The sequence below is a fragment of the Rhea americana genome, unplaced genomic scaffold (assembly GCF_003343005.1).
Source record: "Rhea americana isolate MKP2758 unplaced genomic scaffold, rheAme1 scaffold_250, whole genome shotgun sequence".
Classification (NCBI taxonomy): Eukaryota; Metazoa; Chordata; class Aves; order Rheiformes; family Rheidae; genus Rhea; species Rhea americana.
Window position 1 is genome coordinate 167,138 of NW_028186369.1, and position 72,089 is coordinate 239,226.

At 44.1% G+C, this 72,089-nt stretch overlaps 1 protein-coding gene across 2 annotated transcripts; it reads right to left on the bottom strand.

Annotated features, from left to right (window-relative positions):
• Window positions 1-9,168: 9,168 nt before the first annotated feature.
• TBC1D24 (TBC1 domain family member 24) lies at window positions 9,169-39,801 on the bottom strand. 2 transcript variants are annotated; one of them, XM_085307004.1, is made up of 8 exons: window positions 39,737-39,801; window positions 25,507-26,542; window positions 23,549-23,566; window positions 18,997-19,155; window positions 17,992-18,055; window positions 16,026-16,121; window positions 15,369-15,594; window positions 9,169-13,979 (listed from the first exon to the last, which is right to left on the bottom strand). In XM_085307004.1, the coding sequence occupies exons 2-8, from the start codon at window positions 26,463-26,465 to the stop codon at window positions 13,825-13,827; spliced, it is 1,677 nt and encodes a 558-aa protein (XP_085163130.1). In that variant the 5' UTR covers window positions 26,466-26,542; window positions 39,737-39,801; the 3' UTR covers window positions 9,169-13,824. The 2 variants fall into 2 exon arrangements, with proteins under 2 accessions (XP_085163130.1, XP_085163131.1); XM_085307005.1 differs by lacking the exon at window positions 23,549-23,566.
• Between the last annotated feature and the right edge of the window lie 32,288 nt (window positions 39,802-72,089).

The window sequence follows — 72,089 nt, forward strand, 5'->3', positions numbered from 1 at the left end:
ATTAATCTAAGGGAGGAAGCCCGCCTCTGCTTATCTGAGCCGCCCGGCTGCCCTCCCTGGACAGCCTTGGCCTTTGCCGGAGCTGTTTTGCCCATGCAGCGGGAGCCCTGTGCCCACGGACAGGCTGCCCCCCGGCGCCAGCATCCGCCGCTTCGATCTGAGAGCAGCTGCTTGCTGGCAGTGTTTCTTGCCGGAGTATTTTTGGCGTGCCGCTTGCACGGGGACAGGCAGCTGTGCAGCACCTCAGCGACTGTGTTGGCTTGCTGGCAGCAGAGGTGAACGGGGGGTTTAAGGTGTGTTTTCCAAACACACTGGCACAAATAGAAATGCGAAAGAAAACAATGTGGGGAGATGCGGGAAACGCCTGGCCTTGCCAGTGGGAGTGAAGAGTTTCTGTTCCTCTTGTGCCGTGAAAAAAAATGACCAGGAAAAGAAATATTGTGCAAAATTCACTTCCTGACATGGTGTGGACTCATCTTTCAGAGTCTCCTGTTAATGATTTCACAAGGTCAAGCTCAACATAACGCCTTCCCTAAATTTCCAGAGAGAAAGCACTAATGTTTTCAGCCATGGTTGCACCCATCCCCTGAAAACGTATTTTAAAAACTGACTTAAAAGCCACCCTTCCTCCTAGGTCCCAGAGGCAGGTTGGAGATGGGGACTTCGGGTGGGTTGGCTACTGCTCCCTCAAGACCCCATGGATTTGAGTGCAGAGGGCAGGCCTTGGCCGGCTTTGGGTCCAGGGTACACTCTCACCATCCAGCTCTGGAGATGAGGCCCCAGTCGTCGCCACGTGGCAGCTGGTTAGCCAGGCTGGAGCTCACTCGGCCCTTGTTGTGAACCGCTTCTGGGGTAAGTGAGGTTTGAATCGTGAAGAGCAGGTGGCTAACTGGGGGAGCTGAACTGTCTGCTGTTGGAGGACACAGACATTGGCAGATGACATTTTTCAAATGTTTGTGCTTCCAAAACCCTCTACCTCTTCCTGCGCTAGGGTTTCCTCCTCCCATACTCATCCTTAGCTCCACTGGCTGTAAATAATCAGGCATCAAATATATTCTTTGGAGGAAGCTTAACTCACATCATGTCCCTTCAAAGATGTTTATCAGCTTGCTCTGCTGCTTAGCAGTTAGAGAAAAGACTGCAAAGAAACCTGCAAAAATGTAGAAGGGTTCAGCGTGAAGAACTCTGCAGATTAGTGAGTGGGTTGGTTTCCCCTGGAGCAATGTTTTGTTCTTATTTTCATTATGGATTTGTACTACAGGTGCCCCTCAAACCTCAGGCAAGGTCGGGCCAGCTGCACCAGCCACTGTCCACAGGAGGAGATAGCACTGCCCTCAACGGTTTGCTGGTGAAATACCCCAAAAGACAATGTTTGCTGTGAGAAATCCTGATGTGTCTATTCAAGGGGTCCCGCAGCACAGGGGATGCGCTCACCTCACTAATGCCACCAAAGCAACCCATCTGGGTTAGGGCTGACCTCAGTAYTTCCAAAGCCCAGTCCTTTGCTACAGCCCAGTGCATTTCACACTGGCCGTCTATCAGGAGCTGGACTTACGTATTTCTGGCTCAGCAGGCATAACCCGCTGCAGGGCTATATGGAAATCTGGAATTTGGGGTCTTTGCTCAGGGATGAAAGGCATTCCTACATTAACCATCTGGTTTTRAAAGAGACCTAGCTGCAACAGCCAGCTTCAGTGGATGTGGATGAAAATGGCAAGAGCATTCACTAATCGCAAAGGATCACACAGGGRTATTTAGCTAGAGAAAGAAAAGAGTTAGAGGGGACTCGGTGGAAATTTTGGAGTCATACATGAAAACAATCAGTTCCACATTTTACTGTGGCTTGTAAGTACATGGCAGGAATTAAATGGCAATGTATGTGGAACAGATAAAAAGAAGATCTCTCTCTCTCTCTCTCCTTTTTTCTTTCTTTCTCTCTCTCTTTTTTCTTTTCTTTTTCTTTCTTTTTTTTTTTCAGTGATACTGTCAGCTTTTGAAATACACTGGCCTGATTTCAGAAACCCTAAAGTAATACTGTGGCTGGTCACGACAGCCACCGTATGGAAGCCTAGAGGACAACCCAGGTAATGAAACATTGTGCTTTCTAACCACACTTCATGGGGCTTATTGGAGGTTTTATAAAACCAAGGAGCTCTAGAGTGGGAATAAAATCAGCCCTGCCTCTTCTTTTGAGAGATAAGGAAATATCATTACTTTTAATTCTTTGGTGAGAAACTAGAGACCACCAGGGACAAGCCCAGGSCCCCTTGGTGGTGTGTGCAGTTTCTGTTGTCTAGGCAACGCGCTCTACCCCGGTCATGCTCAGGGCGGGTTAGAGACCCGCAGGTGCCCTTCAGCAGGTTTCTCCATCACATGAAGAAAGGCATCATCAGACAGTGGTGATTGTTGTCATGGAGAAGGAGGCTGTTAGTTACCACCTACGAGCCATCATGCAGCAACTGTGTGAGTTTCCCTCATCAACCACCATGAGACGTTCAGCTTTTGAGGKTGAGTGTGCACCTCAGTGGGGACCACTGCTTGTTTGGGGACAGGAGGCAATGGCTGAGGGACTGGTACTTTTAGATGGCACTGCCAGGAACCCATTCTCCTGTCGAGTTCACCCTCATGTCAGCTCTCCTGTACTCTGGGTGGGAAATGTGGACAGATATTCCCTGGTATGCACCTTGGAGGAGCAGTTCCAACCAACACCGGGCTGTGACTAAATTCAAGCCCGTTAACTAAGGTCAGCATGGTGAATTGTCAGAGAGCCATGTTTCAAACATCTCAAGCCAAGTTTGAGTTTGATCCCTCTTCCATCTCCATCTCTGGGACCCTAAATAATCTTCTCCTGCCACGTCCCTAGAATGCAGATGGTTCTGCGCTGACTAAATACAGAGGAGCAGGGGGAAAATGTGCACAGTCCTGGGCCTATATTAAGAGTACATGGTTTCTTCCATAAAGAGATTTTTTCCCATCAGCTGACACAGTCAGGATCACATGGGGTGGCTTGGGTTCAGGAATAGCTCATTATTAAAGAATGTCTGTATAGCTACATACATATTAGTAATATTTGCTGATACACAGATGCTATACACACATGCACACACACAGAGCTATTTCTCTGTCCTAGGGCTCTAGCCATCCTTGTGGCCAAACAGCTTTCCCAATTTTCAAGTTTACTGAAAAGAYGTAATGCATTGGGGAGGTCCTGTTACCTTGCAGAGCCTGCAGCAGAGAAGCAGTTGGTCTATTTGCCATCCATTCAGCAACGCCTGGCGGGAGAAGCTGGTGAGAAGTTCTTTGCTAGGGCTTGGCTGGAGTGGATAATGAAGGCAGGAAGGCAGACTGATGCTCTGCGTGAAGCAGAGCTCAGGGCAGTCCTCAGTGCCCACTGAGCCCTATTTGAGAGATAGCAGTGCTGTTGGGAGTTGGGGCAACCTCTGTGACAAGCTGCTTAGCAGATGGTAAGGAAGCTTATCAAGAATTTACCTCTAAATCCAGTTGTGTATCACTCTCCCTGTAAGGTGGCATGACACATCTGTAGTTAGGGGCAAGAAATTTTTGGCTCTGGTGGTCCTTAAGGATAGAACTATCATGCATTTGTTTCAGCAAGCAATAGAGAGAAATTGGTAGAGAAATGTTTTATCTTCTTTGGAGCAGAGAGTTTGGGAAAGGAAAGAAAGAGAGAGACCTATAAAAGGAAGAGGAAATATAGAGCGTTGCCATGCTGATAGAACCATCTCAGTTTTCTGGTCTGTTAGTAGAGGAGGCCAGCCTGAAATGTGTAGGCAGCTCCTACGGTGGTTTGGAGGAAAAAGGCAGGCAGAACAAAACAACCAGAGAGAGACGCACATGCCGAGAGCTCGATTTGCCACAACAGCAGGCTCAGGAACACCTCAGAAGTGATAAAGGTTGCAGCATTGCAAGCTGGTGCCTCCTGCTTTCCCCATGCTTCCCTCACCAGCCACTCCCTGAGGTGCAGGGAGATAAGGAGYGATCTCAGAGCAATGCCAGAGATCTCGGAGATGCGCCCAGAGAGAAATTTGCCTGAGCAGAGTAGCAGGTCAGTGCTCTGCCTCTCCCCTCCAGTACAAGTTGGTGACTGTGATTTGTAGGGACACACATGGACTCTCAACTCCACTGAGCCAATTCAGGTCCTTCCTGAAATACTGCATGGCAGATGCAGACCACAATGGAGCAGTTTATAAGTCCTCTATATGTTTTTGGTTATTTGAATGYTTTGTGTCTTAATATTTTGTAGCTCAACAGGAGACTGTGAAGGAAAATCAGCAGTGGTGAGGAAGATTAATTCAAGATACAGCCCTTCAGAGAAAACACTGGAGGTTGTTTCAGGCCAGGGGCAAAGCTGTTGCTCTGAGGACACTGACGTGACCTTTGGCTGGCTCCAGTTTTAAAGTAGGACCTCCTGGACAATCTCAGATGATGCCTAAGAGACTGTAACCCTGGGCTTRGCCTGGAAGAGGAAACTGTGCAGTCCCACATTATATTAGATAAAGGCCAGAGAAGCCTACCTGCAGTCRCAGGAGGAACAGAAGTGTTCTTTGCTCATCCCCACAGAAGTCTGCATGATCATGCCGGGAAAGAGGCATTCCCGTGGCGGTGTTTACTGCCATTCAGGCCATGCTCTAAAGCAATAGGAGAACTTTGCTCTTCTCAGGCTTCCTGCTGAAGAAGTCTACTCCTGCTTTGCCAAGAGCAGTACACCACTCCAGATACGCTACCCAGAAATTTAGAAATTTCTAATTCTCCCTCTTCCCTGTGCTTACAGCACAATTTCATTCTTTGCCTTCAAGGTTGTTCTTCRTTACGTGCTTTTTGCCAGCTTGAGCAAGCATTTCTCATCCACAGGCTTTTGAAAAGTTCAGACTATTGGCCAGGCCTCTGTTTGTAGGCTGCATGCACATAGAGGTTGGAAGGTGACAGGATCTTGTGCAGTAAGCTTCTAGTCTTGCTTAACCTCTGTAAGTTCCTCTAGCTAATAGAATGCTGATTAAACATTAAKCCCTTAAATACATCCTTTGCCTTAAAACTAGTCTAAAAGCAGGACAGGAACTGGCTAGTATTGGTGGCCCTGGGAGTGTACCCTTGTCTTGTGTACAAAGAAACACAGATCCAGCCCCTGCAAGTAGGTTCTGGCTGTGCAAGAGATGGATCACTGCAGAGAGGTCATAAGACACAATTCAGGCGAAAGGCTCTTGCTTGGAACTTGTTTACACTGGCTTATGTGCAAACATCCTGCACTTCCTTTTTATTCTGGGTTGCCCCACACTGTCTTCTTCCCATACAGCTCCTTAGGACAGCTCAGGAGTCAGGGCAGGCCCTGGCTGGAAGTCATTCTAGCTTGTGGCCAGGGAAAGGGCTCACCTGAACATGTTTTCCCACTGGCCAAAGGAGCAGTACCTCTGCCCTCTCAAGTGCAGGCTGGCATTTTAGAGTGAAGTTCTAGTCTCCTGAGGTGGAAGCAGCTTTGGAACTGTCTGAGGGTTAAATATAAGCTAGGCAGTCTTCCTGGAATAAGAACTGTTTTGACTTTTCTTTGGAAACCTCTATACATGCCCATACATCCCCCTCTTCTAAGGCAGTGTCAAGCACATGTTAATCTAATTTCCTCTGCCACTCAGTTATTCCCCCTGTAGTTTCCACTTCTGCAATTTCAAAAATCTATACACAATTTTGATACTGCCATTTAAGGAAGGAAGATGTTTTAAGAAAACCTGCACCCTCAGAAATGCTGAGAGTAAGACTGAATACTCTTGCAGTCCTTGAAACTAAGCTGCCCTCTCCAGAGTTAATGAGTTTACGTTGAGAAACTCAATATCTTGGAGACTTTGTGGATGCTCTTCTGTCAAATTTGGGTGGAGCTGGCCATGAGAAAACCTTCTGCACTGGTTTGATTGTGGAGGCAGTGAGGAAGCTTGGATTCCTGCTCCCTAGTTCTCAAGGGGAATCTTTAGATATTGTCTGTGAAGAGAGGGTGTCTGCTGCTTGCTGAATCACCCATGGAGACAGTTGGCATACGAAGGAGCTCTTGCGGCTGKTATGATAAGAGAAAGGACTGATGAATACATGTCCCATCACCTCAACTGTCTCAGAATCAGCCAAATGCCACAAATTGAGCTGTGAGACACCATGCCTCATAGAGATTTCTCCYTGCCTCGCATAGCTCCTGACCTTGTGCTACTCAAGCAGGCAGGAGGCACCTCTCACTGCAGAGGACTCCATCTCTGACCAGCACATATGCTTCAGCATTCAAGAATATTTGTCCAGGGACAAATATTACCTTGGATGTATGCCACTATCCAGTCCAGCAAACAGCCCYTAAAGTGCCAAACTCTAGAAGTTTCACTCCTGAATCTCTCTTGAACAAAGCTAGACAAGCTGATACTCTAAAGGATTCATACTGAGAGCACAAACTGTTTCTATTTGTGGTCTTTGTTGGGCTTGAATTCAGAGYTCCTAAAGCACAACATATTTAGATCCTTGCAGAAGGTAATATTGTGACAGAAGGCTGTATTTACCAGTTCCTGAAAGAGAATGACTGTTTGAGGCAGTTTATACAGCACAGCAAGGTGCTTCTCAAAATGAGGGGGCAAAAGTAGGTCTTCACATTAACTCACAGACATTTAAGGAAGCAGGATTTCACAGCATGAGTAGAAACATCTTAGAAATACACTGTGCCCTAGACACAGCAAGGAGAGGAGCACCAGCAACAGCCAGCTTGCCCTTCTGAGCTGGTCAAACCAACACTGGTGCTAGTTGGTCTGGAACAGTCGCAGGTCAGAGATTTGGACTCTCAGTTGTTTGTAGTATGGAGGATCAGACTTTACATAGGCTGGGAGGACAAGGCTGGCCAATCATTGGCATAGTGGCCTTGCTATCTGCCCTACATGTTTGCAAAGCTGGTTCCTTCCCCTTGTGACTGTGAGAAGAGAGGTAACAAGACCAGTTAGAAATCCTGCTATTCAGTAGCAGATGGAGAACACAGACATTAACTTTAGAAAATGATTTGGCCACTGAAAAGGAAGGTGAATCACCAATCAAGCAATGAACTGTCAAAGAACTGAACCTGTGTCAGCAACAGGGAGATGTGTATCTAAGTTGAAGGACAATGTAGACACTCCTAATCCTTATCTGCATTTGCACAACAGAAACAAGCACTAAGTTAGTAAGACAGGGGCTGAATGCTTTAAAATAYTGCTCAGCTAAAGTCTTGATTCCTGCTTTGTGTAATCAGTTCCACTAAACAGCCATTGTGTGATCTGAAAACCAAGAGTTAGAACCAGTCTAAGACATTAGGAGGAAACAAGTAACAAAGCAGTCACACTCCTTCCAACTGCTTATTCAGAGGAGGTACAACCCACAAAGTGATGCTTGGGAAGAAGACTCAAAGCAGGGCTGAAAACACCCAATGTGGTCTTTTTAAAGCAGGAAAGCCTTTACATTTACTCTCTATCAGTAGTCTTGTCCCTTCAGCTCATAGCAAAACTTCTCCCAATGAAGCAGGTACCAGTGTTATCTTTACCCAACAGTGCATAGAAAATCTGGTGGGAGAGGGGAGGAGAGGGCCACAACTTAGGACGTGTCATAGTCTATTCTCAGACTGCAGCACCACTGCAAGACAAGGGATAGCTTTTCCTTCCCAGGAGTTAAGATTCCTCCAACGTCATTATGAACTACCATTCACTCCTGTGAGACATCACTCAGCTTCCCACATCATCAAGCCCTTCTGGGCAGAACAAAAAGCTCTCATCACTTGATGCAATCAAGTATAGAATTTTCCTTTCAGGTCTTAAATCACATACCTAAGAGTAGCTGTAAAGTTCAAAACCAGTGGCTGGCATAGCTGAGTTTCTTRCAGTCTCTCAACTACATTTTCCAGCTACTATGTACCTTCATTACTTTAATAGTGCTTCTCTCCTAAAGGAACTTTAAAATTATGGCTTACAGTTTTTCAAATTAAATTAAATAGCTTATTTAATGGAAGGGTCAATTTTCAAAATTACGTTTTTCAGGAGGAGGACTACTTTCATACCCTTTTCCCTACTCCTAATATGTCTTTAGGGAGAGAGGGGAAAAAAGTGCCGTTTCTAATAACATCTTCTTACTAAATTTAAAGACTTTGGGCTTGTAAAAATGGTTGTATTTGTAATCGAAGGAGAAAATTGGTTCCTCTTATTTGATGATCAGTCGAAGAGTAACCTCTAGTGGCTGTAGGCTTTCTTTACAGCAAACCAAATTTCTCTGACATTGCTGAGGACAGCTGCCATGAAATTAGTTTGTGAATTGCTTCTGCAAACTCATCACAACCTCTTTTCCAGCTTGCATCATGCTAGACCATAGCTTTGCTCTCAGAAATGACATGTAAAGTAGCACAGGAGGCCGCCATTTTATGTGTGAGGTGTGTAAAAAAAATTTTTTTTTATTGCCTGCCTGAGCCTTTTAGTAGAATTTCTCTGGAAACTCAAAACTGAGCCTTTTCTACTTCAATGGTCATTGCCTGTGAGGAGTTTCCAAAGATATTTTGCTTGCATAATTATCTTATCTTCCAGCTGTACCAAGGTGACTTACAGAAACTTAAAGAGTTTCAGGCTGAAGAACAGGCATAAGCAACATGAAAAAATTGTTTAAACTAGTAGTACTACTGCTAGGAACACTCCTCTGAGCCACAACAAAAAGGGTCTGTGCTGTTATCAGGAACAAGGCCAGGGAGGAAATTCAGGTTAAAGCCAATCCAGGGCCAGGGCCAGGAGAGAAGTGTTTTTGAACAATAATTCCTTGATTTGGTGCACTTCCTGCTGTCAAGTGCCACACGTGTGCTGGCACAAGGAAGGTATAGTCTCTAGTGACAGCTGTGCAACAAAGTGACTGCAGAACTGCAGTGGAAGCAGGGATCATATTAACATATAATGTAAAGGATGCAATGGCACCATTAAGCCTCATCTAAGAAACACAACTGTYGATCAAAAATCAACCTCTAGAGCTTGTTTTTAAACATAGATTAGGCCAGGGCAAAAACCACTCTCCAGCCCTACCAACAGGAAGACTGCTTAGAACCTCATTTCTGAATCCACTGGTCTAAACTTACTCAGTTTAGCACCTGATCTCAGTGGAAACCTTGTGAGATCTCATAAAGCATACAGAAACTGCTTAATCACTGCTCCAGCTTTTATTCTAGAGAAAAGTTCATATGAAAAAACACATGCATGAAGATTTATTTCTCAGTTTGTGTGTGTCATTTGTTATGAGGTCTGCAAGATGGAAAAACTCCACGGTTTTGCTGAAGGACGAAGTCAGGAGCCTTCACAGTCAAACATCATTTAATACAATCCAAGATGCTATATAGTGACAAAAATAGCATCATTGTAGTGCAGCAATCCCAATTGAACAGCAGAAAATCAGTTCAGCACCACACCACCACTCATCTGAAGACAGACACCACTAAATAATCTGCACATTCATATTGACTATGAATAGTTTAGTACAAAACTCATCAGAAAGACAGGGTTGGTAAAAAGACATCTCACATGTTAACAGCTGGGTGTCTAAGCTTATGATCTGCCCATCAAACTGATTCCAGGTGTTGGTTGCAGCAGCTGAGCTCCTCCAGTGCCATAGCTGTTCTTGGTCCCCACTTGCTGAAGCATTGCCATGGCCACTGTATAGTCAGCAGGCAGGTTAAACTCAGACCCCATGGAAAAAAGGAGAGATTTTGAAGAACAATGTACACAATTTCAATGCATACGCACAAAACAACAAATTATTGATATGTGAGTGCCACCTCTTTATGGCAAAACACAGATTTCCATTGGCATTAAGTTAAACTCTTTAAAGAATAGGATCCCCCCTAACTCCCAATTTGCCTTCTGTTTTCTCAACACAGAGAAAATAAAAGTTTTTCCTCCCCTCCCTTTAATTTGTTTCATCAGAAAAGATAACATTTCAAAGTGCATGATTTGTAGGAATTTATAGGTTTTAGGTCTACTGATAAAAACCTGGCCACTTTGGCCTACAGCCAGAAATAGTTCCTGTGCCCTGGAAATAACTTAACTGCTATTTAAAATAAGGTCAGATTTCTCACACCATGCGATTCTAGCCTCTTCYATCTTCCCTGCCCATCTAAGAGGCTATTACAAAGCAAAAACAGATTCCCAGGAAAGCAAATATGCTCTTCCAGAAATACAGTAGGTGATGCTCAGCCTTCAGCTCTCTGGCTTCACACCAAAGAGCTATTCAAATGACACTAGGACTCACTGTCATTACTACCAGCAGGACTACAAAGAAGAGGGAGTTCAAAGTTATAATGCAATCTAAGTACTTCACAGGTGGGATACTTCCAATAATTTTAACTTTAATAAAATGYACATTGCAGCTGTCTTATAAACTATTCTGTTGTCTCCATTTCCAGAGTTCTCCATGTAACACACAAACTGTTGGCTTGATACATGAACCGTGATAAAGGTTGTTGTTAACCAGTTATATGTTTATCTATACAGATAGAAAACGCCTCTTTGCTACTGGAAAGGAAATCAAGTCACAATGCTGTTACTCTAAGCTGTCTCAATACCACAAAAAGAATTATTCATGAAAATTTGCACATGAAAAGGAACACTCATTTTTACTGAACAAAGGAACATATGAGAATGACACAGCTTTGTGTAATTCCTCTTGCTAAATTACTGCAGCTTCTTGGTTATTTAGACTATTCAGACTTAGAACCTGCAAACTACACTATTCTTCYAGGATAGCTGCATGAGGATAGTGCTACAGCAAACTAAAAGCATTGCTATACCTCTTAAGACTAATATGAATGGAATTGTCAATAGAAGGAGGATCAACTATCTCCCCATTTACCTGTTTGAAACAGTGTAGYCCTGTAGTGATTTAAAACTCATATAGGTCATAGCTCAAATTGTTATAGTGGGGCAGTGTTTGCTCCAGAACCCTCCCTTGCAATTGCAAGTGCCCAGATAGAGACCAACTGTGTTGAACACTACCAACCAACTACCAACCACCAAGTGCTGCCACCAAATACATGTTCCTTTAAGAATAATAATAATAATAAAAAAAAAAAAAAAAAGATTTACCCTTAGTCCTGTGCAAAAAGATTGTAGTTGGCCATCCAGAAAAGCTAGCTAAAAGGGGTTCTTTGTAGATCTTCACTGCCAGTGTGATCAGATGCTGTATTCATCTGACAACAAAATTTGGAGAAAGGCCTGTGACTGACTCCTCAAAGAGGTCCAAGAGCCTCAGATGTCTAAATCTCACTGATCTCCTTGAATTCTCAGACTAATATGCTAAGATGAATTTGTGACCAACTATGAATGATTTCTGAGATCAAGCACCCAAATTTCTGTGTACTAAGAACAAAGAAGAGAAAGGAACAGGATTTTTCATATATGACTTGAGAAGAAATGGTGCAAGTATTCAAGTTTTGCTGACATAACTGCGTTCTGCAAGGATGGGGACAGAGAATACCACAACATCCCTGCCACCTGCAGGAAAGATTTTTGCAAATAAAAGCAATTAATTATATTTAAGTGTAATACTAAAGTCCCACAAATCCTGCCAGCACATAGCTCTAGGAAGTCTGACAACTTAACAAGCTGAAAGTCAATGCTATTTTTTTTCTTTTTTCTTTTTTTTTGGCAAGGCCACTTAGAGACAAGCTCCAAAGAGAGGAGATATGGAAAAAACTTTATGTGAGAGATCCCACTACATTTAAGAGAGACTACTAGATGGCATACATTTGGAGTGATTTCATCCGAGGGAGCTCATGGGGTACTAGCAAATACCAAAAGTGAAACAGCTAGCTTTGGAAAAGGTAATAGAAGACAGCATCAGGCARTGTATTTGTAGAAACAAGATATGACTGTGGAAGTAGCTTCCTGTTGATACTCATTAGTACAACTGAATTATATCAACCCTCCAGTCAATTAAAAACTTATGGTAAACCTATGACAAAAGCAAGCAGTAAGTGATTCAACAGCTGGACAGAATTCACTGAGTGGCAAACAGGAAAAAAAAAGGAGGCCAGTGCTGCCTTTCAGATGATGCAAAATGATCTGATTGCACATATAAACAGTGCACAACACATCTTAAAATTTTGTATATATGGTCTAATATTTCAAGGAGTTAGTTTGGAATTTTTTTTCAGAATGGCACCTTAAGAAGAAATTCCAAATTTGTTCATATGCTTTCTAAGAGGCAACATTCTACCATGACACATTTTCTTTGCTGGCAAGCTGAACAAGTTATCAATTAAACTCATCTGTGACTACTGAATATTAATGTGATCCTGTGCAGCCTGAGATTTTTATCACCACAATTCAAAAACTCCTCTATCTATAARCTTCATGTTTAAGTGAAAATTCATGTTTAAGTGAAAATAGCATTTCCCCACTCTAGTGCAATTGACCTGCTGAAAAAAACCAGCATTTCCTCTTTCCCCTCATTTCACCTATAGTAGCAAATCATCTTACTAGCAAGCCATTCACTGAAGTTTTGGGAGTTTTCAGTGGTATGCTCTGGACTGTCGACTGGATGTTTATGTACACATGCTTCATGTGAGAGAAGTTCCACAGCCAGACACAACAAGTTTTAGACACAGATACTGGGAAATCACATCCACAGACCACAAAGCATGCTTACAGAAGAGAACTGCACAAATTCTCAGGAATGAGAAACAACCTCTTAGCCTCATTCAAGCTCTACTAGAAGAATACTGTAGGCAGGAGTATTACCTTTTTCAGGACTCTCATCACTGTGAAGACTCACAACGTGGAAAAATGGTGTCACCTAGAGTTCTTCTGGAAAAACTACCCCTCTCCCAGAACAATATTACTCAGAAGATTCCCCTTCCACCTCTCTCCATTTATTTGTGGTCAGTGCATAATTTTCTGCATCCCCRTAGCTAATTCTCTCAATGGCTGATTTACTGATATCAACATAGTCATTATTCTCACATTTAAAGCTCCATTTCATCTTCCAGGAAAGATGAAGAAAGGGAAGTGTCTGAGCTACTGGGTTTCAGCTGCCCAAAACATGAATCAGTTTGAAGTCATTATACTGATATGGAATAGGAATGTAAACAAAATTAACCCTCTGAGATATCCTTATCTAGTCTGGATGCCTTCTTCTCAAAGGCAAACTCCTCAGACAGATGCAATCGGAATGTGCTAAGGGTTCAGGTGCAAGGAGAAGGGTAACTAGCAATTATGGTTTCTTTTGTGAACTGAATGCTTTCATACCTTACTCATGAAAAGGTGCTGATAATAACTTATGATTTGTTTGTACAAAGTCTATTTACAGTAGTGCAATGATTTTATAAACTAGTGCCCTATGACAAATCTGGGATCTTCAACGTTCCTGTGAGTGGAAATTTGGTATCACTGGCTCAAGCCAAATACTGGTGCCAGGGGCACACAGCTCTACAGTACACCTCAGCAAGGTCTGTGCCTCTGAAGACTTGCATTGCATTGAACTGCAAAACTATCCTATGATATGGATTTGTATCCATTTAGGATGKTTTGAAATCATTATATAGTTCCATTTTTTACCTAACATCAAGACCTGAATCCAGATCTCTAGAGGTAAAGAGAAAARGAGTTAATCAGAGAACACTATTTCATCCCTGACCTGTCTTAAAAGAGTAAACAGCTAAGCCCTGCATTCAAGTGTGCTGCTTAGTAATTACTAAACAATACTGAGTCCAGTGAAAATTATATTCTAACTTGGCTCCTGCATTACAATTTGTCTTGGTAATTCTAAGATATCTGAAAAACTGATTGTTTGACAAGAGTCATGTCAACCATTCATGGTGTCCCTGAAGCCCCACACCTCTAGGACAGAGATCTGGAAACTTTCAGAGCACAATGGCTGATTATTGAAAGTATTGCAGTGACTTGTTCTTCCATGGTTGAGATCTGCATCAAGGTAGAGAGCCTGGCCATCACCACCTCCTGCAAAAGGACAAAGACAAGTGTTAGGCTGTCTTTGTATTTCTTAAAATGTGTAACTATACAAGAAAATAGCTTAAGTGCTTTCCCATGGAAAGAAAATGGAAGCTTTATGATAGTTACTTACTGTCCTTAGGTATAAAGAAAATATGCTCAAATACATAGCTTTTAAATGAAACCATCAGAACAGGAAATAATTTTATAAATTACTGCAAGTCAATAARACCAAGAAGCCTGATTCAAATGCTCAACTTTAAGATTTGTTTTTCAGTGCGAGAGGATCCAGCTACCAATCACATATTTTTCACTCCAGTAAAGAAAAACTCATGGAATTTTGCAAACAATTCAAAGCTGGAAGAAGAATGAGACATATCAGTAACAGCACTGGCTTGGTCTTCTAWATCATTAAAAAGCACATCACAGAGTTAACAGCAGTTTGATTATCTGTGGATCTATGCCAAGATTCWCAGAGCTTAGAGTTAGAGAATGCAGTGAAGTGCAATAAATTTAGACAGATAGAAATGTTTTAGGAAAACAAAGATTCCCCGGCTGCTTATAAGGCAACTGTGTAAGAATAGCTGTAGAAAACACCTAAAGAATCAAAAGGGTAGAAATTCTGGTTTACAGATGAAATTGTATACAACACTAWTTTCTACATACCTACTACCCAAGCCTGTTCCTCTTATTGCTGCTTTTAATAAAGAATAAAGATCTCTGAAAAAATCTTTACGCATCATTATCAGTGACTTACAATTCAGTCACATATGTGCTCTAGCTTTCACCAACCTAGCTGATACTGGAGCAGTCAGGCTGATGGTGGGCTAGAGCACGTGCTGCTAAGTTGAAATCAGCAGGCACCTGTTGTTACAGCCAAAATCACTGGTCTAGTTGCTCTCCTAGGAAGTGTCAAGGGTAACTACAGTTTCATATCTGTTGTCTGTAAATCCCATTTAGGTGACTACTTTACTGAGCAAGCTTTTGCCCTAGTCAGCAGCATCAGATTCAATACAGTTCCAGAAGAATGAATGTCTGTGTTATAGTTTACCCTGTGATTCAAAAAAATCCCTGCAAAGTAAATTGTTATTCCAGAATTATTTCTCACCAAAAATTAGGCAGGATGAAAAGAATTATTTCTCACCAAAAATTAGGCAGGATGAAAGTACAGCTATGCTTAGAGTTATGAGTTATACTGAAGCTCTTATTCTAAAGTGTTTGATGTGTAAGTTTTTAATAGAAATTTTTCGTTGGGTAATACCAGGTCTTAGCCAGTTTTCTTGCTATGACTGTAGCAATATTGAACATACATGTGGTAAATACAGATGAATCTCTCACCTACTGTAGAATACAGGAAGAGCAGGTGGGAGGTATGTCTAGATTCTAATACTGACTTACCTATAATGATGCATTCACTGCTGCCAGCCATGAACATGGAGGCTGTTTTGGAAGGCAGGTTGAAGTGACGAGCAGATAAGAAGGGAGAAAGACGATCTGATGGTGCACTACTGGAGGAAAGAGTACTGGAAGCCTGTGCAGCGTGATTTTCTGGCTCAGACACACTCATGGCTAGTTCTGGGTGTTTTATTATCACCCACTCGTAGCGTTCTACTTCAGGCTGTAGCTATATAAGTAAGGAAAAGAGTAAAAATTTAGTGAGTGAATATTCACTGTGCTGAGAGATCTCCTTTAGAAATGGCATTAAAGCCCCTCAGACTCCATCCACACTATTAGCTGTAAAGATTGGACCAAACTGTCTTTTATGGTAGATTTTACTTCCTTTATGYTTTTGCCTTCTAGGTGGCTGAAAGAAATGACGCAGTGGTTTCTGGGTTACCTTGCTTGTAAGAAAATGTTTCACTCTTCTGGATGAAAAAAGGCTCACCCCAGAACTGAAAAGTAAATTCTTCCCTCCAAATTTAATTAAGAGTTCAGCAGACTTTAAAACTAGAAGAGCATATAATCCAGCTAAGTATAACGCAGGTGTGAGTTACTCACATCAGTAACAGTGGTTGTGCCTCAATATTAGGGTAGTGACAATCAAATTTTACTCACCCTAAACACAAAGCACTCCCCTGTCCCAAAGAAACTCAGCTTGTTCCCTCCTCGTCTGCGCTCACTCCAATCAGTTGACAGATAAGCACCACAGACCTATTACAAACAGCAATGTTAGGAGGCTTTCCGCTACAGAAAGTATGTTAAACCAAATGGTACCAACATTTCAGAGTCCAGAACAGTTTTATTTAGCTTGATTTCCAAAACCTCTAGATCAGTGGATTAAAGCAGCACAAGTACTTATACCTAAAGATAGATTTAAACTGCTTTAATCCACTGGGGAATACCCTTCAAATCCTAAGAATTTCAAAAAGGATTTTACATCTCTCAGGCCTCAGAAGAGAAGCAGCCCAACATAATCCCAGCGACCAAAATACAAATCACTCTGAATCTGTAAAGCCTGACTTCCACTTCTTMATTTTGCATTCAAAGCAGCAGCATTGTCACAAGTTAGAAGATTAGCACTGCTAGCTGAGCATTTTCTGCTTGCAAATGTTGGCCTTGGTCTCTCTCTCCATTTCAAATTGCAGATTAAAACTAGCTTGGCCTAATCAATGCCCAGCTAGTACAGGTACCAAAAGCAACATATTCAGAACAGCATGTGTTTCAATGTGCAGTAGTTTCCAGTAAAGAAAAACAAAACCTTACAGCGCTGAGCTTTTCTATGGGCTTCTTTGTTTGCACGAGAATTATATCTCATTGCCAGCAATAAGCATCACTGCCAAGCAGAGACAGACCAAACAATACAGCTCTAAGAATAAGATAAAAGCAATCCTGCAATTCTTTTTTCAAAAAATATGATTAAAGCAGGTTTTGCAGAATTGTTCTAAGGTACATTTGCTGTTAAGCCTCTGTTAGCATTACAAGCAAAGCTCCTAGGCAAACATTCCTAAGGACTGGTTTTGTTACAGAGAAAGTAAGCGAAATTACATTTGATCTGATATTATCCAAAAAATACAGAAGGCAAGTTCTTTTTTATTTTTTTTCCTAAAATGTAATGATAAATATTGGAATAATGGATGAAAGTGCCCCTTAGTTCAAAAAAAATAAAATAAAAAAATTTTTCTGCCTTTTCTTTTTCTGAGGTGCAAGAACTATAACTGCACTGTAAAAATCTAGTAGCACTTAGAAAGCTGTATTTTGTGACATGCTCCAGGATGAGAAGAAAAATAATGCCTTATATGCTTTCCTCTTCCCTTTAGATAATGCCTTGTAGGTATTTTATCAGGCACTGACATGCCAATGAAGGCTTGAACTCTATGAAACTGTGCCCTTAGTGTTAGCATTGGGTAGAGAGAGGAAAGGCACTTGCTTCATGGGTAGCCATCCTGCAGGAACATACGCAGAAATAMAAGCTTATAGACTGCATTAATAGCTTAGAATTATACGCAAAATATTTAGAAGTCATGCAGAGCAGAGTGGAAAAAACCTCTCATTAGATGAGACACTTGTATGCAGTTCATTTGTGATTCTAGGAAGCTTACTTATGTTACACTTCTTTTAAACAACCATGAGGTGTAGCTAAAGCTTTTGTTTTYGCATTATGGTGTGTGATGCACAATATTATTCGTATTATTTAATATCTGCTACTTTCTCTCCTCGTGTCCTGGAGGAAAATATCTTCTACGCATCATGAGCTTCTTTCCACAATTCCACAGCCTCTCCCTCCTGTTCCTGTGAGAAAGAGTCTGTCCRAGAGCTCTATGAGTGTTTCAGTCCATCAGCTCACGTTACTTAAAGGAGGAAGAGTAACTGGCCAAGAYGTAGTTTGCAAGATTTACCTAAGAAAGTATAGTCCCATAACCAAATAGTAGGATTTAAAGCATATGTTATGGAAAGAAAAAAAAAAAAGCAGTAAATTCCCCATCCCTTACTTCTCCATTTTATTATAAATTGTTGTGTGCTGCAACTCAGCGTTACATAATTACCTAAAACAATTTCATCTGTCACCTTTTATCTCACTCACCTCTTTTGCTGTAGTCTTGATGAGGAGAAGAGTTGGTTCATGTCCTTCACTGTGAGAATAGAACCTGTAATGCAGAGTACAGTTAAGTGAGCATCCCACTACTATCATCACCTGCTTTTCCTGCATTTTGCCTTTAATGTCAGGCACCATCTACTCCCTTGACTGATGTCACGGAAAAAAAATTCTCAAGATTGAGCATATTTCTGCCAGTACCTTCAACTGTCCATTGTAAACAAYAGTAGTGACTGCAAACAAAGATTATCAAGCAGTCCTTTCCTACTTGGTTCTCTGTACAGCTGTTTATGCCTCTGTGTAACGAATAGATGGACAGCTGCCTTTAACAGCATTCTGCATTAGATAGGTATGGGAAATTGTGCCCCGTGGACTGATGGCTATGTCTGAAAAGCCTTCTGCTTTCATAAAAAAAGTAGTATGGTTCATTCCCCTTGCTTGCTTTTCCTCACAGACAGGACAGCAGATAACCTCCCACCTCAGAAACAGAATTTCAGATACCAAAATCATTATTAGGAGCTAAACAATTCCAGTTTGTCAAGTGTGAGGAAACCCCATGCCTACTTTATCCCATTTTAATAACAATGGTGATCAGATTCATAAAGAGAGTAAAATGCAGAGGAATCTCCAAATTCCAGTTCCCTATTTTCAGATAACCACATTCAGACTCATCCATCAAGAGAGTCTACAGTACAGCCACTGAGTGAAGTCATTCACAACAAACAGGGAACAAATCAGTCTCACAACAGTGGTATATTCTGTGTATTGACGCAAGTTTGATTTTGCCAATAGGTTTTGGACAGTTTAAAGTGGCTTTTCACATAATGGCATATGAAGTATCCTAGTCAAATGCTGAAGTTGATAGGAATTTGTCACATTTGCATTCCATCACTGTCTTTCAGATAAATTTTTGGTCAGGCATGGCTTGCACGTCAATCCAGTAAGCAGTCTTTTTTAATCCTACAAGAGGTGCAGAGAAAAAAATGTAATTACCTGCTTAGGCTACAGCCGTGTTCCAAGGTTGTGAAAAGCAAGAGGGGCTGGCAAAGTGCAAAGCGTTCTGGGATCCAGGACCAGATATCTCGCATCTCTTTCACACTGACTATTTCAGACTTGAAGTTCTCAGCATGAACTGCTAAGTGCACGTTCTGCCTGAGAAATACAATACAAAACATTTAGAAAGAATAGCTTAACAGAAACAACAGTTTCTGGCTACTAGGTAGTAACATGCAAAGAGAGAGCTGAACATCAAAAGGCCCCAGAAGATATGTCATTCTTCAAATGGAATTATAAGGCCATTACTTAGAGAATAAAATAAATTACTGGCGTCTAATAGAATTCTTGAGAGTTAGTGGCTTTACTGAAATAGCTAGGGCAATACCTCAGTATGGCAACAGTAGCCTGTGCTTGTATAYAGAGAGGACATAATGGTAAGCCAGCTAGGATGACCATGACCTTGAACAGATTAAATTATCATTGCCATTTGTGACAGTCCCATTGGTGACAGCATTCAAGCACAGCGAACASAAGCAGATAAGATCTGAACAGCCCCTCCACCCCGAGGTCCCGCCTTGGCAATCTCTCAGAAATCAGAATATTACCACGCTACACAACTGTATTCCAAGCCACATATCTGAAGGTCTTGGAATCGTGTCATTACTCAYGATTCCTGCTTTCATTAAGAACCAAAGAATTTTCCAGCCTCATAGTTACAGACAAAACTGGAATAAGAGGATGCTAGAGACCTAGAGACTTGCACTGGAAAGCACTATCACCCCTCAGTCTGATTCATAACTTTTAAATTCTTGAAAGTGAAAAAATTACAATTAAAACATCTTCAGCAATGTTCATTTCTCAGATTAAACACAGACAAACTCAGTGCCTGGAGATGAAGCAAGTGTTATTGCACCCATGACTGATGTTAAAGCCTTCTAAAATGCAAGTGTCACAGCCAAATACATAGTGGAAACGCAACATGAACTTACACAAGATATGAAGTTACTGAGTAGCAGTTAGTTGAGCCAATCTTTGGATAGTCTGCTTTGCATGCCATACAAGGGTTCAGTTTATGGAAAAGATGCAAGTATTTGCCAAGTAATTATTTTTCAGGCAGAGCTGCACTYGTTTCCCTCTCAGCTTCATGGAACATAAAGACTACCTCAATATCGTACATCTGCATACATCAGAATAGCTTAGCTTGCTCCCCAAAACAAGCAATACTATATATTTTTAACTTTTTCTTGCTTATATTAYTCTTTTAAGCAGTGCTTGCTAGGAGAAATTGGGAAATGCTTCCTGAACKTCATCATAGGTGCCTTAGCATCAGCATTTCTAGTGAGGTGACTCCCTAGGTCACTCAAAAACTAAAATCACTAGGCTTCCTGTAGCAATATGAACAAGATCACTATTTGCACTGCTGCCCTGAACTATCTACTTAGCAAGGAACCTATATGGACACATAACATTTGAGCAGGCTAAAACTATTAAACAGRTTTTAAAACTTAAGAGTGTCACTGTGACTACGACATTATTGATGCTATTTTAAACAGGAAACTGAGGCACAGCAGAGATCAACTGGTCTGAAAAAGTCTGAGGCAAGACTTTTACCTGCATCTCTTGAATCTTACTCTAGGGCTCAGCCCTTCCTATCTTACCTGGTTTGCAGCTAAAGACTGGCAGAGCTATGGAACAGATCTGAGAAACAATTCCTTGGTTTTAGTTCATCAGAAATTAGATTTGTCTCACATTTGAGTGATTAAAAAAAACCATATCCAAGGCTTTTAACTAGTTTATTACAGTGGATTTCTGAAGGAAAAAAAAAGGGATAGATAAGCTAAAAGTTAGTAACAAATATTATTAAAACAGCTTTAAACATAGTTGCTAAACCTTAAACAAACAAGTCTCAGGCTCATCATTTGCATTTTATATCAGTACTTTTTTCACGCTTACGTAGATTTATTGAAGTACTAAAATTAAGTACTTGCTCTCAAAAGGCTCTCAACTTCAGTGTACCTTTTTTCTTTCTTTATTTTTTCTTTTTTTCTTTTTTTTGGTCTCTGTTCCTCCTCCAAACTGCTGTGGTAAGGACTTTTTCCTAATAAAACCTTACTCTAACCCTGTGTTTCAGCAGCAACCTATTTAAACTTCTCTTTTAGCACCRTGGGCCTGCCTACAACCTTTACAGGATGGTAGGTTATCAATATTTACAAACACATCTTTCTGGTTTACTAAAAAATGCTTAGCCTCACACTGGCCATTTAAAAGGAAAACTATTCAAGGGATGAAATTCTTGTCTCTTGAGAATTATTGTGAATCATTTTATATTTAACATCACAATTCTGTCAGTAAAACCTAGACTGTAGCTTGACTGGAGGATTAGAAATAAAATGATCTGTTATTTCMAGTCATAAATCACAGCTGGAGGTGTTTAACACTGAAATGTGATCCTGTGTTGAAACCAGTGTCAACAGCCAGCCAGCACCTACATCAGTCCCCTCAAATCCAAACTCTTTGATTTTTGTTAGGAAACAGGTTTCGCTGTTTTCAGGAATTTGCAATTAGAGTTACAAATAGCCAACCTATAGTCATCTCTCATTTTTGGCTTTATTTCTTATTGAAAGCCATCTACTTCAATGGGGCAGCTGACTTTCAACATAGTAAACRAGTGGTAATGATCAGTGCACAAATTGAGCAAGTAAAAGAGTTTTTGGTTGCTGGAAATGAAGATTAGCCTTCAACACCACCAGGAGTCTTTCAGGGTCATGTCACAAAAATTTGTAGTTTGAAAGACTACTGAATTTGGATTAGCACTGCCTTACATTGTCCGCTGAGCAAAACTGCTACTAGAATTGCATAAATTTAATTAAGATTTTATCCTCCATTAGGATTTTCTTAATTCTTCATGTTAGCTCACTGGGATCTGCATTTTCTATTGATGGCTGATGTTGAAAACACACATTCAATTGTTTTTATGCCGAAGGGAAATCTTTATTACTGTATTAGAAAGCAGCACAATTTAGATATTTAACAACAGTTTATTGGCTATTTTAGTAGGAATATTGTTTTTACAGATACAGGAAACCTCAAAGATCCTGATGATAAAGCCAACTTTGGCATACGGTATCAGCTGTTGCAGTGGATGTGCTTTGTATGTATCACAAGAAAATTAACAAATATACTTCAAGATACAAATCTCTGAATGACTTTTTTGCTTACCTTTGTTTCGGATCAGTTCTTACAGGCTCGGCATAAGCTTTAAAATCCATTATAATTTGAGTTAGGACACAAATGCATGGCAGAAGTCACATGTTTCTCAATTCTAAATCACAGCTGTAGGTGTTTAAACCTGAAACTTGATTTTGTGCTCAGACCAGTGTCAACAGACATCCTGTATCTACATCAGTCCCATCAAACCCAAACTGTGTGCTACTTAACATTCAAGGCTTTCTGCTGCTTTCAAAATCTGGTAACAAGGGTAAAGTAATACATGAACTTTGAAGATCTGACTAGCTGGAATTAACAGCCAGATAATTTATTGGAGGTAAAATCCTTAGCATACTGAACATGATATGAAACATATTTTGATAAGTTGCTCCTTAGGGAGATCTTTTGCACATTAAAACATGAGAAAATTAATTCAAAATTTTGRTAAGTTAGTACAATTGTTAGTGTGCATCTCTCACTAAAGTTAACTCAGGGCACCCGCAACAAAGCTGAAAGATTGTCTCAAAGGCATTGGAATTTAGACTCACACATCTGTGATGATCAATACTCACAGGCCAGTGTTGTTTCTTCTTTCTAGGTCCTCTGCTTATCAAGAATCACAGTCCACTGGTTTTTGTTCTTTAAGATTTGCTTTTCAGACCACAACTTGATGAATGACTTCATTAACCATTAATGCTCTATAGCTGAGTAATTGACCTTTGCTACATAGAAGAAAAAAAGTCTGTCCTCTTTCCTCTTAAAAAACCCTACCTATGCAAATACAAATGTAATSTTGTATAAACAGAGGCAAGCCATTTTTAGAAGTGTGCCAAATTGGGTTCAGTCCAATATCTTTGCAAATAACTACAAAAAGTGTGTACAGGAAAAAAAAAAGAGCATGTTCGTTACAGCCATTGCAACAGCACATACYAGGTCTGGATGTGGGCCAGCACCTAATAGTTCTCTGAACTTTACATGTTACGTGAGATATTTCCAGAAAAAGAATGCTTTTTTCCCCCCAGTGAACGGCAGACCTAAATCCTATCACTAACACTAAGCTTTTTCATTCTGGAAAAAGTAGGCCTATATTATTATATGAAAGTACTCTGCTGACTAGCTGGGCCCATCCATGAATCCTTATTTTACAACTTTGCAGGTGCTTTGAACTAACTTCGCAAGAATATATTCAAGAGATAGTTACACAGCAATTGGATGCTACAATTGCTGTCCTGCTTCTGTTGCCCCAGCATTAGAAATAATGACAGCCTTGGAAAAAATAATCAGCCAAGCAAAGACAGAAAAAGAATGAACAAAGTGCATAGATTCAAGTGYTTTAACCTACCTTTTAGGAGATGCAACACTGCAAACGGGAGGGGTGCAGTGGGTACGGAATTGACAGAAGGAGAACGTATAAGGAGAAAGACAAAAAAAGACACGAAAAGATCAGTGATTTCCTACATCCGCAACAAAGTGAAYGAGAGGAGCCTGGAGAGAAACAGAGTAAGGTTTGATTTGAATCACCAAGAAAAAGGGGAGGAAAAAAAAAAAAAAGAGAGAGAAAAGATACGTTGAAATATTCCCTCCTTATCTTTTTTTTTCTCCCTTTTTGCTACCTGGTCAGAGGTATCTGGGAAATTATTCATCTTTTTTCAYAGGCCACACACACATGGGCAATGGAATTAGCTTTTTGTTGAGCATTTTGAGAAAGCTCACGCCTGACATACTCACTGCTGTCTGCATCGAGATCCAAATTTGTATTTAAGACTGACAAAACTGTGTCTTTTACCCTGAACAAGCAGGGTAAAATACAAGCAAATCAAACTAAATTGTGATTCCAAAAATAAGCAGYGAGGAAAGAGCAAGAACTTCGTGGACAACATTGTACATGTACAAGTGTCAGCTAACATTCATGTTACTTAATAGGTCAAATTATGACAAGTTTATACTTCAATACCCTTGGGATGTCTGTCAAACTACTGTGACTAACTCAGCAACTTAAYTGGCTGTGAGGTCTTAACACATCATTGGCCGAGATCCTTTGATTTTTACAAATTTAGAGAAAAAAAAAGTCCCTTGAAATTGCTAAGTTCCAGGTATCACACTTACTGACCCCAGCAGACTTCTAGAAGATATCTTCCTTTCAGAGACCAGGACAGCTAGCAAAACTTCTGAACTTTCAAAAATGATTTCAAAAATATTGGGAGAAGTTTTCTGTTGTCATAGAAGATCTCAAAAGAAATAAAATGTGACTACAATTCCAGTATTTAACTGCACATACATTTGGACTTTGCAAGATACTCATTTTTAGATTAATACATTGCTGCCTTTTCTATACACATGGGGAAGTCTCTTAGCCATGTAGCTTTTACTATTTACTAAAAGCCAAACATAGCTTTTACTATTACATATTTTACTACCACACTAGACYACAATGTCACTAGTTTCATGGTTGAATTTTCCTCCCCCTATCTGAAAAGAAATCCTGGTTATACAATCATCTTTTGTCCCTCAATATCCCTACTCTTCTGTTTCAGGGATCTTCCAAAATCATTATTTATATTAGTATATGTACCTGTTTGTCACAAGTAAACCAGCCCCTATCTGTAATTATATATAATTTTTATATCATTGATTTTTGGGAGGCTTTCAGTCAAGTGACTTTCAAAAGTAACCTGTAAATAAGACTTGCTTATTTCTTCCTTACTCTACTGAAATAGCTCCTGAGCTATGTCCACACTCCAGGACAGTGTTTGCCTACTTACAGTAAAGAAACTGTAAAATTTAGAATATTGGACAGCATGAAATTGAAGTTTTCTACAAGCAGTCTCATATTTAAGAATTACTTTCACATTTATTTAGGCATTACTCTTCCAAGTTATGGTGTTTTTCCACTCTTACTAAAATGCTTTCAAGCTTAAAAACAGCTTGTGAATGACAGTTTTGTGATACAATTCTTGCAGTGAACAGGTACCTATAAAAAGTAGTTACAAATTCATTACCAAGTAAGCTATGAGATGCTGCTTCATTTATCCTGTGTCATAACAGTTAAGTTACACTTCTAGCTACGATCCCACCAACACGTAATATTGGGGCTCCTGACTTCTTCTAATCAAGTCGACAGAGCAAAAGAATCAGAGGAGATACCAGCACACATCAGCAGAACTCTTCCCCTTCCCCACCAATCACCCAGAACTGACTGGGCACTCATCGCAACAATGATGCGCACTCATCCCAACTCATGATCTTATTTTCTTGGAGATGACTCAAAGAGACTGCCTGTAGGATTTGGGAGAGCCCTACCTTTTCTGTTTGACCGTGATGCCCTTCTGTTGTAAAGCCTTCTCATTGGCCATCTGCAGGAGCTGGATCTCCTTCCGTGAGAAAAGCCGGATAGCAAAAGCTTTTTCCAAAAGCCTCTCTGGGGACACTGACTTGGCAATGTCTCTCACAAAAGATCGAATATCCTGCTGTACGCTGTCGGACTCCATGGGCTGCCCAGCTCTGACTTTGTGAAAGAATTTCAGAAGAGCCAGTGCAACACGATAAAGAACCTTGTAGCCCTCCACCARAAACACATCAAAGACCCGCACAATGTATACCATGGGCAGTTCTCCAAAGAGCCAACGTTGCCAGTCAGAGTATACTTCCAAAACATCCTCAGACACTGCCACCATTAGCTTATGTGCTGCCTGACAGTACTTGTTAACCAGGTCACCAAAGGTCATGCAGGAGGATTCAAAAGCTAAGAACGTCTGATCAATGAGTCGCTTAGATGGATCATTGCAAGCAAGGATGCGACAAACCTTTTCGAAGCACTCTGCCTCATCTTTGCTGTAGTGGAGGAGCAGAGCTGTCACAGAGGGCAGCGCTGGACAAAATGATATGTCTGGGAACTGGTTTGCAATGCACAGTATTATCTTCCTGACTGCCCCAATGCCTTCTGCATTCAAGCAGTAAGTAGGAACCAGGCTGTCATCCACAAACTCTGGCAGTGGAAGGGAGACACTGTTACGTTTTCCAATGATCTTCACAACAATGTCCCGGTACACATTTGCATCTGGAGTCACTGTGCGGCATGGGATATTGTTAATTAGTTTGTGGTACACTTTGGCTCTCAACGAGTGGTTCTTGGCCCAGTAGCCCTGCCGGGCCAGCTGTTTGAGCTCCTGGAATTCTGTGCAAGTTAGCTCCTTTGGGTCTTGGCTCTGGACAGTAACATCCATTTTCTCCCAATCCACAAAGCGGTTGTATTCATCCATGGCTCCAGGAAAAGCATATGAGAAAAAATCATGAGAATGGAGACCTTATCTAGTCATTAAATGACTYGCAGCTTCTCCTGCAAGAGGGAAAGGAAAAATAAATAATCAGATATTTAAATAACAGATAATCTTTACAAACACATACATTCAGCTTTTTCCTGCACTGCCAAGAYTGTTTTCCAAAGCAAAAAATGTTAGAGGCATGCCTTTAAAAAACCCAAAGACAGAACCACAAACTTTATTTCTGTTTTCATTACATACTCGTCAAGAACTCATACCGAAGTAGTTTACCAATGGCAAGCCAGATGTAGTTCCTCTGGACATCGYAACAGGAAGTGAATTTTCTCTTGTGGTCACACAGCCACAGAGATCAGTTTGCTGATGTGGTACAATTTTTCTTTTCTGCTGCATCAGTGAGATGTACAGATCAATGCTAGTGTCAGCAAAAAGACRACTGCTAGGCAGCACCAGCCTTTCTGATGACAGTACAGGATTGGATCAGCTTAAAACACCCTTAGGAAACCGCTTCCTCATTTTCTCACATACTGCACTATACTTGTGGTTCTGAACTTGCATGGAAGTCTATGATCAAATCAGCCTCTAGAGGGCCTGCTCTCATCAACATTAGAGGATTTTTAAACATGCAGTCCAGTGCAGTAGGAACAAGAGTTGAAGGTCCAGGTCCTAGTCTCTTAATTTCCCAAACGACATGTTTACACAATTTATTAGCTGAATCTCATGTCAAAGTACATCTGTGTCCTAGCAAACACAGCATGACTGCAACACTGTTACCCATACTTCTATTAGTTTTAATCAAGTTGGTGCAAAACTAGAAGGGGACAAACAACTGGATTGCCCAGTGCTGCAACCTTCATCAATGTATCTTTAGTGCTGGGTTAAAGCTAGGAACGCGCATGGCTATTGATGCCGCAAAAGTAAACAATCCCTATCACATACAACAGTCCCATCAAGCTGTTTTGTACAAAGGTTAAAGTAACAGAAACAATTACAGCGTTTCCAAAAAGCTTCAGTTGTCACTCACACAACTCACACAACATCACATCTCAGCTGATGCAGTGAACCTTAACACTTCCAAGTATGGTATTTTTTTTTTTTTAACCAAGGCAGATGACTCTTTCTCCCTACTTTGYTACTGGGAAAATAAAACAAACATTTTGTCTTAAGTAGGCAGAGTTGCACAAACATACAGTTAGTATTAGCTTGGACAACAATACATTTAATCCAGATAGTTTTAGATGCTGGCTAAATATTAATCTGGGCATTTTGAAACCATATGGTAAAATTTAAATTTTAACTCTTCTTTTAAAAGCTTGGCAGCAACACAGAGGTGCCTTTCAGCAAAGGCTTAAAGACAGATCTTCACTTTCATATATTTCATATTTTTGTATTAAAAAGATGCCTTTCGGGTTGTCTTTGTAACATGTAAGAACAATAGAGAAATGGTAAACATTTTTCTTGTATACTTCAATGTCTGAAATTAATTCTCAGCCTGTAATTAAAGAAGGCAACATGTTGTTCCCACCTTAATTGTGGRAGTAGGATTTCTTATGATATTTTGAAAAAGACGCCTCTCAGTTTGAACTGAGAGCATCTCCTCAGGATAYGCAGAGACAATCATGGTAGGATGCTAGCCCATTGCAGCCCTTGGATGTCTTTTTTCCTGTAAACTTTCTGCTCTCTCTTCCACATAATTTTAGCTCTCATTCAGAATCAGAGGCATACTTAGAGGTTACGCGAGTTATTTTTCCCCCTGGAAATTACTGCTGATTCTAGAAATTAATGAATTAGATTAGTATATATTCCTCARCCAGCTTACCAAAGCCAGTGGCTATGGTAAGGAAATTAGGCTACAAGAATTTTGGATTAGAGTTTACACTTTGACTTGGAAAACCTGCTGGGTGCACAGGTGGGTCTGGCTGCTTAGGCTATTCAAAGCTCTAGGTGCTACAAGAACAGATGACAGCAAAGAAAGGGGCATTGCCAAGGCTGCCAGAGCATGACCAGCTCTTAAATGTACCTGCAAAACCAACAGAATTAGTGTGCTTCAGCGTAATGATGCATAACCACTCATACTGGGCCAGACAGCTACTTTAAGCCAGCAGCTCTCGAACTGGGAGTATTTACTTGCCAGAGGAGAAGAGCCTAAGAAACTTCAGGAAAGTCCCGGCTAGCCTATGTCTCCTCCTCCTACTACTACTTCTTTATCTTTCTTCACCCCTCTTTCCATAAATTTCTTTCTCTTCTGGCAATCACATAAATAGTAACATTTACTTTGAGCTGACAGGGACAGGAGATGGAGGGCAACAAAGGCTTTCTCAGGTTCAGCAGCAAACGGCCTGTCTCCACCAACCTCTCTTATCATAGGGGAGCAAGCAGACAGTACTGCTTATCACGTTTGGAGGGCCTGGAGGTTGGCATGCCAGTTATGGAGCAAAGAAAGAGATGGACGGCTGCGTAAGGGTGCATGTCCACCAGAACTCCCACCCTCATCTAGACTACTCAGCTCTCCCGTATGAAGAGGGGGACATGACACAGCCAGAAGAGAAAAAAAAAATCAAACAAACCACACTTCAGAACAAACTGTTTGCACAAAGATACGGTTCAGGAGAGGCACTGAAACTCATTTCTACCTCCTCATTGCAACAAGTCTCCTTCCCTCCTGCTGATGGAGGATTTAGCACCATATTCTGGCACATAACCTCTAGCAAGATGGATCAGTATCTGAATTACATAGAACTGAAATGTTTTAAAGTACCTGTGCTGTGAGAACATAAGTATAAAGGAACTGTAAAAGAAGAAATAAAAGAAAACAAAAAAAAGGAAACAAAAAAATCCCAAACTCCAACCCCCCCAAAAGAGAGAATTAGAACTACAAAATATATGTTGAAAATATGTCAAAAATAGCTACAAAATATGCATCAGATTTTTTTCAAGGTTAAGTTTAAACTATGAAGCAAACAAATAATCATTAAAATTCAAACCAGGCAATGACCAAGGCAACTGACACTGGCATGTTTTCAAGTCAGCAACTGAAAGAGTTTAGGAAATATTTAGCTTGCTAGTGCAGCCACATTTTCCATTCCAGTCTCTTTAGGTCTTTCCATTGTCATTTGGGCTACTTTCAGAAGATGTCCGAGAACTATGCTGAATCTGTGCAAAACATAGCAGTGAAGTAGAGTATGACAACCAGAAGTCATAGACTGCTTGTGAAGAAAAAACTTGAAAGTATCCAAAAATAMATCCGTACAAGAGAGAAGAAAAAAAAAGAAATCCGAATCATAAATTAGCTTCATTGAAGAAAATAATTCAACATTTCAATCACAGAAATAATCAATTTTTAGTACAGTTCATTAAGATAATCAGTTTTTGCTTTCAAAAATCCAGGAATTATCAAATTGAAATATATGAATTACATCTATTCCAGAGCACAATTATTTCTTCCAAATCCAGAGTACACACATCCACAGTAAGGAAATAACTACATTATGAACTTTTCAAAAATAGATTCCAATTTTGACTAAAGCCTAAGAAGTTTATGTGATTTGATACTGCTGTTAAGAAACATAAAATAGTCCCCTTAAAACTCAAAATACAGTTTTTAGTCATGATAAACTTGTTCCATATTCAAGTATCCTTGCAACTACCTTCTGAAAGTTTGACAACAGGTTAATAGCTCATTAAGATACTTAATTTAGCTTATTAACTATTAAAATAGCTTATTAAGATACTTAGATATGTACTGTAGAAATACAGGTAGACACTGATCACTGAACTTTTGGTATGCATTTTTACAGCGTGCCAACAGAAAGCAAATGTTTTCTTTTCTTGCCCTACAAATAAAGACTATTACTAACCTCTCAAAGCTGCCGCGGATCGTTTATTGTTTACATGCGGAAGTAGTGATGTAGCAAGAGAAAAAGTACGACCAGGTTATAAAAGTGGACTTGAGCTCATGTGTGCTGAAGGCACACATGCAAATAATCAAAAACTGCTTCCTCAAAGATTACCAGCTATCAGCCCTCACCTCAATAAAAGAAAACTAAACCTAAAACTCTGAGCAGATGATTTCACATCCTTGGAGAATACTGAATCATGTCCGAGATATCTGCTTTATAAACCAAAAAATCTGATTAAAAAAAAAAAAAAAAGCAATGTAAAGACATCATAATACTGCAGAAAAGGACAGCTAATAGACAGTTACTCTTTTCTTCCTCAATACTTCAGTGCATCCTGCAGTTTTCTCTGAATCTAGATTCATAGGAGCATACCCTGATGTCTCTGCTATATAGATCTGAAAATAGCATTTCATAGCACTGTGTTCCCCTCCCCCTGCTACAAACCAGGAACATACTTTATTACCTTCACAGCTTCAGTTACGACCCGTGGTGCAATTCATTTAGCAAAACTGCGTCAGAGCTAAACTCAAGCACACCATTGAGCACTAAAACCAACTGAATGCAACCAGCTCATCTTGTGCAGGAGAGCAATCTCGATGATGTTGACATATTTCAGCATGATGATCYCTTTCAGTAGAGTACACAAGAGTTCGATGAATTGCCTTAATGAGGTTAAATGCAGTTCGATTGCTTTATAAATYGCTCCAGGCATTGTGTACAGCAACAGCTGGACTCCAGGTCAGCTTCAGGAATACAGCTCTGGATATCGTTCTACTACTAGTTTATCAATAACAGTAGGGGATTAGTTATTTTGTTTCCCACAGTTTTTCTACGTTCCTTTGGGACAAAGTCTAGAAACCTATTGAACCAAAATAAGTATTCACCTCTCATTTCGGTGAGTAACTGATAAAGACTGATACAGGGCAAACCATTTCAAGCACTTAGATGATTTCTCTTGAGATGTTGTAGTTGTATATGAAGGACTGATAGAAAACTTGCCTTAGAACGCTGTGCTTATATTCCCAGGAAAGTACTATTGCCTTCTTAAATATAGTCTTTTAATTAACTGTGAATCTATCATGCAATTAATTAGAGTCAAAAGTTCAAAAACAAAATGAGCTATTTAGTTCTTCAGTGCTTAGATAACTGGCAGTAACTTAAGAGAATCTATATGCCTCATATCTGCAAATGCTTTAACAGAAAGCATCATCCTCTCATTCCTATTCGATGTCCTGAGCTGACACAAACACTTCTGTGGCTCAGTAAGTGTTGATACAATGATCATGGAAAGATACTGTAGAAATAAAAAATTAATTAAAAAATCAAGATAAAGGCCTGAAAAAAAAATCTTTTATGAAAAAAAAGAAAAGAAATTGCTATTATGAAAGGGGAGAAAGAAGGCTGAAGAGAGAAACATTGTAGGAAGATACAGAACAGTAAATTTTATCAAAGGTATAGATCAGGAGCATTTGTCCTGCCTGTATCATAACAAAAAGGAGGAATAATTAATAAAAATGAGAGAATTTCATTTTTCTTTTTAAAGAAAATTGTATTGCAGCAACAGATTTTACACATTGCACTAAAAAAAAAAAATCCAACAGCTACTATAACAAGAATTGTGAAGAAATGCACAACAGCATACTTTTTCCATAACGTATTCAATTTCTCAGCCAAGAAACAAGAATTAATACCTGCAATCCCACCAATAAATGCTAATGAGATAGATGGACACTGCCATAATTTCTTTATCTACTAATGCCAGGTATACATAAGCAACGAATTTCAGAACCAAAGCTGTGCCATTCTAAAAAGGCATGTCTGATGACGAAGTTCAGCCACTGAACGGGTAGAAGTTTATGCTCAGACGCATACACAAACACAACGCTGAAGATGCAAATTAATTTTCTTCTTGAAGGTTTAGAAAGATTTTCTTTATGTGAATTGGTTGAAAAGAACAGTACTGAAAGTGGAAAAGTTAAGTCTTCCTACTCCAAAAATGGAACGGAAGAGCAGCAGATATTCACATTCTACACTCAGCCAATTCTATAATGAGCCAAATAAGTTGGGGTCAGGAAGTTATAACAATCTTTTCTCAGAGTTTCTATTAAGTTTGAAATATAAGCAATTCTAAGTCCATATTTTATTTTATAGTATTTATAATATTTAAGCATAGACTGAAAAATGGAAAATACTTAAGTAGTCTGGTCCATTTCTTCTCCAAACATTTCATTCCATTCAAAACAACTGCCAGCAGTATCGTCCACCTAGTTTTAACGCTCCAAAATGACAATTCATAATTTTCTTTGGGGAAATTTTAAAAAAAATAGAACAATCAAATCAATATTCTTCCTATGATATTGCTTGTGTTTCCCCTGATTTCCTGCAAGTTGTAAGACTGAAAAAATTCTCTCACACTGTGCTCTTCTTCCCTTCATTTTGAAAATGGAAGTAATCAAAAACAGAAGTCTCCAGTAGCAAACTCTGGCTTGGGTAAAAATTTAACACTAAATATGTAATCTTCAGCCTTCATTTTTAGCCCTCTCTCTTTTCTGAATGTCTCAGCTTATATTCTTACAAATTTATGAGCATAATCTTATGTACAACCAAAGGGATATAGCATAACTACTTGTGGAAAGCTCTACCATATGACAGCAAATCCATAAGCAATAAAACAAGTCACTTTTCTGTTCTCTTGCATTGAAAGTTAACTGTCAGTCTGATGTCCATAAGCTTTAGGTCTTTATCGATAATAAAGATTTAATGACAGAAAAACATCTTTAAACATCCATACTTTGAAATGTTCTCCTGTCAGACATAATATCAACGTTTGTCTATGTGGAATGAAGATTTACTTCTCTTTCTCCTACCCAAACTATCTCTGCAGAAGTTCATGTAATCGTGTTTTATTTCTTACTTGTTTAGAGTTTCATTATGTCTAGGACAGCAGCTGACAGCATTAGTGGAAACACAAACAGATTTTATAAGTAGAAGATACACTCTGAGATCCTACAAAAAGTCATGCCTAAGCTATTAAAAGGGACACTTGACAAGAAGCATTTCACAGATTTCAGATTTATGGATCTTTTAGCATAGAAAAACCATCATTAGTTTTTGTGACTGAACATCACAACAGTGTGACCAGCATTTTCCTCTATGAAGCATTAACTTTCTATTCTTCACACAGTCAGTCTTCAGACAGTGATGCACCTGTGCAACCACAATCTACTTGAACACTTGGGCTCCATAGCTAACTGGAGTCTCTTGTCATTCGACTCCGTATTGGTTGGTATCATGCTGACAGAGGAATATTCCACCTGCTCTATGGAGATGAACCCACCCTTTTGCAAAGTTCCATATATATTTTTTCCTTCAGACAGCTTGAAAAATCTGCCAGTCATGATCTATACCATGTTGTAACTGGGTTCATTTCTTTTTTTATCTTCCTGTTCCCTAAAACAGTATCTTGTAGAATTGAGCCCTACGTTCACCAGGAGGCCACGTAAGATTAGGGACCTTGTCTGCAGGCCGCAAGAAAGCCTTCGTTGTTCAAATGACGTACAAGCAAGATTAGCTCATCATAGTCTCAATTTGCCCTCTTGTATATACGAACACATTAAATTTCTTAAAACTAATGGTCAAATTCAGATTCTTTACAATGCTCATATGCCTCAAAAGGGTATCCAGATTAATGAACCTTGTGCATTCTCTCTTCTAATAGTTTCAAAATATGAATTGTGCCATTCAATGTCTGTTAAAGAAGCGAGTCAAATTCGATTTCTGATGTCACCAAATGTTATGTGATTTTGTCTTTTTTTTTTAAAGTAATCAAAGCAGTGCAAACAGTATAGAGACTTAAGTCAATTTAATTCTTCTGCTAAATTAATTGATAGGGCATGTTTAATTTGTTCTAAGACCTCYCAGGGCAATATATGGATATAGAAAACCTTAATCTGTCAATCCCAGAGTGCTTAAGGGATACCTAAGTTAGATAGTGGGCAGACAAAGCAGTAACCCTGGGATAACTAGCACAAAAGTTCTAAATCAGTCAGCAAGCCTACGGAAATTGCGTGTATGTATTCCTTCCCTTTGTGGTAAACAAGTGGTAAGGTACCTTGTATTCATACCAGCAGTTATCACTGTTCATGCCAGGTTAAATTTTTCTGTCTCCATAACTTCAGCAGGCAGCTGAAAAAGGAGAAGTAGGAAAACTGTATTATCTCAGGCTATTTTATTATTCTCTGCACTGAGTGTCAAAGGTAGAGGTTTTTCTCTGGAAAACAAAAGCTGACTTACAGTCATGTGAACATAAGAAAGTGTCAAAAATAAAGCTGTAATTTTATAAAGATATTTATTTTCTTCACCTCAGTAAAATCCTGCAGGTTTCTCCCCTTTCCCAAGATTGCTCAGAAAAGCTTCAATAATCTACTATCTCTAATAATAGAGAATCTCCCTCCTGAAACAACAACACACTGAATAAGGCTCAGACACTAACGCCAAGCACTTCCAAGTGCATCTTACAATTAAAGGAGGATCTAATTCTCCTAATTCAGGAAGAATGCCAGCAATGGCATTTCAGAAATCTTGAACATTATATTGCTTCATTTTGATAGTTATTTCTGTAGCCTTTCCAAAGGCAAGGAGCAGCAATGAATGGTAAGGTAAATAAAACATGTATGCAAAGAGTATTTCACTTAGAAATCCATAATCAAAAATACTTTTTTCTGTTGGTAGCCTCCTCTGGGACAAAAAACAGTACAGAAAAAGCATTTTATGCTGAGAAAGTTAACAATGTAGAATCCTAAACTAGTCACGCTTTATCTCAATTATGATTTTAAATAAAATGGCATTTATAACAGATGGATTGTTGATGGTTTTTAACATCAAAGTTTGGGGAAAAACATTGGGAAGACTAGTTCCATTAGACAGTCATTAAGATAGTTAAAGAGCCAGAATACATGATATGCAAAGAAAGGATTCATGGTGGATAGTGATCTTTATCCATGTGTGATTTCAAGTAAACTTAAGGGAACAACATGCCTGACACGCTGACTCCTCTGTTGGATATTGCTACACAGGCCAATGGATTCAAAGTGAAAGCTAGAGGCGCAGGCCTAGAGGCATGTTGAGACACACAGCAGCAGGACTACAAGAATCCTGTTTCCTCAAGGAAAAACAAATAATTTCTGCACACAGTGAAGATATATTACCAAAAAACCAAAMCAAAACAAAAATCAGACTGAAGTGCTTTTTTAATCCTTACCTTGGAACTCATCATCATACAGATCTTACGAGTTACTCACTTGTGTTACAACAGACTGCAGGGTCTGTTGATGGAGGGGAAGAGAGAGAAGAAAGGGGAAAAAAAAAAAGACTTAAAACCAATGCAGCAGAGAGCATTAGCTGTGCAGTATACCTCCATACCCTTAAGATAGTGGCTGTGCTGTRTGGCTTCCAACCATTTGCAGCATAAAGAACAAGGGGACAAATGTCCTCACAACAGAGAGGAACAGTCAATTAACCATTAATGTTATTAAATTGCTTACAATACAAACAAATCATTTCAGTCTCTAAAACCAAAGGTGGAATTACAGCTCGTGGCACCTTTGTCATAAATACTTTTAGCCAGTGTTCTCACTAAAGTCTATTGCTTGTTTTTTCTCAACAGTTCTCACTCAATGTTACAAAGTGTTTTGTCTATGAAATTATAGAAACAACAAAATTCTACACTGAACAGGCAACCTCTGGAGAGTATTGTTTTTCCTAGTACTGTTTGAGAGAGGTATTTTCTGCATAGGWGGAGGACTTCAGAACACTGGTTCTGCAGCTTGCAATACTTCTCTTTTTATATATTAGATTCCAAGTTTTGAAACAAAAACATCTATATTCTRAGATATACAGTGGACTACAAGCTTAGATCAGCTAACTTGGTRGTGGTCAATAAACCAGTCCCGTGTCCTAGTAGGAAAAAAAAAGCTTAAAGTAATAACCAATCTGATGAATGTTGGTTTTTGTTCTAAACAAATGATATTCAGCCTGGCAGATTTGGAGACAACAAAGTTCTACTTCATTGTGAAATAAAGTCACTACAGCAAGTTCATGCACTTAAGAGTTCTTTCTTCTGCAAGATGTTTTTCCCCTGAAAAACTCTTCACAAATTAATCCAGTATTGATGTAGCTACACAGAAGTTATACCTATTTGCTGACACAACATAGCCGCATGTGCACTAAGCACACAGAAGTATGCTCATTAAGAATAAATTTCATAAACTGTCTGTATCTGTATTAGTTTGTTGAGTGGGTATCAATAACAGTTGGCCGTTGAGAGAATGTTTTAAAGCCCAGGTAGCTGTTTTGGAGCAAAATAAGGAGGAGAAACATTTATCCCAGCAGCTTAAACAAGAGGAGAACACATGAGATACTTGGTTGCTTAGACAATTTAAAGCAGTTGATTYCGCAGTTAAACATCACCAGCGTTTACTCCCATCAATACACACGGAATGCAAGCAAGTCAATCATTAATATAGTGCAATTAACTATGTCTATTTTTATATCAGAAAGGTCGCGTGATTGCCTGGACAAGTACAAAAGGACTGAATGGCTAAAGACCAGCATTGCTTACATAAACTCTAAACACTACAAAACAACCCCCTGCCCCCCCTCTGCAAGACACTATGCAAAATCTACCAGAATATTCCAGTTAAACTTGACAATAAAGRCATGCTCAAATAATTATGCCAGACATTTAAAGAAAACGTTCTTTAGATCTCAGTCACAATTCAAGGCTATATAGAGATGAAGAATAAATAGCTATTTTTCTTTTGGATCACTAACACAATTTCTCTCTTTCAAATGCTAAAATATGCCTGTCTGCTTCTCAGTATGCATCCATATAACCTTACATAAGCAGTTTTAATGGCCTCTCCAACCTAGCAGGTCAGGCAGAATGTATTCTAAAGAGCTAGAAGAATAGCAAGAACTAATTCTATGGTCCGCCGCCAATAATTTGCTAGTCCCTAATTCTAGCTTCAGTGCTGAAGCAAAGGCACTTATGATTTAAGCAAATGCCATGGTAGTATTATCAGACTGCAGTAACCTTGGCTTTGGAGATAGTGAGAGACATGAGCRGTATGCATTGGTTTACTCTACTTGCTTGTTTGTCTGCCTTGAATTTACGCATACATTAATTYCAGTGTACGAGTAGCATTTTTCAGTTTACTTTACAAACCAAATGACAAAGGTAAACAGGGGAGAGAGAGACTGTCTCGAGGTTTCAAATTAAAAGAATGAAGGAACATAGACAACCAAGGGGAGAAAATCAAGGCTGTAAAAAGAGGAGAGGATTGGGAGGAGCAGAGACTTATCTCCAGGAGGGGTCCACAGATAGCTTTKACAAACATTTACTTGGTAGCATTTTAATTATTAACAGCATAAAGGGAAGCAGAAAGTGTTCAAGTTCTGGCAACAAAAACACCTGCAAATTTTCAAATATTAATGRTATAAAAGGCATTCAGTACAAAGATTCCAAAGAGTCAGTTATTGTGCAACACTATCTACTGCCATTTTGCAAATTACAAAGGACAAGAGTATCATGTATTGCTTRGAAGCAACAAGCAGCTAATATAAAATGCTGCTGGAACACCTGAACTTAAGTTATCAGYGCTGTCCCTGAAAAGTAGCTCTCTTAGAAAACTGTTGCAACAGATTTCTGTCCAACTACTAGTGATYGCACAAAGAAGCAAACCCTCACAACTGGGAACTCCAGAGCCCCAAACATGAACCATGTATTTCTGTGCTCTGCATAGACATGGATACTTTGACAGTCCTGTTGAGATTACCTGTAATTCAGAAAAACTTTTGGATGGCTCTAGGAATTGAGCCTCAAAATACAAAGTTTGAAAATAATATAGTTCCATATCGAACCACCTATTTCTCCCCTCATCTGTTATACATTATCTGGGGCAGAATCCAAGCTGGTACCCGCAACATCGAAAGTTCTCTTGATGCCTTCTGACACTGCCTGGGGTTAGAGTAACTAAATTTGTTAAATGCACTCRGTTGTTTACTCACTTGTTGGAAGGCCCAGAAAGGCTGAGGACCATCTTGGTAAATTATAGCAGGCACCCTAAATCTGATATCAAATTAAATAACATTCTGGCCACCAATAACATTCTTTTACTTAAGTAGCTGCTGTACACATATTTCAAATAACAATTCCTAAATAAAGACTAACATTAAGAAAACTGGTAAGATAATTTTACTTTCCCAATAGAAGTCTTAAAATACTCAAGGGAGAAGCTGCAAAACAAAACTTTGGAATGTGAATATACACTGTCCCATTAAATAGTAATAGCTGGAATAACAAGTGTAAACTGCTTACTTAGATCAGCACTACCAGGAATCATAGGATTCATCTTCACATTAGGTCTAGGACCTGAAATGTTTTGTAGGAAAAAAAAAAAAGAGTATTAACCTGCACGTTAACATTAAAAAGCACGTACAGGCYATTTAAATACTTTCTGAAGTCTAGACACACTAGAATAAATTAAAAGGCTAAAGTCTCTTAAAGTCAGTTTTTCAGCAAACTTGATGGCACATAAGTGAAGAATATAATCGTTACAACAGAAAAAGAAACCCTTTCAGAAAGAGATGAACCACACTGTTTGCCACCTATAATTTACGATAGGCATTAAAACACCTATAAAAGCACGCCAAGGATCCAAACCCAATCTTTTTACTGTAGCGCTGCATAAATTAGGCCAGTGTTGTGCTGAYGTAACTACGGGTATTTTGCAGGAAAAGCATAGTAAGCATCATCAGCTAACCTATTAGCACAGTTSAAGTACTAAGCAGGAGCTAACTCTTCCAGGCTGATATGTGCAAAATTTTACTTCATTTTTTAACATTCTACCACTGGAAAAATAATCACTTGCAGGGCAGAAATAACAGCCGGGTACTAAGAGCCGCTGAAGCACTCTGCTCGCGACCTGCACACGGGCGCACTCTCAGGACAGAGCCGCTCGCCGACGCGAAGGCGCCGCCCGCGGGGGGCTGCTGCGCGCTCCCGGGCTGTACCCCCGAGCACAGCCCCGCTCACCGCCGGCGCCGGCCGCGGCCACCGCGCCCGCTCCCTTCGGCGTGGCCGCGGGAGCCCGCGTCGCTCCGCGGCCTCGCAGCGCCCAGCGAGCCGCGGCCCCAGCAGAGCCGCCCGCCGCCGCCTGCGCGCCCCTCCGCCGGCCGGCCGCGCCCCCCGGCCGCCCTCGATGTCCACCACCAACGGGGAGCGCGCTCCCCCGGGGCCCCTGGGCCGCCCGAACCTCCTCCCACCCCACTTCGCTCCGCCGCCGCCGCCCTTACCCCGCCGCGCTCCCGCGGCTCCTGTCAGGCCCGCGCGCTCCCGCGCACGCGCGCCGCCGCCGGCTCGTGCCCCAGCGGGGGGGGGGGGAGGAGGGGGCAGACCGGGCTCTGCGCATGCGCAAAACGCGAGGCCGGTGGCGGGAACGGCGTGCGCACGCGCCCGATGGGCATGGCCGGGGGGGGGGCGGTGCGGGAGCGTTGCAGATGTTTCTTCTGGGCGTGGGGCCGTGCGGGGCTTCAGGCTGGGCCGGCACTGGCAAGGGGGGCGGGTGGGGCTGTCCTGAGCCGTGCCCTGTGCGGGCAGCGGGCGTGGGTGCTGCAGAGCCCGGGGGGGGGCCGGTGGGCGTCGCTGGCGGGGGTGCGTGGCGTGATGCGCCAGGCCCGCGAGGGGAGCTGTGAGGGGGGCGGGAGGTGGGGGGGAGTGAGGGGAGCTGCGAGCTGTCGAGGGGCGCCGTGGGGGCTCGGCGGAGGGGCGTCACGGTGGGGGGAACTTTCCTTCCTCATCTGTAAATTGGAGAGCGCTATTTGCCAGCCTTGCAGTAGACTTTGGTGTCCTCAGATGGAAAGCTCGGTGCGAATATTAGGTATAAACGTTATTTTAGGGATGCTTAAAGGTCTGAGTGGCTTAGTGCCTAGTAACGAAGTGCTTGTTTTTCTGCAAAGCCCGAAATGGCTGGAACAGAAATCAGTTCATTTTAAATATGAAGGACTTCCATAGTGTTTATTTGACTTGACTTGGCAACAGCGTTCTGTTTACGACTACATAAATAACTGCCACATTAAAGATTATTAACTAGGAATGCTTAAGTGACTAATAAAGCAGTAATCTTTTATATGGCGTTGTAAATGTACACAACTTAGTAAGGCAGGCTCTTGCCAAACAGATAACAAATCCTTTACCCAGAGTGTTTACAATCTAAAAGAAGCCATAAAGGACCACAAAGAGCGCATAAGACATGGTAATGAAACATAACACAATACATAAATTATATAATTAGGTAAAAATACATAAACCGCAAAAATTGTCATTGTGGTTGGATTTTAAAGGGCTAGGTGGGTGTCTTAAGTGAGGGTTCCTTCTCATATGTATCTTAAAGGTACTGGGTAGTGAACAGAAGTAAGGTAGAAGATAATGCTGTCCTTCCTGCCAGGAAGAAGTGGTAGATAGCGTCCCAGGCAATGTGGTGATGGAGCAGAGTGCTGGGTATCTTGTCTCTGACAATGGCTAGTGCTTTAAAAGATAGTGACAKTCCTGGTGTTTTCAAGGAATGACTTAACTCATCATTGGTTGAAAGCAGATACATTAATCACTTCTTCAGGGCTTGCTTGTGACTGGCAGAATGCTGCTGTGGAGAGTGACGAACTCAYGTCACTCTGAAGCACATGATAGAGCCATTTCTAGAAATTGGACTGAGAAATCATTCGTTTATCCAAACGTAAGTTCTGTGACAAAGCAGATGTGGCAACAAATATATAATTTGATATTCGCTTGTATTCAGTTCTGAAGAGTCTTAGAGGGTGCTTACCTGGAAAGAAAATCTGTCCTACACCAAATGAAATTAAAGAGTTAGCAAGGAAAGCAGGTTTAGAAGAGGATGAAAGTAGATGAAGAGGTGTGAAAGCAGAGGTATATAGACAAAATTCCATATGATTTTATTAAGGGGAAGAAAAGCTTCCAGCGATGTTCAGTGTTCATAAGATCCCTTTACTGTAGCACCTTGATCCTTTGCAGTCTGTATGTATTTAGGCTCATGGTACCCCTCTGAGGTAGAAACTGYTGGTATCCTTATGTTTCACAAGGGAAACTGAGGCAGGGAAAAAGGTGTGCACATGGTGCAAATAAAATTAGGGACTGACAGACTTTAGAGAAGCAAACTAAGGCACAGGGAAATGTATTGGAATTTAGGGGTTTCTTTGCTGAAGAGTGAAATGTCAAAGTATTGTGTTCAGTGTTCAGAAACTAGAAATAACTGAAGGTTCTCTCCAAATTCCTGTGCTGATGCTCAGTGATGTGTTATTGGGATAGCTAAGAAGAATAATGGTGACAGCTGAGTCTCTCCATTACCTGAGAGTTTTTACCATCCCAGTAACCCACGTGCCATAGATGATAGTATTTAAGGATACTGAGTCTCGCGCAGAGATAAGGTCAATCCATGGAAATCTCTCAGATCGGGGTAGAGACGCTTGTGAGGAGGCATGTGTGATATCAGGATGAAAAATAAGAGCAGCCTGTCAGTCAGCTGGTAGAATTTGAGGAAGTGGCAGATAGTGGAGTGTGAATAACACATATTTGAGGGCATCTACTTTTGTTTCTGGAGAAGGGTGTGCATTCCTGGAGTTTTATAGAAGTCAAGGAATGCTCAGGCTCTAACTACTGAACTCTGCAGTGACTCAAAGTCAAGAGTAAGACCTGGTGACCCTGTAGGCAATGAAGACAATAAGTATGCAAAGGCTTTCTAGGGATAAATTAAAGATTTTGTCCATAGGGCTGGCAGTCAACAACTCTCCGTGTTGGAGAACTTTTATGCAGCATAAAATAAGTTTCACAAGTATGAAGTCCAGTGAAGCCTGGTTTCCTATGGGTTTGTGTCTTGAGGATGGTCTCTCTGTGTATTCTTTGAAGACTAGTAACAGGTGAGCTTACACTGAATCTTTTCTCTGCATGGGGACACTATTCTTCCTGGCCATTCATTTTCCTGAGACATGCTGTAACAGAAATTCCTCCAGTGCATGTATATGTCTCATTGTATGATGAAACCAGGCTAGAGTTATGGTCTAGATAGTGGATATAATGGAGTCTATTTGGCAGGGGCAATGGAAGGACTGGAAAGCTGAATTGAGAAAGGAAATGAAAGCAAGAAAGGAAAAGAAAGCAAGGAATGGCTGAGTTGGTGGAATAGGCTTTCACAGAGAAAAACTGTATGGGTGTATAGCAGCTTTGAAGAGGAGGCTAGCCCTCTTAGGGTGGCTAGGAGAGTGGACCGAGTATCAACAGGAAAGGCCAGTGTGCACAGAAGGTGCTTAAGCCAAACCCTGGGGTGGGTTTTAGGAAAACTGTGGCTATGCTGGTCCCGTTGCAATGCTGCTTGCACAGGAGCTGCTTGCATTGAAGGCTGATAAGCCTGGCAAAGTGTGACCTCCTGTGGGTAAAACTGGGAATTACCATGGGTTAATTAAGCAAAAATGCCACTGTCTTAAGGGGAAGCTTGCTGTATGAATCACCTTCTCTTCCATCTGCAGCAATCAGACCTGGCTCTCTCCCCCTGGGTGTGCTGCTGATGTTCTTCCTGGCAGTGAGGGTGAGGCTTTTAATGTGCCCAAATTGGGACAGTGCATGTTTCAATGAGAAATCAGGGGGGCACTGTCACAAAAGCAGCCACCCATTTCTCTGTGGGCCCAAGCAAGCGCTCTGTGGATACAGTTTCCTGGTCATTTGGACAGATTGCAGCTGCCTTTGCTGTTTCTTTGCCCCTTCCCTCTCCATCTATGCTGCTTCCTGCCTTCCCTCCTGAAGGTTAGGTGATCATCTTTTGATACTGTGAGCTCCGTGGGAGGGGTTAGCTTTTGATACTGGCATGCACAGAGGATTTGTTAGGAGCGGTTTAGCAGCTTTCTTTTTCGATGGCTCTAAATCTGCTTCATGAGAGAGCCAGGACATGGCTGTGTGGTGTTATGTATAGTATGCTCTCAGTGTATTACATCAGGTATTCCAAAACATGTAGTGATCACATCTAAGCATCTTGCTTTGACTGCAGGTATTGCTGTTGCACATTACCTTTGTAGGATCAGGCATGCAGAGATCCATCTGACTGGTTGGCACTTTTGGGACACTCTTGCCATCTCCTGAAGGATCTAGAGGAAGAGAATTCATTGCAGAGGGATTTCCTCTTTGGGGAATTTGGCTCCATCTGTGGAATACCTGCTTGCTGACCTTTGGGATCTCAGATATAGCTTGTCTATTTTCTCAAACTTTTTCCTGGCATGGTGATTTTGAGTGAGTTTGGTTTATTGTGATGTGCAGGTATATTGAAAGAGTTGGGGATGCATAAGCAGGGACTRTTGGTGAGGCACATTCTACAGACCTGAATGAATAAATAAATATTGCTTGATTTATGCCCTACACTGTCTTTGATGTTGTCTTAGGCCCTGTACTCCTTTGCACAATCCCAGATGTAGCACTGCTTCTCAAGGGACTCACAGACTTTAACCAGGCAACTTGGGCCTTTGTTCTTCTGGCATTTATATCGCTAGCAGAGCTGTAGGGTGCCTCTGCCTGGGCAGCTGGCTAACCTGCATTCTAGGTCTAAGGTACCTTTTGCCACCTTGTGTGATGGAGAAGTGAGAAAAGGGCCTGGAGAGTTTACAGTGGAGGTGGCTGGGCAAGCAAGTGCAAAACCAACCTGTGATCTCATTGTTTTGCTTTCTGGAGACCTAAGAATAAACTGAACCTACTCTAGTGAAGAACTAGAAGAAGGTGAAGCGCCTAGATGGAGTGGAGCGCCTCCAGATGGCTGGAGTGGATTCCCTGCTTTCCCAGCCAAATGGCACCAAGTTCACTGATCTTGGTTCAAAAGCCACTTGCCAGGGCAGGTTCCTAGCTCTGCATGGCGAGTGGACTGTACACCAAAGTCCATGGCACTGGCTGCTCCCAGACCTGTTTGTATTCTCCCTTACAGCAAAGCAGAATCTGCAATTAGTGTTTCCAAAAGGTGTGAAAAGAAGCCGGAGCAAAAGCAGGCTTGGTGGGTTCTCTAACCCGGGTCTGTCCCTTGCAGCCCTCGCACCTGTACCAGAGTGTGAATTGCCACTCTGTGCTGGTTCCCCCCACCCCTTCTGCACACTCTGTTTTCATTAGCACATATTCTTGGGTTAAGGACCGTTCTCACTTCCAGCTGAACAAACAATTTCCATCCATGTAAAATCCAGCTTGATGCTAATAGGCATCTCCCCCCACGTTCCTCCCTCCCCTCTGCCACCTTTTGTGCAGTTGGCAGGACAAAAAAGTGGTGCTATTACCTGACTTATTATCAGCACGGGACTGTAATTTATGGTGCATGCTTGGTCAAGTGCCATGCTGAAAACATTTATGGCCTACTTAGAGCCCTGTGGGGTGGTGGGGAGGGAGGCAGCTGCAGAGGGGAAACCAGTTGTTCCACCCTTGCAAAATACTGCACAGCCCAAAAGCTTTCTCTACCTTCTGACTGCAACACTGTGGGAGGTCAGGCTCAGTGCCCCTGCCCCAYGTCTGTCAGAACAGCCTGAGACAAAAGGTGCAGGACAGATGTGTAGGACCTTACTGTCTATTCAGTTCCCCAGTTTTTACCTCATTTGGTCCTGTAGAGTCTCGTACCTCTGACCAGCATCTCAGCCTTGGCCTCCCTTGTCTTCYTAATATGTATGGCACTTCCTCCTTCCTGAACTCCGATGCCCTGTCCTCTCCTGGAAGGACAAATACAGTACTGCACAAACTGCCAGATATGCAGTAGACAGGGATGCAAGCCGTGAATAACTCCTCTGAAAAGAACATATTACAACAGGTTACCTGCTCTGTAGCAACCAGGTTCATGCCCTGAAGCGAACATCCAGATCATCTAGTTCATCACATCTGGAAATGTGGTGTGGAAAGAAAGGAACAAAAGAATCTTCATTGCTGTAGGTGGGCTTGATCTGAATAGCAATCTAGGCGACAAGGAAAAAGTCATTCCTAGCAGCTGTAATTTTTCCAGTGGTAGAAAAGAGACCTGTGAGAAATGAGACCTTAAATCTCAAGCCTGAGATGTGTAGTATAGAAATTCAGTATGGAAAAGTGTTTTTGACCACTGGGCTGTTTACTGAAAAGTTAATATTGGCTGTTGAGCATCTCTCAGAAAAATGTCATCTTTCATCATTTAAAAGTATTGGAGTCTGTCTGCCCTGTCCAGTTGTCCTGATTCAAAGGATGCAGGAAGGAGAGCATTGTCCAAATCATTTTGCCAGCTCTGGGGCACRTTTTCTTTGAATGTGCTTAGTTAGAGAGAGGATTTACTTGGTCTGCAGTGAGCCAGGCTCTCTGTGCACCATGCAGAAGGATCACACAGGAGTTTGTCCTCTTTTTTTTTTGGGGTCCATTCTTTACCAGCTAGCAGAAAAAMAGGTGTTATGAACCTTCTTCAACAGTGCCTACACATGCATGCATGTGCTGGTATTAAAGTGCACGTTCTAGTTGTGGTGGTGTAGGTGCGTAAGTCCCAGGCACGGTCTGCTGGTAGCCATCAAAGCTTTGCAAGATAAGGCCTCAGGAGTCCTAAGATGAAAGGAGTCCATATGCTGTCCACATTGTTAAGCTGATGTCAGCTCTAAATAGAGTTATCACCCCTAGCAGACATAGTTTCTGGCCATCCAATCTAAARGGTCCTAAGGCTGAGGTTTTAGTCTGGGAAAATGTCTCAAGCTGGAGTTACCGGACTTCTGCCATGGCTAGGCAGAGCACATATTTTGGATGGCATTCATTTCTCCATGTGGTAGCTGTCCAGAAGTTTGCCATTTGGTGTAATTTTGTCCCTTAAGCTCCATCTGTGCTATGCAGTGGAGAGAGACTGAAGCCTCCTGAAAGTGAATCAGCTCACTTGTCTTAGACACCTAGGATGAAATGGGTCACTCTATAGCTGCTTCTGTTTCTACTTACTAGAGTGTAGATATTCAGGTTAGACTGGATGGTGATCTTTCAAACAGCTAAAGTTAAAGGAGATGAAATCCACTTACATTTTTTGTGTGAACAGGGGATGATGGGAAACTCACATCATCTGTAGGATCTGAGCCAACTTTTGGCCTTATTCYGTTGACCGAGTTCCAGACACTCCATGCTCAGGTCAAATCTTCGCTCAGACTCTAGAGAGAGAACGCTCTTTTCCAGTCAGGGTGAAGTGGTTATGCAGCAATCCTAGCACTGGATCCCACTGACAACAGGGTAGAACCACAATCCTGAAATGCTTCAGTGTGTCGCTCAGTATGAAAGCAGGCTGGGTGATACTAAAACCTCTGCTTAGTGCAGGATAAATGGGAGAAGGGGGGAAAAAAGACCAAAAAATACCTGCCTTAAAAGGGTTCACTGTATGTGCACCTGATAAAAATTGTAACATGGGATCAGCTTTCTTCTCTGCTTGCTCGGCTTTTGGCATGTATAACCATGCTTTGGCAGGCAGGGCAAATTTCCTTCTCCCTGGGGTCGTTAAAAAGACCATTTCCCCATTTAAAGAGAGGGAGGGAGGTAGGGATGGAGGGGGAAGTTGAGCCTGGCTGCAGGCTAGCCTGGCCCATGCTGCCGTGCTAGCTAGCAGAGCCTTAGCTCTCCCACCCCCACTGCTCTCCACAGTGTTAGGCACGTGGGATTGAGGGAGGCTGGATGGGTATGAAAGCAAACACACATCTGGAAGTTCCTCCAGTTAATTGGGCAATTATTCATACCACTCTTGCTGGAACCAGCCGGCTACTGCCGAGCCAAAACCAACAACAGACGTGGGCATACTCCATCTCCTGCTTACAGTGGGGAGGTATGTGTGATGAGGTGGGGCTGGGGAGGGCAGGTTAAGTGTTGAGGGCATGGACCCACTCCTGGGCCACTCAGTTGAGCTATGGGAATTAACAGGGAAGCACTGGAGGCCTTGGGTGCTGTGAGATGCTGGGGAAGTGCTTGCTTCACGGCGCATGTGGGCCTCAGGTGGTGATGGGAGCACCAGGAGAACCCAAGTCAACCTGTGTTGGGTTTTATTAGGAGCTTGTCAGGCTATGGTGTTGGTGAAGGTAGTGCAGGCCCAGCTGTGCTCTGTTACACTTTGCTCCTCATAAATAGTGGATACACTGCCATTTCTGCCCATCTTCCACCTGAGCTAGGCTCTGACAGCCCTTGTTCACCTTTTCCAWCCCTCCTTCTCCCACTTCCTCACATTCCAAGTTACTCTGTAGTCTAACAGTAGTGTCACCGCATGTCTCCATCCTCTGCTTATCTCAGGTGACAGTACGGTGCAGGTGAAGCACTGAGGGAACATAATCCTTGCTGGCCTTGGCTTTGACATTTCATTCCCTGTGACCATGCCTGTGAGCTGGAGTTTGTGTCTGAGTGCTTTAATTAGAGCAGCCTTCCCTGTAGAGTTAATGGGGCTCTACAATTCCTCAGGGAGATCATATGCAGGGGTACCCTGGACAACATCAGCTTTGAAGCATTGTCTTTCCTCCTCACTTCTAAATCCTAAATGGTGTGGGGTTGTTCCTTAGGCTGAATGCTTCATGATTGCATGTGACTGGCACAGAGCCACATCTAGAAACTGTTCCCCCGGAACCGTGGTTGACTGCTGTTTGAATACTTTGCTTATTCCATTCTCACTGCTGAAGCTCACAGGAATTCTGCCCTCCTTCCAGSAGAATATCTGTTATTGATAAAACTGATCCCCTTTTTTCAAGCTGTGCCTACCACAGGGAAGTGGGAGTGCTGTGTTTAGCCCATCTACTTCCTGCTTTGCCTGAAAGTGCATCCCCGGCACTGGGAGATATTGTGGCAGCTTCAGAAGTACAAGCAGAGTTGGGCTCCACCAGCATAATTAGAGCCAGCTCCAGCCAATCCCAGATGGAATGTGGAAGAAGAGTTCCAGTCGTTCCTTCATTCYTTGTCTTTTTCTCTCTTCTATGAGCTGGGCCTTCTCTGAAAAATTTTAGTGCCATTAACTCAAGATCTTCTTTAGGATAATGTAAATCAGACAGACAGTTTGGCTCTAAGATGAATGTGGGAATGTAAGCAAGGCTGTACGGGGTCACACCATGGAGCTGTTTGTGCAGGATCCTCTCTCCAGCAGTGCTGGAGTGAATGCTCTAGGAAAGGGCTTAGAAGAATGCATRGTGTGCTGCTTCTGTCTCTTCTGTGGCAGTCCCCAGATGTGATGAAAGGTTTATTTAGTGGGCGATCARCTAATATTTTGCATCTTAATCCAGTTTCAAGATGTTTTAGAAGCTGCTATGGTGCTAAACCACAAAGGCTAGGAGATGCAAAATTCCCCACATGAGATGTTAATAGTGGTCTCAGAAGAACTGTGTGGAAATCATACGTGAGCTGCTCAAAAACCCCTGGAGAGAAGGGAGCACAATTCCCAGTTTTACAGGAGGGATAAAATAATTTAAATGGCTTATCTGAAATCTCAGTGGGAATCCCTAACAAAATGGAATGTTGAAACCAGATGCTCATTCTCCTGGTGACTGTCCAGCCTTTCCCTTTGATAATTACCCCCACAGAGATTTAAGTTAGGATGAGAACTGCTCACAGAAAGCTAATGCAGAAATAAAATTAACTAAAGTAAAAACCTTCTTTACTGTCARTGTGGATGACTTGCTTTAGAAGGGTATCTCCCAGGTAAAAAGGCCAACCAAAAAAACTTTGTTGTTTTGTCTATATTTAAGTCACAGAAACTTTGGTACAGGTCAGTCTGAGGAAATAAAATGCTGAARTGCTCAGAAATTCAAGACGAATAATGTAGAACAAATGAGAATGATGCTGTGTCAGGGAGAATACGGACTGAGTGCAGGGCAGGATCTGTTAGTAGGCAAGGAGAGAAAGATTAGACCCACAAACCATGTTGAAGGGACAGAAAAGGTAGCATTTGAAATAGGATGGTGTATGGGGCTCGACACTGAAATGAAATAGCTGAGACGCAAGCACCAAGGGACGGCCCTCGCTCTCACTGAAGAAAATGGACTGACTCCCATTGACGTCAATGAGGGCTGAACTGGGACCCTTGCGAGAAATATATTGAACACAGACAAATCTAGCAAAGTCAAAACAGATGATAGAGGCTGCTTAACACAGTCACAGGGAGCTTGTTGCGAAACCTTCTAACAAGGCAGTTCTGTCAAGCAGCCATCTCCAAGCCCCAAAGGCTCCAGCCTAGGAGAGGAACATGGGAGACTGTGGTSTTTGAGAAGGCATGCCCAAGATGGAAGGTCTAGGACGGGTCCTCAGCATGGTTCAACATAATCCCACTGGTAGCCTGCTTTCTTTGACCTCCTCAGCTACCTTGCCACAGCCCTGGGTGCTTTTCGTTAAAATGAAAGGTTGTTTCCTCTTCCCATCAAGCTTTTARTGAAGTTGAGGGCTCACATGGACTGGACAAGTTATCACAGAGAAATATGCTACCACATATCAGATGATGGTGGGAGGCATCTGTGTTTACAATCTTAATTCATGGCACATGCAAATCAATTTGAGCTGGCCAAAGTGAGAGAACTGCACTAAGGTAGCTGAAATGACCTTATTTGCATGGACTAAGCAAAYGCACATGGACTGTAATGCTGACATTCAGTAACCGCGTGATAGCCTGTTCTTGTGTTTGAACTCAGTCTATGACTCATCGCCCCCAAATTCTTCCCATGCTATGCTTCTTGGCCCCTTGTTTGAGGTTCCCAGCTCCTAGTTTACTCCAGCTCAGGGATGTCTGTGATCGTACCCCAGCCTCTTGTTTTTCTGGAAAGTTATTTTCACAGCTCTCTTGCATTGCTCTCTGGAGTCACAACACTCTTCCTCCGGGGAAAGGCTTTCCTAGCCCGCATTATGGCCATGAGTATTCGGGCAACAGCACTTACTTCCCTTGGGACCCAGGTTACAGCACATGRCCTCTCTCCACAAACGTCTGTCCACTTTCTAGCCTAACAGGCCTCCTTTGACACTATGACATACCTCTCCTCAGTCTTTGCTTGTTCTCTCCACTTGGAGAAAGAAGTGAGTGGAGACAATGTGCTATTCTTTAGCTCAGAGCTAGAAGATACTGAACACCCTGGTTAGGTCAGTGGGAAGATCTGGATAGTATCCTCCCTGGCACAGTAGGAGGTTGGCAAAGGTGAAGGAGTTAAAAGAGATGCAAGATGAAATTATCAGCTTAGTTTATTAAACCAAAATCAGAAGGAGCTGAATTCCTGAATGCTCCTGAGGATGTGAGTCTCTGAAAGTGGTCTAGTTTGTCCATTACTGAGCCCTGGTTCTAGCTACACAGCAGAGGGACTTCAATGACTTCAGTGAGGCCATTCTTGCTCTACACCATGTTGAAGCAGAATCCATGCCTGAAAGTCCCATCTCATCTAAACCTGGAGCTTGGTGCCTTGGATGTGGTCGGAGAGCAGAGAGAGACCTAAATAATCTGTTTTAAGGCAGGAAAAATCAAAGGAATACAAAGACAGCCTCGAGATGGAGACAGGCAGGGGGCATTGTTGCTCTTAAAATGTTTTACTACCAAATGTGCAGTTTCGATATTTTGAGAAGGGTGGAATTTCACTCGTGATTCCCCCTAGCTAGATTGGACTACAGCTTTGCCTTCCTTTTCATCCTGAATTCACTGAAATAACAACATAATGGACAGAGACCAACTTCCTTGTTGTAAGAGCAGTATATTGAGGAGAAACTGGGTCYAGTATTGTTCAACTTATTCATCAATGACCTGCATGAAGGGACAGAGTGCACCCTCAGCAAATTTGCTGATGCTACAAAACTAGGAGGAGTGGGGCTGATATACCAGAGGGCTGTGCTGCATTGAGGAGGACCTTGATGGGCCGGAGAGATGGGCAGAGAGGAACCTCAACAAAGGCAAGYGCAGAGTCCTGCCCCTAGGGAGGAATAACCTCAGGCACCAGGACAGGCTGGAGGCCAACCAACCAGAAAGCAGCTCTGCAGAAGAGAACCTGGGGGTCCTAACAGATAACAAGTGGGACAGGAGCCAGCAATGTGCCCTTGTGGCCAGGAAGGCCAATAGTATCCTGAGTTGCATTAGGAAGAGCATTGCCAGCAAGTTGAGGGAAGTAATCCTCCAGSTCTAGTCAGCCCTGGTGAGCCACACCTGGAGTACTGTGTCCAGTTCYGRGCTCCCCAATACAAGAGAGACATGGAGCTAMTGGAGCAAGTCCAGCAAAGGGCTACTAAGATGATTAAGGGACTGAAGCATCTTTCATATGAGGAAAGGTTGAGAGAGCTGGGACTGTTCAGTCTGGAGAAAAGAAGCCTGAGAGGGGAATCTTATCAATGTTAAAGTATCTGAAGGGAGGGTGTAAAGAGCAGACTCTTTTCAGTGGTGCCCAGTGACAGACTGAGAGACTACAAGCACAAACAAACAGGAAGTTCTGTCTGAACATGAGGAAAARCTTCTTTACTGTGAGGGTGAAAGAGCACTGAAACAGGTTGCCCAGAGAGGTTGTGGAATGTCCTTTCCTGGAGCTATTCAAAAGCTATCTGGACACAATCCTAGGTGGTGTGCTGTAGGTGACTCTGCCRTAGCAGGGRGGCTGRACTAGATGATCTCCCAAGGTCGCTTCCAACCTGGTGGTCCTTTGAACAGAAGTCAGCAAGGTGTCCTGGCAGCAAATATGAACTCCATCCAAGGCTGTATGGGCAGCAGTGCAGCCAGYAGGGCAAAGGGAGGGATTCTTCCCTCTCTACAACACTTGTGAGTCCATTGGGAGTACTGCATCCATTTTTGGGCTACCTAGTATGAGAAAGACGTTGACATACTGAAATGAGTCCAAGGCTACCATAATGTTCATGGGACTGAAAAACATGATGTTTGAGCAGMGGTTGAGGACCACAGTTTGTTCAGCCTTAGGAAGAGAAAATTGGGAGGACATTGTGTTGCTGTCCACAGCTACATTCTGGGAGTTTCCTTCTTGGCTGTGTATCAGGCAGCCCTCTTACCCTGAAGGTATTGTTAACAAACTTTCCTCCTCAAAGCAAGGAACTGAATGGAGGGTGTTAGACTAGTCACATCTCAACCAGAGTAAGGAGATTGGCACTGTGAGCCCCGGTTTCATACCTGTGTATAGGTAGGCCTCAATTTCTTGTGGTWACAGCATCATGCCAGGAGCCATGTGTTAGCTACTGTATCAGCCTAATGTAAGTTTGTTGATCTATGTTGGCCTGTGGACCATGAGGTGGGAAAGAGGCTGGATCTGAGAGGAGATAKGAGCTCAGAGGAGCTCTGTCCCAGGTTAACTCTTCAGCCACAGCCTGGCACAAAGACACATCTCTCTCCATCCCCAAGGAGGACTGTGTTTTGGGATAGAAGTGGCCAGGAATCTCCACATCGTATGGCAAGGTGTGTGTTTGTGGAAGTATACAGTGAAGCAGCAGTAAGGGTAATGGGAGCACATCGTCAGCATTACCTTCTCATTAACTGTACATTGCCAYAGTACAGTGTCTTCTGGGCAGTATCTGGGATAGCCTTCCCTATCAGTCTTCCTAATTCTCCTTATTCATGGGCRTATCATAGGGTGAAGTGTTCTATTTACAAGACTGTTTTTACTTTCTCACTTGTTTCTTTATAGCAAATACTGTTCTCTTTGACATCACGTGACCATTCACCACTTTGATATTGGGTGTTTATTGACATATATTGGGATGTTTATTGACATGACAGCATGAAGCAATAAGCGCTGCCAAAGTCAATGTGTTCAGTGTCCATTTATGGCAGGCTGGGGTTGTCGGCTCTGTGCCTTCTGAGAGATCCCAAAGCTGTTTTCTGACTTTGCCCTTGGCCAGAGTTAGATAAACAGTGAGCTTGTGTTATTTTTGTGCTTCTTCTTATGTACAACTTAAGTACTGTGGCATAGACATCAGTGACTGACATCAATTGTTTCCCCTGGATTTTATTCTGAGCATTTAATGAAGCTTAGAAAAAAGACAGTGTTATCTTTGAAAACTGCCTGAAAGGATGAGACAACCATGGTCCTTTTTGCTGTTCTGAGACATAGGCTTGGTAGATTCTACCTGGCTTTATTGGGTGCTAGTCCTCCAAGATGGGAGGCATCTTCCCTCCACCAGGTATTAATGATTTGGTCATTCTGTGTCTCAGTGTTAACCTCTATGTTTCTTGATGGTAGTAGCCGCAATGCAATACCAGAGGCAGGAAGTCTCTGAGAGCAGCAGACCWAAGGCAACCTGCTCCACTGGGACCGATCCTCTGGTGTTCTGGAAGGTGCAAGTCCTACCTGAAGCTTCAGTGTGTACAGGGTGGTTGGAACCTCTTTGAAATGAATATGTTTTCTGTTGTCTAGTCAAAGTTGAGCTCACATTGCTGCAATCTGTGTGGAGTCATTCCATGCAGCTGATAGGAGAGAGGGACCCTATTTCACAAGTCTGGTCAGACTTTTACATCTTTGACCCCTCTGTTGAATTTGGCTGAAAGTGGTCGGTGGATTCACAGGCTGTTGGAGGGTAGGAGGGAGAGGATGGACAAACAAACACAAACAGTGTCATTGCTTAAGTCTCATTTCCATTGGAAACTCAGCTAAAACAGCCAACTCCACTATTCCCCATGGGATAGCTTGCGACCAAAAGCATTGCAGAGGTAATGAGAACAATACATCTTGTTTCTGATATGGGATCTTTTGTTAGTGTGAACTAGTTCTGTGCCACTGGAAAAAAGTCAATAGATGCTGATTTACAGTAGCTGRCCTGAGACTGCAGATCCCCCTGCACCAGAGGACTCTCCTAAGGCATGCACAGAGAATGAAAGTGAGGCATGGGGTAAGAGAATCTTGATTTTGGTCTCTGGCTGAAAGCTGTCTGGTTCTGTGCATGGTTCCTGGCACAGGTACCCTGCACTACAGCCATGTACTTTTCTGTATTGGTCTATCTCCTCTTAAGTAAGAATAGCACTTCCAGAGGAAGGACACGCAGAGTTGGGTAGGGTGGCAGGTGGTTTCTGTAGCTGTAATGTGATGCTTGACACGTTTGGCTGGCAGTTTTAAACATTGCAAGTCAAAGAAGGGAAGTAAAATGAGTTTTGTACCAGTGTGTCTTGTGCTCCAGTGGAGGAGCCGGTCTTAGAGAGCAGGRCTGGTTCAGAAACAAACAGGTCAGCAAATATGTGCACAGGGGCCATGGAGCAAAATCTCAAGCATTCGTGTTTGCCTTCATAGTGCTATCCCTGGAAGCCTTGGCATGCTTAAGATGGTAGCATCTTACATGGAGATCTTAAGATGGTAGATACACATTATCTCAGCCAGGCAGCCCAATGCCCAGACTCCATTAGACTTTTCTGCGTCATCAACRGGAAAGTCTTTCTTGGGAGCTATATGTACACCTGCCTCCCATGGCCAAGAACTATCTRGTTATAAAATCATTTTGCAGGATGGTGGAAAATGGAGATGCTGATGTAACTCACAGGTATTGCTGGAGGAAACAGAGCTTCCCTCTGAAAGCACTACCACTGGTGGAGGCTCCAGGTTGTGCTGAACCAAAGAGATTCATGGTACTCACCAGGACCTTTGCTTCTCTATGGCTCCACTCAGGGTTACCTTCTTGACTTGTACTCAGTTTAAGCCTGTGTAAGACTCAGTTTGCTCATGGTTGCAGCATTTAGCTGGCTCCTGGATCACCTGCAGTTGCTATGCAAGATACAGAGGGAAAAGATTATCATTAATGGAGCRGAGGTTCACTGGGGTGTCCCTTTCTACTTCTAAATAAAGCCACTGAGGCTGGCTGGAAAGTCTTGGTTTCTAGACAAAATTATGTGGCAAGTGGCAAGCAGGTGTGAGTAGTGTGATGCTCAGATCCTCACTCACAATTCCAAGGYAGAGACATAGCAAGCTGCTTGGATATTGGGCAGAGACACCTTGGAGCTGCCTACTCTCTCGACCAGCTTTCTGTGCATAGACATATGCCAGTGTGCATACTACCAAACGCAAGGACTATGTCCTTGTCTTCTGCAAACCCTTTCTACTTGAGCTGGAGGAGACACTGGGGCAGAAGAGAGGGACAGCACAGTTCAAATGCTTGCTCAGATGTGAGGCAGTTGAAGTGTGGCTGCAGCCCAGCTGATTTTGTAGGTCATTGCTGAACTGCTGGATGTATTAGCTCAGGCAAAATGCCACATTAGTATAGCTGTAGGTCTTCTAGGTTGGAGGTGATTCCCATCTAGTCAGCTCAGAACATTCCTAGAGAGCCTGAGGCTGTCTGCATGCAGCTGAGAGACATATCCATAACCTTTTAAGTCTGCTACTGTTTCCATGCTTGCTGGTCTGGTCCTTTAGTTCAAGTAGTAAGTATTTTCTAGGTTTGGAGGGGAGCAGCCCAGGCTCTGCTGATGGACAACTGGCAAGTCCTTGCTGGTGTGAAATGATCAGTGGGACATGACCCAATGTAGGAGGACGTAATGTATTATCCCAAAGTCCTTTGGGGTGAGTTTAGCATCTTACTGAAAGAGGAGACCTGGCTACTGTACGCCCCAGAGGCAGTCACAGGGCCAGTGGTCTTGATGCTAGGAGCATGTGTGGCTGTCAGTGGGGTGACTCCTTTGCTTGCCACTGTTGCCGAATGCTGTAGTGATTAAACATGCCAGTAAGTGGTATGTGGCTGGGCCGGTGAGAGCCAGAAGTCACAGAAATGTCCCCATACAGCTTTTTGATTATCTGGAACYTCCCTTTGTTGGATTAGCTCTGACTCCCCTGTGCCAGCCTGTGTTGAAGTGTTCATGAGTCCCTTGGGAGCTGGTCAGAAACTGGGTCARCAATTTGAGCTGATACTTTTCTTGGGCTTCCTGGTGTGAAGGGAAGCAGTGTCCTCAGAAGGGAAGAGTCCAGCTGGCACAGTGATTATGCAGCACTGGGTTATATGGAGATTCAGGTACCTATACAGCTGATCAATACCTAATAGGGTTTACCAAAGATACCTGGGGCCTGTGCTCTCTGGGAGGYTGAAGTGCATCTCATTGACCTGGCCTTCCACAAAATGATCTTTAAGTGCAGAGATCAGAAGAGAATTTTTCTCTGAGAACAAGGTCTCACCCAACTGCCTCTCTGTGGAGAGCGTTCTTCCATCCACGCTGTCTAGTCTTGCTGAATACAGATACTCGGGTACAACCCACCTCCTGCCAGCACTACTGCCATGCAGCAGAGACTATTTACACRGTCTGCTTTGTGTTCACTGGGGCTCAGCTGCCCCCTGGGCTGGGAGCTGCTGAGCCGKAGATGGTGGCAGCACTCTGTCGGGAGTAGCATGTCGATGATAAAAATAYGAACTGCATCCCGCCATACTAATGGCGTAGGCAGCATTCCCCTGACCTCTCAATATATCTCTGTCGGTATCTCAGTTCCTGCAAAGCTAAACAGGGAGATGGTACAAAACATTGTGGTGCCCTGAGTTCATGCTACGTCAGGACTTGCTTCTGCCTTTCTGGCAGAGCTCTCTGCCTGCCCACRGCAGTTCCTTCAGTCACAGCAGCCCTGCTCTGTTTCAGACACAACTGTCTGTAAGCATGCCCCCATGCAGGCCCACAACTCCATTGACACCTTTTGTACTGGGAATGTGTCTGCCTGGAGYCAGGCTACCTGGGGGAACCAGTGTGGGACAAGCGTACAGAGCCACTGCTTGTCTGCAGCCTCCTGTTCACTGCCACCTCCGACACGATGTCCTCAGTTTGCTACAGCCAGCTCCAGCGTCCTCCCCCRTATATCCATGCTCTCATATGTTAACTGCCTTATATGAATGAGGCCAGCTCAGCAGTAAGAATCCGCAAAGGTTTTTCGTCTCTCCATGCTGGGCTTGGGGTCCCACCATTCTCACATGCAGCATTATGAGCCTGGCAGGGGTACAATGGTGAGAAGACAAGGATAACCAGTGATGGCTACAAATGCTGGAAGGAAACGGGATGGTTCTAGGGCAGAGCAAAGCAAATACAGATCAGCTGTGCATTCTGCTCTTGCCACAGCTTGCAGGGAAGACATTGAGCCTCCAGAGGAGCCTCCTGCTGAGCCACTAAGGCCTGCCTAATCCATGCACTTTATAGGCCAAATCCTCACCCAGTGCAAGGATACGTTGCACTGAGCTGCTCAAGGGACTCCAGTGAAGGAGGCTGGCATAAACCTGGATTCCCGGTTAGGGGAAACTGCTGAGCTACAGCTTCTGAAAAATGCTTCTGCTGAGCTACACGATTGTCACAATATACCTGGCCAGGCTTAGACAGCGTGGCCCCAGAAGTCCGCTCTGGCTTAGGAGCAGGGCCCCGGGAGAGGGCAGCATCTCARCTACAACCCTACTGGCAACACAGACTGCCAGGGAATTACAGATTAATGTGGAACTGATCTGAGATGAAACACTTTGGATCAGGACCACAACCAAAAATATTCCAAGTCGGATCAAAACTGGAGCAAATAAATCTGTTTGTTTCCTGCTTTCCCAGCAGCAAGTCAATCTTAAAGGTCCAGAGCTGAGAATTGCAGCTGGGCACAAATGGATTTTTCTTTAGGAAAATGGCAAAGACAGAAAATTCCTGGCCAGCTTTGCCCTGTGAGGAGGAAGGGGATGATTCATCTCTCCCAGTTTTCAGCCCTAATGTGAGGATCTTAGGTTAGGAGCCGTAGAATTGTTAGGAGTCAGCTGGGMTCTCCAGAGGGGAGCTGGAACGTAGGTCCTGTCTCCCCGAGGGACATGGTCAGCAGGGGTGGCAGCTATATCGAGGCTGGGACTCTTCAAAGTGACTGAGCTATGGACTTTCGGGAAGTGGGAACCTTTCCAAGCCTTGGAGAGTGTGTCAATATAACCCTAAGATATGCAGACAGATTCAGGCAGACAGGAACACGAACAGTTAGACTTACCCTTTCACCAACTGCTTTTTCAATAACCCCCTTTACTGTTACCTGGCATTGGCCAGTGAACCAGAGTCTGAGATCTGCAGGGACAGGCTTTGTAACCATGCCAGCTGCTGGTTCCCCATACCTCTCCAAAAGCAGGGCTCCCATACTCTGAACAAATGTCCCCGGAGATGCTGTACCAGGCTGCTGGTGAARGCTACACCAGACTGAGGGCTGTTCTCATTTAGATGTGTCTTGCCACTGCCCTACTAAGTGCTGCAGGGAGCTTGGGGCTGCCTGCAGTGTGCTTGCTGGGAGCCCCTCCAAAAGCAAGGCAATGCTGCAGGGCTGGAAMGTGGCTGGCTCCCACCCAAGCCCAGATCCCCCCCAATGCAAACCTGAGGGCTCTCAGCTCCATGGTGTGAGCTCAGCTCAGCTGTTAGTCAGTCCCCAAGGTAATTTCACCCACCAGCTTCTATTGCAGGTAGGAGCAGGAAGGCAGCACAACCATGGGAGAACAGCAGTGAGGAGCTGGCTCCTTGCAAGGAGTGCTGCTCCGTGCACAGCCACTTGCAGCCTGAAATGGCTGGCTGGGAGTCTGCTGGGCTACYTGCTAATTCTTGCAATGCTGCTTTCCCAGTTGCTGTGAGAGTCTGACTCTCCCAGGCAGATGTGTGCAAAGSAGTAGGCTCCAGGAGGTCCATCTTTGCAGCTGAGCCTGGTGTGGCGGGTGTCCCAGGGATGCTGCCTCTGAAGAAGTGAAGTAGAAGCCAGACATGTRTACGTACAAGTAGCTGCGTACACACAAAGATATGTATAGGAACATGCAGGGGGTACTTAGGTCTGCATCCTTCATTTCTAGTGGTATTCTTGTGTCTAATTACGCAGTTTAATTTCTAAGCTAAGAACATGTACTTTAAATTTGGCAATGTCTCCTTAATTCAAAGAGCACTTTAAGATGCTCAGATATATTTGGCAACTGTGGTCTGGTTTTATTAGTAAAATGATAGCATATGATATCAAAGTCTGTTTTCGTTACCCYTGTTGAAAGAGATGCCAAACACAAATCCATGTAGAGAAGTGAACCGGATTTATAAACTTCCTTTCACTATGCCTATTAAACCGGTGACAAGCCAGAGCCTTGGAGTTTCACTAATTTTCCAGGCTGGGAGCTAGGTGCTGGCTTTGCAGCAGCGCCTGCCAGAGCAGCGGCAGAGGGTGCTCTTTCCCTGCCCAGAACCAGCTGCAGGTAGCTGGGCAGAGCTGCCTGCCCAAAGAACAAGCAGCCCTCCCTCGCCTGGAACAAGCTGGAAAATGGAAGGGAACAAACTGTCAAGGGGCTTTCTGAGCAGACCTGGTGGAGGTAGCAGGGGAGGTCTGTGGAGCGTGACGGGCCTGGCGGGCATGGCCCTAGGAGGCTCTTCCTGCTTCTCTGTTTGCCTTCTCTCACCTCTGCTGTGACCCAGTTGGGAGGTGTCTACTAACTCACYAGCAGAGTCCCTCCTTGTGTTCCTGCCCCTCTTTGTTTCTCTTCTCTGACCCTGGTAGCCACATTACACACGAAGCCCATGGTAGATGCCTGTGTGCTGATGCATGTACTTTTCCTCTTTCTTCTCTCTCTTTGTGTCTCTTTTTCCTGAGCCACAGAAGSAGCACGCACATGGCTTGTTCCTTGGCCCCATGCTTAGGACACCCGCATCGCCTCTAGAGAGGAACAGCACTGATTTGCCTGCTTGGTGCCTGGCACACAATCTTGCTGAGAGGCTGTATGTGATGGAGATGTGGACAGGGTACAGTGCTCTATGCTCACTCTCTGAGCTCACACTGCTGCCTCCCAACCTAGGTTACTCAGCCATGGTCCTTCACCTCTCTCTGCCATAATTTTCCTTTCGGTAAAATGTGGAGAACATTATGTTCCGGGGGTAGTGCCACCTGATGGAAACTGTTAGCCACTATAATCAAGTGTGTTTCTTGCTCACAGGCTGACCTTTGGGCTCTTTAGCTTCAGTTCCTCCAAATGACCTTAATTCTTCTCRTTCCACCTCCCATGACCTACCCTGCACATCTGGTCTGGGATACCAATTAAAATAACCCCCCACCAGTCTCTATATTTCTTACCCTATCTGGCCACATCTGGAGTACTATGTCCAGTTCTGGGCTTCCCAGTAGAAGAGAGACATGTAACTACTGGARAGAGTCCAGTGTAGGGCTACAAAGATGATTAGAGGACTGGAGCACCTCTCTTATGAGGAAAGGCTGCAAGAGCTGGGCCTGTTCAGCCTGGAGAYTGAGAGGGCATCTTATCAATGTCTACAAGTACTTTAAGGGAAGGTGTCAAGAGGATGGGGCCGGACTCCTTTCAGTAGTGCCAAGTGATAGGGCAAGAGGAAAGGGCACAAACTGAAACACAGAAAGTTCTGTCTGAATATAAGAAAGAACTTCGTTACTGTGAGAGTGACAGAGCACTGGCACAGGTTGCCCGGAGAGGTTGTGGAGTGTCCTTCTCCGGAGATATTCAAAATCTGCCTGAACGCAATCCTGTGTAGTTTGCTTTAGGTGACCCTGCTTGAGTAGGGGGATTGGACTAGATGATCTTCAGAGGTCCCTTCGAACCTCAGCCATTCTGTGATTCTGTGATTCTGTGATTTTTCCCTTATTTGCATATTGTCCAGAAAGGAACGATGGTTTTTATGACTGGTGCTCATTTGCAGTTCCTGAGGGAAGGTTAGCATGTGGTTAGTGTGTAGTTTCTTTGAATTCAGTTCTTGAATTGAATTCAATATTCAATTTGAATATTGAAAGAATATTCAATATTCTTTGAATATTCTAATATTATAGAAYTAATATCCTGTAGTATTAATAGAATTGCTTCAAACCATTGATACCTTCACTTCATCCCATTGTAACATCCCAGAAGCCACCCTTCAAGAAGCTGTTCTGAGAACATGGTGATCATCATCCCAAATGCTGTTCTGCAATTGCCTAGCACAGTGCCATGTTGGGCACAGGAGCAGTACCTACATCCCACATGCCTGTGGGGGCAGACCCCCCTGACCAGTGTGTATCTGTACTAATGCAAGCCTTCAGGCTGCAGAGCTTGCACAGCTCACTGAGCTTACTCATTGTGAGGTTCAGAATATTTAATGTTTTCTTTATAGTTTCAAGCCTCTTTTTTCTCAAAGTGAAACCCTGGGGACACCACTGCGCTGTCTAAACTAGATCCTTCAAACCAGACAGATGGTGCTGGGGAAGGGGATATGGGAGCCACATCTGCCTTGAACTGATGGAGTATGAGAGGCTGCCTGAGGCAAAGATGGGATCCAAGGCCTTGGAGAGGGCAGCCAGGAGTGGTGCTCAGCATGATACACTTGGGAGAGAGGAAAGAAATTACCCCRGTGGTACCTGCAATGTTATTCCTGCTCTGCTTACGGTAGACTGTACTTCATACAAGCAGGCATACAGCTTGGGGTGTCAACCAGCTTTTGCCTGTTAACATGGATGACCTGACCTTCAGCGCAGAGACTGGTCCTGATGAAGCTGAAAAATGCTTTCCTCCAAGGTGTTAGGCCTTCGCTGCCTGTGGAGTGCAGAGGGCTCTGCACACAGCTAGGTACATCTGCTTAGTGCCTGGGGAGCAGTAACTGTCTCTGCCGGCACTTTCTTTGTAAAAACACAAATGGAGGGAAGTGATTCACTCGAAGCCACCCAGTGAGTCAGTGGCAGAGCTGGAAATAAAGTACAAGTCTTCTCCTGCTCAAACCACTAACTCAGCCAGCTCCTCCAGGGAGGTCGGATGTTTTTGAGAGGACCATGAACTATTCTCTTGCCTGCTTCAGCAATTTCCAGAGAATCAGGGTTGCAGAAATAATCCTATACCCATTTCACACACACACACACACACACACACACACACACACACACACACAAAGTGCTGCTCCAAACTACACTGGCAAAAATAGTTGTTTAGAAAAATATAATAGTAATCCCAAATAATAATGCTGCTGCTCCTGTCAGGGTGTAGCATGAAGGAGTCCGAGCTGTGAAGAGGGCAGTGAACCCTCACAGCTTAATGATTTAGTGCCCTTCATTTAGACATTGTCACTGTGTGTGCTTGGTCTCATGGCCTCTGGCAAAGTTCACTGCAGTGCTAGGAGATGGTGCTGCTCTCTCCAGCCCAGCCTTGTCTCCCTCTCACAGCCTAAACTGGTGCTGCACTGCAGAGCTGGCAAGATGCAGTGTGTCCAGCCCATGAGTGCTACTGTTTGCAGCTGGCAGCTGTATCATCCACAGAGATGGCTTTGAGGGGCACTGGGACAGTGCAGCCAAGGTACAGGCAATGAGGCCCAGCAACCTCGAGCCAGAAACAGTGCCCTTAGCCCACCCTGCTGATGGGTAAAACACAGTACTTAAACCCAAGTGACTTCAAGTCATGTAAACTTCAGGATCAAACTTCACTCTTGGTGAAAATGAAGCTGCTGAGATGGGATCTGACATCATGGAAAAGTCCCATGTGAGCAACATGAGGACTCCCTTTGCAGGGATCTCAGGGGCAGGTGGCAGACATCTTGACATGGTCACCTGGAGCCATTGCTGCCTAGGAAAACCTCCCAGAGGTGTGACCCTCCTTCCTGAGCCTCACCCTGGCAGCTGGGGTCTCCTCAGGGCCTCTCTGATTCTCTYTCTCAGTGGAGCTGAGAAAAGGCAGGGCCTAGCATTTCCTGGGCCATCCACTCCCCAGCCAGTGCACAGAAGCCTTCTTCTCCCCATTCTACCACTTCTCTGGGATTAGRCTTTCAGAACAGCTTATCTCTGTTTCCAATATTCAGGCCTAGCCAAGCTGTGCATGTTTCTTGTTTGTTTGTTGTTTCAGTGCTGTGCTCCGCCAGTCGCGATGGCAGGCAACTCCAGCAGCTGAGCCACAGCGACCACAGGGGTGGACCTTGCTAAGCATCTCAGCCTTGCTGCAGGAGCTGCTGGGGCCAGCAGAGGTGGCTGCAGTGGCAAGAGGCAACAGCCCTGATGGAAAGGCTGTTTGTTTACTCTGGGCCACAGGCGTGCTCGTGGCAGAGTCTGTGGGGTGTGGGCCAAGCCGCAGTGTCTGGCAAACAACTGCAAAAGGATGGAGCTCACAAGATGTGGGAGCTGTGGTTTCTGCAAGAAGAGGAGTTGGTTCATGGCTTTGGCGGTGGCTTGGAGGAGAAGCATACACTCGGCTGGGAAGGAGGGATAGGGAGAGCTGTCTCTGCAATGTGATCAGCTTGCTCTGTTTGGGTTTCCAGTAACTAATTCAGAGGTTGATCTCACATCTGCTCTCCCTCCCTGAGCCATGCTGAGAGAGCAGTGATGGCAATCTGGCCTGGCAGCTCCTGCTGCTCAGGATGAGGAGCCAGGAGGGGTCCCTAAATGTGCCATTTTCCTGGCCCATCTGCAGCCCTGTGGGCCAAATGGCTATTCGGATGCCCTGTGCGGTCTGAGATCCCTCTTGAAGCATCCAGGTGCTCATGGTGGATATATTTCCTGACAGGTAAAGCTGTTCTGGAGTGGGAATAGTGATAACCCCTCTAACGGCATCTTTCTGCTGAGGAGGCAGTGAACACTTGGCTCTGTGATCCTTCTTGGAGGAGAGGGTGTGGTGTCATCAGTCTTTCCCAGAGGAAACCCAAGTAAGTGTAGTTCATTGCCTGAGGCCACAGGCTGTGTGGCAGTGCTGGGATGGAGACCTGTTCATCCCAATCAGATGCTTACATCAGGGSTGTTTCATCTCATGCTCCTCCTGCAGCACAGATTTGTCTCTCTTGGCTGGGAGGGCAGGTTGTTGAGGCTGGGCAGCTCTAAAGAGGTGGATGGAGGAGACTGCAGCAGGAGGAGAGGGAGGATGGAGGTCTGAGTCTGATGCTGTCAGTGTGCTGTAGGTACAGAGGTAGGGCTCCTCTGCCCCACTGTAACCAGACCCAGGTTACAGGAGGCAGGAAAACTGATATTTGTCTGCCATTTCCTCTCAACTTCATCCACTGGGATTTGTGCAGCCATGAGAGACCTTGAGACTRCACCAGTGTGGCAAAGGGTTGTAGGGCTGAGAAATCAAGTACTCTGTTTGGGACTTAGAACTGGTGCTGGGCTCAGCCTTCTCCATGGCTGGAGTGAGCCCCTTCTGTGCCATTTGGGCCTCTGGTACTGCCAGCACTGCTGGCATGAGCAGAGGATGGGAAACAGCAGCAGATCAGCTGCTAAGGACCAGATTTTCGCTGGGGTTTTCTGAGGGACGAAGAAGGGCCAGTGACGCAAGTGATATAGGCTGTGGCCAGGACTCARAAGAGTCCCTCTTGCCCTCATCTCTTCTAGGCATGCCAATGTGAGCTGGAGAACAAGCTCCCTTCTGGCTTGCACGTCCTTCACAACCTGTCAGGCCCTGTCCAAACTAGAGTCTCCTTGGCCCAGCACCTTCTCTTCTATGCTGCTTTTCTCTCTGGCAGGCACTGAAATACTTGGTGCTCAGAGGCAGCCAGGTGGGCTTGATGGCTGTAGTGCAATGAGTGCCCATTTCAGTTTGTGTCACCCCATCCGGGAGGGCACTCCTCATCTCCTGCAGGCCCCTGGGTGCTGCTGTATCTTCTTATCGAAGACCTCCTCAGTCAGAGGAAGACCTGAATATGCCCTGAAGGGCCACCTAGGGCTTTTGAACTAATTACACTAGGGAAAGAAGCTTCTGGAAGCCTCTAAAAGCCATGTTCAAAGTCTCACCACTTGCAGATGCTTCGTTCCTGGGACAGGCCTCTGGAAATGGCTCAGGAATTGAGGAGGAGTGCTTTGGGCTAATCTTCTGCTACTAATATATCCAGAGAAAGCRGCTTGGGTGGCTGCAGAGCCAGCTCTCTTGGGGAGACGAGGGGGTGGATGTCTGCATCCTGTTCTGCATCTCATTAGCAACAAGGCGTCCCCTGTCACCAGCTCACTGCAAAGCCCAGCGTGGGATCCTTCTCAGCCCCAGCTGCTGTGCTCCATTCTTCCCCAACTGCTGAAAGCACCAGGCAGATTGCTCACAACTTTGCCATGCTGGGGAGCAAACTGGGAGGGATCCAACTGGTGTGCCACTGTTAGCTGAGGTCTCGGGAACCCCTTTTACACAGAAACTCCAGTGGGAAAAATATTCCCATCCAATGAGTGGTCAGAAATCAAGGCCAGGCTCTGTTTTCTCCCTGTTTGCTCTCTGTGTCAGGATATTATTATTTCTGTCATTACTTGAATCATGCTGTGCCTAAGGGCTGGGGCAGGTGAAGCAGTGAGGAAGACCAGGGCATATCCTCYCATCCCCTTCACTTTGCCCACGTACTGCACATTTTACGGTAACGTGATAGGGACCTTGACCTGGCAGCTGCCACAAGCCCCAAGTCTTGTCCTGTCTGTGCTCAGGCAGATGCATTACAAGCCCAAAGCAGAGAGGCAGCAGCCACCCCAAAAGGTGAGACCCAGACTGGGTTGCTGCTCTCCTCTGACACCTCTTTCAATGTATGTACTTGGCCCAGGCATGCTCCCTCCTTCCCACCTGTCAGCAGTGCTGTTGTGGTAGGACAGGGATGCAACAGCTTGCCTGTAATAAATTATTGCCCTGCAGCTTCTAATCTCAGTAATACCAACACAGTTACACTTCTTTGACAGTTTCTTTACAAAAATTTGATGCCTTGGATCTGTCCAAGATCTGCCTTTTTTTCTATACGGAGAATAGCACACGAGGGGTTCCTCCTCCACCTTCAGACCCTGGCCTGCTACCACTGTGTTCAGAAGCCATGGCAAAGTCATGCCACATTTTAATTACATCAGTTAATTCCTGAATACCAGCCTTACTATGGCATGCGGCAGGGCAGGAGGGGATGGGAGCTGGGAGCACAAACAAGCTGTTCTTTTGTCCTCTTGTCTCATCGACTGCCAGGTCCTGCAGATCTGCCCCTATGGTCTGAAATGCTTCAGTATCCTCTTGGCCTGCCTGAGACTTCTGGCAATAGTTTGCCTCCAAACTRGATGCCCCTGACCATTTCTGAGGACTCGTTGTGCTGAGAGAAGTGAGAAAAAAAGCTGGGGCCTATCAGATTAAGGGAGGGCTTGGATCCCAGGGAGGGAAGAGCTAGCAGCATTGTGCCCTATCTCTAGGACTCTGCACCTGAGGAACTCAAAAACCTACAGGGTGGCTTGGCCTGTRGTACAATGTTGATGGCAGTGGGGTCTTCTCCCTGTTCCTCATCCTCCTAGGGGCTCCGAGGCTGGGGCAAAACCCAGTGCTTCCTGGACCATCTGGAGGCCATAAGGGCAATTTTGGCTCCTCTCAACTGGGACAGCCTTTCAGTTTGGCCTTTARGAATTTGATGTTACATTGACCAGCCGTGCTGTTGCTGTGGCTCCACAGGGTGATGCTGTTGCTCTGGCTGATGTCAGCCCTTTTCCCAGTGACTGGAAAGCTGTCAGCAGGTTGCAGGGAAGGCCAGACTGACTTAAACAATAGCACACGGGTTCCTTCCACTGCATGGAGGTTCCAGACTGGACCAGAAGGCTTGAGGGGTTGGTTGGTGTTGCCAGRGTCCAGAAGCAATGCGCAGCAGCTGCAGAGGTGGACCCTCATTTCTCTTTTTGACTGATGCTTCTTTGCAGGACAGCTCTYGTGGCTCTGCCATTTACTTCCCGTGTGGCTCCAAGATCCTGTCCTTTTGCTGAGTCTTGCTTTCCCTGGAGGCAGCAAACTGCTCAGTGCCCCAAAGCTGTGTGAAGCGTCCCAAGACGTGGAAGAATTGCCCAGTAGTTAGCATTCTTACCTGGGAGATGTGGTCCTTGACCTGCCACAGGACCCATCCAGACCCCATTTCGCTCTGTGGAGATGACAGCATTGTCATACCTCAGGGCCCTGTGGTGAGGAGCAGTATGTTAATGAGAGCAAGGCTGGAGCTGGATGAAGGCTGGGTGCTTGATGAAGACTGAGACAGAGGGTCCTGAATATTGTTTGAGCACCTGGGAGAAAGATCCTGCATCAACTGAGGCCTGTTTTCTGTGGTGCTAGCAATTTGTCCTCCACACCAATCCAAATAGCAAGCTGCCCTCCTCCTTCATACATTCCCAGGACCTTTATCCAGAAACAGTCTAGCAAATACTGCTCAGTTCTTGCTGTATTTCTTTCTTAATTGGGGTTTGCTGTCAGAAATTGCTCCTCCTGAAAGCTCTTGAAGTCCTGGCCTATGTCCATCCCCCCATCTCTGGGGACTCTTGTCTGCTCTAGGAACAGGGCCTGCTGTGATGGTTCTAGATAAGCTGAGTGAGGAGGATCTTAATGCCTCCTATTAYTCATTACCCAGGAGTCACAATTTAGCTTTTAACTTCCCTGGAGAAAAGCCCAGATTAATCCTCTCTATCTCTGAGGGCATTTTATCTACAGAGATTTGAAAATYTTTGTGCATTTTTCTGGGATTTATGGGCAGTTACCAGCCTACTTGGCTCCCTGGCCTAGTGATGGAGAGATGCAGGCATCCCGGACATGTCTATAATAAGTACCAAGTCCTGTGTTCACTGAGTCTGTGCACTTCACTACCTGCCCCCGGAGGTCATTGGCACCTGTCCTGGGAACATCAGGATCACACCACGTACTGCATGCAGGTGGAATTCTTGTAGCGACATCATGGCAATGGTACCTGGGARTATCTCCTCAGTGCAGAACAGGAGGGTGCTGCCAAGGAGGGAAGGTGGTAATGTGCTCAGGTACTCAGCGTGAATGATGTGGGTGTCCCCCCTCCACTGATGCAGGCTCTCATGCCACTGTGCCACTGCAGTCCCAGTTACACAGCAGATGTGTGGCCACATTTGGTCAGGATGGTCTGGAGATGTTGTGGTGCAGCAGAGAGGAGAGAAGGAAGGAAAAGAGGAAAATACTCTGTCCCTTTTGCAGAGGCAGAAGGCTTTTTTCCTTTCACACCGTGCTCCAACAGCGAGCTGAGGTGATGCTAGCATGGGGAGCCAACCTTGAGCAGAGGCAAGGTGGGAAGAACTGCCTGCTGGGTACCGGTTCGGCAGCACTGCCAAGCCAGTGGCCCTGCTTCCAGCAGAGAGCATTTTGACGAGGAGGTTTAATTCAGTCCGTTGTAATTCTATCTGCAGGAACAGTTTTGTGGAGAGTTTTTGTCCGTTACACTGGGRATGTCTGCTAGTGTTTCCCAGCCACAGGTTCCCCTAACCCCACTGCCTCCAGTGATAAGCAGGAACTGAGGCTTATTCTGCTGTTTCCCTCCTCCCTAACCATGCACCCTGGTCCCACAGTGGTGCTCTGCTCATGTGCCACAGCCTTGCTTGCAAATTCAGCTGGCAAATGATTARTGTGTGTGTGTGAAAGTCGAATGCTCTTTGCATGGATTGCATGCAGCTGGAAATGGAAGGGAAGGGAAAGGGAAGAGAATGGAAGGGAAGGGAAAAGAGAAAGAGAAAAAAAGAAGCAGCAAATGAGGTCAACGTATCCTGTAGAAATACCCTGAGCTCACTTGTTGCTSTAAACCAGTGAGCAGTTCCAAGAGGACTCCTATGTTGGATGAGATGTCTGTAGGGCTATCTGGAGGAGAAAACTAGGCTTCTACATTTTCCTCCTGGATRAAGAACTTGGAGGACAATTTTTCTGCATTGGATTTCCAGGAACAAGCAGGCCTGTGTGGGACAGGATGGCCTGGGAACCAGAGGTAACAGCAGACTGCTGCTGCCCAAGTGAGGACCATGGACAGGTGTCCCCTCCAYGCCTGTGAGAGATAAGGCCAAAAGTGTTTCCTGGAGGATGCATGCTCAGTCCTTCAGGATGGGTAGTCCTGCCCATGCCTGGGGCGCTGTTGAAGCATCACCTTGTCTAAAAAGCCACCATGGAGTCAGTCCCTCTGTCCAGCTTTGTCCTTGGGGTATCCCACAGGTTGACAGCAGGTCAGAAGTGTGTCTGGCTCGCTTGCAGCTTTTCTTGTCTCTTGTCTGTCACCAAGGAACTTCTTCTGAGAAGRGAAAGAAAGGCCCCCAGGCACCTGTCCTGAGGTGATGACAGCTGGCTCTGTGGTCCAGGAAGATAGGCATGATTGTCTGATGAAGGAGGTGGCAGCTCAGAAGGTCCCTGCTAGAGTCACCATCTGGGTCGCACCTGGAGAAAGCTGCTGTGACCTCCAGGCAGGAGACTCATTCACGTGGCTGGGCTTTGCTGGGTCTCCCCAAGCCAGGCAGTGATGTGTGAGCCTACTCATACGTGTGAGGATGAGCAGTGTGTGTGCAGGTGGACACAATGTGAGCCTGTGTGTGCATGCATGGATGGGCAGCGTGTGAGTCTGCAGGTGTCTGGGTGGACGGAGAGTGTGTGAGCCTGCACATGTGTGTGCCAATGGTCAGTGTGTGAGCCTGCATAAGGGTATTTAAATGTGTATTGTGTGAGCCTGCATGCGTGTGGATAGTGTGTGAACATGAATGCGTGTGTGTGGATAGGCAGTCGGCAAGCCTGCACTCACATGTGCAAGTGGGCAGTGTGCAAGCCTGCATGTCTGGATGCGGATGGGTAATGTGCCAGCCTGCATGTGTGTATGTGGATGTGCGTTGTGTGAGCCTCTGTGTGTGTGTGCAGGTGGATAGTGCATGAGTCTGCCTGCGCTTGTGCAGAAGACAAATGTGTGTGTGCCTGCATGTRTGTATATGGAGGGGCAGTGTGTCAGCCTGCACATATGTGTATGGCACAAACCTGCCTGYGTGTATGCAGATGGACGATGTTTGAGCCTTCATGCATGCGTACAGATGGGCATGTGTATGGATTGGCAGTGTGCAAGCTGCGCATGTGCGGGAGGGCCAGTGTGCAAGGCTGCACATGTGAATGTGGGCGGGCATTGTGTGAAACTGCATGCGTGTGCAGGTGGGCTACACCTGGGAGATACAGGGACAAACAGAGGTTGAGAGGATGAACCAAGAAGAGGCAATCACAAGCCGTGGCCAAAGAGGAGGGTGGCTGCTGGCAGGGAATGGCTTATTGCCTCCAAGTTCAGCCCCCCTTTTTTCCTAGCACAAACCTGCCTGTGGAGCAACTGCTCTRCAGCAGCTCAGCGTTCCCAGGGGCCACACGCACAAACTCTTGGGTCCCTCTCAATTGCAAAATCCCTTGGTGAGACTGTCAGGATTGCCCCCTTCTCCCATCAGCCTACAACAAGCCTCTCCCCACAGAAAGCACCTCTGCAGAATGCCCCAGGTGCTGACAGCAGCGACTTGCACTGGCTTTAGCACTGCAGGCTCTGGATTGGTGCCTGAGTCGGCTTCAGCTCTGAAGACCATCCCTGAGACTGCTCGGACGCCGGGGCTGTATCTGAGCTCATCACGCAGAGCTGACACCTTGTCAGCACATACGAACGCCAGATTCCTCACAACTAAAATGTTCCGTTTGCAGCAGAGGGTTAGAAAACAAACAGCTCTTCCAAAATAAACGGGACTCGTCGGCGCAAGTGATGGGGAAAGCTGCCAAGAGGCTGCTGGGAGTAAAAGGCCACACAAACATTGGTTTAATTCCTCTATCCTCCTGCCTGTCTGCAGAGATGCTCTAACAACATCCCTGCAGGCTCGTGTCCCGACTTTCTCCCTGAAAGTTGTAAGACAACAAAGGTCTGCTCCTGCCTCACTCAGGACATCTCTTAATCCCCTTTCTATATCCTTTTGTACAAGGAAAAAGCTGGAGAGGTGGGGGAGCAAGGGCTGTGTGTTCATCTGCCTCTTTGAAGTATCCMATCTGCTCAGCTTTGGTGAAATGCAGGAGCATCCGACTCTTCCCCAGAACTCCTCTGCCAAGCAGCCGAAGTCCCCAGGAATTTTCTGTCCACTCAAGGAAGCTGGGAGCGTAGCTAATCCAAGCAGTGCTAGGCTGCATGGAGCCCACTGTGTTGGGTTCTGCTCCCACACTGGTCCCTGACTGCTTGGGTTTATCCACCATTCACACATASTAAACAAGCCACAGCAGGGATGAAGGCTCTTGAGGCCCTTCGGAGCCCAGGGGTGGAGCCAGTGAGGGTGAAGAGGAAGGAGGGAAAGAATAATCAGAGAAAACCCCGAATGTGCAGGCTCCTGGCACCTATGGGAGCCCAGTTTCATGCCCCTGACTGGTGGCTGGGTGCTCTTGAGGTGGAAGAAGCAGAGGAGATAAAGGTGCCTCCCTCCTTGTAAAGGTGTGCTGGCTATCCAGGACTCATTTTCTCCCTTTGCTCTAGGGCACTGGGCATTTTGTCTTCCAAGACCTTAAGGAAGAATGGAGAGAAGCCAGACTTCTCAAAGGTGCATGGTAAGAGCATGAGAGGCAACAGCACAAACTGGAACAAGGGAAATTCACATTAACTACAAGGAAAAATCATGAGATTGGTCAAATACTGGAAGAGGGGTCTAGGGTGTGTGTGGAAATCTCCATTTTTAGAGATATTCAGACCTTGACTGGACCAGGCTTGGAGCAACCTGTTCCAAGCTGGCCTAGGTTGGAGCAGAGACCTTCAGGAGGCCATGCCACCTGGCATTGTGCCATGATACTCAGATTATGGAGGACAAAATGGGCTAGAGGAAGAGGGTCTCATCCTGAAGAAGTGCTGTGTTTGGGAGAACTATGGTCAGAACCTGTGCAGGGAGCAGAGAGCATGGGCCCGAGGTTTCCATCCTCACCTGCATCCAATGATGCTTGCTGACTGTGCTGGCTTGSTGGCCTGTCTCTCCCCACACAGCTGCCTCATCATACTGGCAGAGATCTTGTGAGCAGTGGGGATGGGAGATCACTCTG